The 65443-nt window shown below is 43.6% G+C and overlaps 3 protein-coding genes across 6 annotated transcripts; 1 reads left to right on the top strand and 2 right to left on the bottom strand.

Moving 5' to 3' along the window:
- The first annotated feature begins 293 nt into the window (after positions 1 to 293).
- LOC106612598 (hypoxia-inducible factor 1-alpha) lies at positions 294 to 17261 on the top strand. 2 transcript variants are annotated; one of them, XM_014213898.3, is made up of 15 exons: positions 294 to 464; positions 5143 to 5330; positions 5494 to 5651; positions 6705 to 6789; positions 6882 to 6997; positions 8531 to 8718; positions 10023 to 10129; positions 12415 to 12562; positions 12684 to 12898; positions 13193 to 13335; positions 13457 to 13549; positions 13691 to 13821; positions 14327 to 14438; positions 15000 to 15123; positions 15314 to 17261. In XM_014213898.3, exons 1-15 carry the CDS (start codon positions 433 to 435, stop codon positions 15373 to 15375), a joined length of 1902 nt encoding a protein of 633 aa, XP_014069373.3. In that variant the 5' UTR covers positions 294 to 432; the 3' UTR covers positions 15376 to 17261. The 2 variants fall into 2 exon arrangements, with proteins under 2 accessions (XP_014069373.3, XP_014069375.3); XM_014213900.3 differs by having other exon boundaries at positions 5497 to 5651.
- Positions 17262 to 19317: 2056 nt separating this feature from the next.
- LOC106612597 (sushi domain-containing protein 6) lies at positions 19318 to 25973 on the bottom strand. 2 transcript variants are annotated; one of them, XM_014213896.3, is made up of 5 exons: positions 25701 to 25973; positions 23327 to 23433; positions 22725 to 22928; positions 20681 to 20822; positions 19318 to 20223 (listed from the first exon to the last, which is right to left on the bottom strand). In XM_014213896.3, exons 2-5 carry the CDS (start codon positions 23418 to 23420, stop codon positions 19899 to 19901), a joined length of 765 nt encoding a protein of 254 aa, XP_014069371.2. In that variant the 5' UTR covers positions 23421 to 23433; positions 25701 to 25973; the 3' UTR covers positions 19318 to 19898. The 2 variants fall into 2 exon arrangements, with proteins under 2 accessions (XP_014069371.2, XP_014069372.2); XM_014213897.3 differs by having other exon boundaries at positions 19318 to 20220; positions 25701 to 25971.
- A 689-nt stretch (positions 25974 to 26662) lies between these two features.
- On the bottom strand, positions 26663 to 55180 carry LOC106612596 (serine/threonine-protein kinase PAK 4). 2 transcript variants are annotated; one of them, XM_014213894.3, is made up of 10 exons: positions 54885 to 55180; positions 37844 to 38065; positions 37118 to 37341; positions 36562 to 36994; positions 35973 to 36422; positions 35555 to 35688; positions 33205 to 33331; positions 30841 to 30966; positions 30617 to 30751; positions 26663 to 30530 (listed from the first exon to the last, which is right to left on the bottom strand). In XM_014213894.3, exons 2-10 carry the CDS (start codon positions 38042 to 38044, stop codon positions 30375 to 30377), a joined length of 1986 nt encoding a protein of 661 aa, XP_014069369.1. In that variant the 5' UTR covers positions 38045 to 38065; positions 54885 to 55180; the 3' UTR covers positions 26663 to 30374. The 2 variants fall into 2 exon arrangements, with proteins under 2 accessions (XP_014069369.1, XP_014069370.1); XM_014213895.3 differs by lacking the exon at positions 54885 to 55180 and adding an exon at positions 42157 to 42486.
- Between the last annotated feature and the right edge of the window lie 10263 nt (positions 55181 to 65443).

Consider the following 65443-nt stretch of genomic DNA (forward strand, 5'->3'; position numbering starts at 1 on the left):
AATAGACAAAGTTGTGCCAGTTCGATTGAATGTCTGCTACGTTACGTCACGGTTTGTACTGAACGGCACGTTTCCTCAGAACGTCCTTCAACGTTCTTGAACAGACTTTGAGGTACGTTTGGTGGGTATGGTTTTAAAGCAGTGAGTGACAAATTTCGTTCCCCAACCAACCATCTCTCCGTTTTTGAACTGGTCGTTCAGAACCGCACCTTGTCCCTTTAATTGAACGTTGCAGTACGTTTTTTCGTACTGAACGCATCCCTGTTGTTCATGCGAATCTGCCCTCTCATTGGCTAGAATGTCTGCAAAGGCGGAAGCCAGTCGGGAGGAGGTGTTGTAGTTAGAGCTTTCTCGAGTCAAACAGTCTCAGCATAGACATTAACAATAATAAAACAAATCAGAAGTCTGATCCTTGAAGTTTACGAGTTTAATATGGATACGAAGGAAGAGCCTGTTGGACAACGGTAAGACATTTATAAATGAGTTATACATGTGCGTTTTCGGTTTCAATTAAACATCGTCGACATATTCCAACTGTTCTCGTAGCCTATTGTCTGCCGACTCCAAAATAACTTGGACATGCACACGAATGTACAGATACGAGATATCAAAAAGTAAAATCCATTTTTTTTCCACAATTTTTTTCCCCCCCAAGTCTTCTTCCAGGGGCGTCATGCACCCAAATCCGAGGGGGCACAAAGTATGTGCATTTTCAAACACCAGAAACTGCTTTTTCCTGCAATCTAGGGCCCAAAATCTTGCTTGCCTTTCTGAAGTCTACCAACCTTGCCAGCAGGCATGTGTAGCACTTGGGGATGTGTGAAACGTACTCCTCAGCCACTTCAGACTTTAGCTCGTTTTTCATGTGGCGCTGACTGGTAAGATGTTTCAGGATGGCGGTCATGTGTGCTAGCAAAGCAGAGGTCCAGAGTTCGCACCAGGTATGGTCCAAATTGGGATGAAGTGGTACTGGCTAAGCAAGCAACGTGACGTTGTTTACACATGCCAGCTAAGATAGTTGGACTAGCTACTCTAACTTGATTGATAGCCTGAAATGGCTTCTTGGTAGCAAGTTATGAGGTTGGGATATTGGAAACCTATCTGGGCTAGCTTAACCCAACTTGATCAAATTGTGGCTAGTAGTATTACAGAGAAATATATACATATTTTTTACAGGACATATCTGAGGGGGCACTTACCCCCGTGCCCCCTATGGGCATAACGCCGCTGTGTCTCTGCATTTAGATCCTGGCAATGGAAATTGTGCAACAACTATTAGACAACCTTATTTAAGTATATATTTCACTACATAGTTTTGGTTGAGAGATTCTTTATAGTTTAGGATAGGATTGAGCCTACTCAATTCACACATCTCAATATCATCAACTCATTTTGAGGCAGGATTAAATGAAGAGCCTAGTAAACCTGTAAGGTGCGGAGTTGATGGTGTCATTGACCTTATTCCAGGGGGTAGAGAGGACAGGATGGCTATAATTTGTGGAATGTTCCAAAAGGAATTTGTTTCAAAAACTTTGTAAAGTACAAGGTTGCCAACAAACAACGCATACAAACTAGCATGATCAATTCACCTAGTTAACTAGCTGCCGAATAGGAATCAACTCACCACGTAGCTTATTCTTAATGTTTGTCCATAGGCTACCAGAGTGAAGACAGACATTTTTCAGAATAAACGTGATGAGTGAAAAACATAATGAAATAGCCCACTCTCTACCCAGTATCTTATTCTGCCGCTATACAACTTTGTATGCGTTGTTTGTTGGCAACCTTGTTATTTACAAAGGTTTTGGAACAGATTCCTGTTGGACCGTTCCACAAATTATACCCACCTGAGAGGACATGTTCCATTAGGTTTCATTCATGTTTCCCAGGTCAAATTGACACTGCCTACAGTCAGTCATGCCGTTATGACTCCAATTGCATGGCATTGGGTCATTTCACGTAGTCTACCAATATGCCGGGCGGGGTAAATGCTCTATCTAAATATTGATACGCCTCGCTTTCGATCTACGGTTTTGGAACCTACATTTTATATCGACGATAAATGATTTTCAAAAAACAAAAGGTTAACGAGAGGCCTAGTTCAGTCAATCTATATTTGGGTCGATTTACCTTAACCTTGAGATGTCTAAACTGAAGACCCATGGTGACAATATATTTTTAGGAAATTTCAGCTTGCAGTGCAGCATTGCTAACGGCTGTTTACGTTCATGACATTTGACGATGCGGGCTGTGGCAGAAGTAATAAATAGATTATTGCGGATTCTGTCACCATGGACCTTGAGACACAACTCAAGTTCAGGGTAATTAGACCCAAATATAGATTTTGACTAAACTATGCCTGAACGACACATTGTATAGGGCTCTATCCTGTTCATGTGGAGGGCTAAAACAGAGTCACAGTTTTTTTTCACACAGTGTTTAAGTCATCAGGCAAGCTCAGTGGGTCAATATTTCATTTCAGTGATTCCCCAACATCTTGTCAACATGTGCACAAAACAATGGAGCAGATATCTTATACCAATCTGTCTGTATACATGTTTATCCATAACAAGGCCCAGGTGTCCTTTCGGTGTCAAAAATCAAATTGTGTAAAATATTTCCATTCATTTCTGTAATTTATGACAGTATTTGTATGGCCAAAATAGCATTCCTTGAGATATACAATCATTTTTTCATGTTGTCTTGAGGGATTGAGTTTAGGTATATATATGGTCAAAAACCTCTCCAAATACAATTATGTTTTTAGACATATTCACAAAATATCTTGCACTCTCTTTTTTATAATTTCAAAAGCTAACAAACAGTCAGTCTGAGAGGCTCTGGCTCACTCAGATACCCCTCCCCCACTCTAGCATACCAGCCACCGAGCCATGAAGATCCCAGGAGCAGAAAAGAAGCTGACTCCAATGAACTGACCAATCAGCAGTCAGGGGGCCTGGCAGGCAGTGCACTCTTATAACCCCTTAAACACAACAACTGTTACTTTAAAAGCAACAAGTGTATTATGGGACAGTATGGGTAAACTGCAGTATTGCTGTGAGATAGGCTATGACGTCACACTCCTATTTAATCTCAGAGCCTATACAAGACAGGAGATAGAAACACAATCCTCTATTGACAAACAATATATTATTTTGCATAGTGTGGGCTGTAGCATTTACTTTTAAATTGTTTGAATAATTGAATACCAATCAATCATGGAGAATGCGCGGCCAGTGTTGGAGAAATGCAGAAAACCGCTCATCTGTATCCCAAACCGTTCAAAACTAAAGCCCGGGGCTGCAAATCAAGCTGCTTCACATACACCTAAAATAACTCTGTGGGACTGTGGTCGGGTTCAGGACCAGTTCTTGCGGGAGCAGGTGGGAGTCGGACAAGAAGTCAGCGGGAGTGGGTGGACGCGGTATGAAAAGCAGCCTGAGCGGGATGAAGAAATCAATCCTGTACTGTATTATATTATACTCTACAGTGGTGTACTTTAATGTCCAAACTTGTGCAACATAGACTTCTATGATTGGTTCAGATTCTGTCTGGACCAACCAAATTTGGTCTTGCTTGGTAGCAGAGCTCATTAAAATAATAGCCAGTATGTAGAATAATACCCAAATATGCAAAGGAGGATATTGCATATTTCTACCGTTTTGTGTACCTATTTAGGATACATCATGAAGAGAATGACATTCATATCCATAATTATGCATTTCTGTGTGGTACAGATCAGGGACCCATGATGTAATTCCATTACCGCATTTCTGTTACCAGGTGTAAATCCACTTTACTTACTGTAGTTCTGCACACACCTTTTAAATCTTTTTGAAAAACGGTCACATAAAAAAAAGAGGTAGATTTTATCGAAATTCTGTTACCGAACTTCGTATCTGCACAGTTCTTCCAGTAATGTTTTGTTGTTGTAACGAGTTCAGTGTAAATTGTTAAAGGTAGTCCTTGGCCATAGAGTTGTATGGTTTGTTAAACTTGAAATCAATGTTTTTTTTGCATACATTTTAAGTGAAAATCTAAATTCTGTTACCATGGAAGTGCCCTTATGTTGCCTGTTACTTAGGCTAGTTCTTTGAGAACACATCTGACCATATTAAAATCAAACCGAACACATTCTGTCACACCCTGGCCAATGACGAAACTCATTACTCTCACTTCATATTACCACAGCTGGTAAGGATCAATTACAGTTATTAAATAATCAATTACATTTTCTTTGGATAAACACAGATTGTGAGATGCTATGGGACTGGGAGAACTCCTGAACTGTTTCACCCAGCCTGCAGTCATACGTGGAGATACACATTGCTTCTGTTTAAACTTCCTGTGAAAAGCCAGGGGGAAAGAAGTGAGGGCACAATCTCAGAAGCTCTTTGAGACTATAGAGGACAGGGGGACAATGGAGGACACGAGGGCGAAGCGGAAGTGGGGGTCTGACTGTTGATTGGGGTCAGATGCCATAAACGGGTTAACAGAGCCTGCCTGTATCCCCGTGGTGCGAGGGAGGAAGCTAAGGGGAGGGAGGTAAGAGGAGATTGAGGGCTGTGGTTCAGGGAGGATCGTTTCCCTGCCCTCTCCCAGACACAGTGTGAGACGCGGTGAACACTTCAACTACATACTGAGGATCCTATATGCTGAATAAAAGAGAAAACAATTTTGGAAATACATTTTGTTCCATCTGTTTGTATGTGTGAGTTTGAATATTTAGCTATTTGCTTGTTCGGTTATGGAGGTGTGATAGAGTAAAGAGAGGATCAGAGAAGTTTGATGAAGAGTGATAAACAATGTTTGAATTTTGTTTGTCTGAGAAGGAAGTGAATATTACACTGTAGATAGTAAGTGGATGTTAAATATCTGGTTTGACTTTGTACACTGACTGACTTCACAGAAAAAGTATATTGAAATGTGTGTTGAAAGGGTTTTGGGCGTTTTGTGATTTGTTAGAATTTCACACATCGGAAAATTGGATTACATTTGAACGCAAGAAATCACAAAGGATTTATCTTCATGAATGAACACCTCAGTATGCCTTGCTCCTACACCGCATTGGTCTGTTCTACTTCTCTTCCTGCTTCATCACTTCCTCACCACTCTTTTTCTCTCTCACTTCCCTGTGTCCAGGTCGAGTACGGATCAGAGGAAGGTGCGTTCCCGGGATGCGGCGCGCTGCCGGCGGAGTCAGGAGACAGAGCTGTTCTACGAGCTGGCCCACACCCTGCCCCTCCCCCGCAGAGTCTCCGCCGACCTGGACAAGGCCGCCATCATGAGGGTGACGCTCAGCTTCCTTCGCATGCACCACCTCCGCTCAGGTGGGCTCCCATTGGCCAGTCATGTCCGTGTCCTGTGAATGGTTGAGAGCCTACTTTCTTTACTACTTTCCAAGTAATAACCAACCCCCAAGATGGTGGTGGTCTAGACATGACATGACGTAGGACACGTGTATTTTGTAATGAGGTGGGTTTTATGTCGTAGCAGGGGATACGAGTGAGGAGCGCGTCACAGATGGGGACGAGGACACGATGGATGGGTTCTACCCCCGGGCGTTGGCAGGCTTCATCATGGTGATGACCGAGGAGGGGGATATGATTTACCTGGGTGACAGCGTCGACAAACACCTGGGCATCCAACAGGTACATACAGCCACACATGGTCTTGGTAACATCAGGGTCATGGGTTTGATCCCCACTGGGGCTATCCATATGAAAATGTATGCACTCGCTGTTGTAAGTCTCTTTGGATAAAAAGCATCTGCTTAATGGCATATAGTAGTACTATAGTAATATACAGTTCCACTGCTGTTGTGTGGTTTTTGTTTACAGTCAGTCTGTATCCACAAAGCTCTAATTGAGTATAGTCAAGTAGAATTAATCCGTTATAGACTTACTAGAATGTCAACTGCAGACTCGATACAAAAGGTGTTCTCTCACTTAACGAATGGCAACGAGTAATGTCATTAATATTAAGTTATTAATGCATGTTTTACAAGGTTTTTATTCATGGCCTTTGATGAACAGTTTGGTTGTCCAATTGGTTAGTTCTATGTTGCATAATTGATTTAACGGTTTGAAATCATGAGGCGTTTTGGATATTTCCGTGTCTGACATGTGAGTTAAACCACACGTGATATGTGTTCTTTATACGTGCTTCCTTTTCTTCCTTCAAAATAGGCTGTGGTGTCTGAGAGCCCTCATTTTACAGATAAAAACTTTTTTTTAACGAGAAGTCATCTCTTCCCCCCTTTCTTAGCTTACCTATCTTTTTATTATTTGACATGCAGGCATGTAGTACAATCATAGCTGTTACAAATAATCATCCCACAATAGTGAAACGGGAACTAAAAGTTAATGGTCCCCTAGATGACCCTGCAGAACACATTTAAGAGTCTGGTTGGTTGGATTACCAAGAAAATGCAGACATCATCATGTTTGTAGAAGTTAGCAAATAGATACAAGCTACAAAGCACCAGGTGTGATATTCTCGCATTTGCAGTGCAGTTTTTCTTAATCTGCAGTTCATGGAAAAGGCGCCTGTGTGGCATTGTGTTGACATTGTGTTGACATTGTGTTGACATTGTGTTGACATTGTGTTGGCATTGTGTTGACATTGTGTTGACATTGTGTTGACATTGTGTTGGCATTGTGTTGACATTGTGTTGACATGGTTGTATTATTGTTGTTGTCCAGCTGGAGCTGCTGGGCCAGAGTGTTTATGACTTTGTCCACCCATGTGACCAAGAGGAGCTACGGGATCTCCTGGTGCCTAGGCCAGGTGAGACAAAGTACCCTGTGTGTGTGTGTTCATCATGCATGCTCACACAGAGCTATAGGCCTAAAGCCTGGAACCTATTCTCTCCATCCCAGGTGTATTCAAGAAGAAACCAGTGCAGCAACACACAGAGATTACCTTCTTTCTTAGGATGAAGAGCACTCTGACTGTTAGAGGACGCACTGTCAACATAAAGTCTGCCACCTGGAAGGTACACGCCCCCCCCCACACACACACACAGCTGAGCCCTAATGAGTCACCAACACCCCAAGCCCCGTACACCTGCGTATTCCACACCTGCGTATTCCACACCTGCGTATTCCACACCTGCGTATGCCACACCTGCGTATGCCACACCTGCGTATGCCACACCTGCGTATTCCACACCTGCGTATGCCACACCTGCGTATGCCACACCTGCGTATGCCACACCTGCGTATGCCACACCTGCGTATTCCACACCTGCGTATTCCACACCTGCGTATTCCACACCTGCGTATTCCACACCTGCGTATGCCACACCTGCGTATGCCACACCTGCGTATGCCACACCTGCGTATTCTACACCTGCGTATTCCACACCTGCATATGCCACACCTGCGTATGCCACAACTGCGTATTCCACACCTGCGTATTCCACACCTGCGTATGCCACACCTGCGTATGCCACACCTGCGTATTCCACACCTGCGTATTCCACACCTGCGTAGGGCGTTAGGCTTGGGCTGTATACCGTTCGTAATGTATACCGGGGTATTTTGAAATATTCAATATCATCAATACCATTAACAATTTGTAGTTTGTTTTTAAACCTAAACCCTAAACCTAACCTTAACTTAAAACTCTAAAACCTAACCCTTAAAATATAATTGAAAAAAATTCTGTGCAAGAAAAAAGTTGTTTTCCTACCTTGTCAGGACGTTTGGGTGAATTGTTAGAACATTGGGGTCCTGATAAGGTAGGAAAACAAGTGTGCACACACACACACACACACACAGGGCAGGGGTCAATCAGTGATCATGACTGTCAGAAAGCCTTGGCCCAGTTACGCTCTGGACTCCAGTAGAGGTGTGTGTAAAGTGTTGACTCAGCATTGTGTTATTGAGGTGAGTCTGTTCTCACTCTTGGCTGTGTTACAAGGGTGTCACATCCCATTTTTATATTGCTGTTCCAGTATGCTGCTGTTCCTCTCCATCTCTATGGTTATTTGGTCTGCGCCAGAGCTCTGGTCTGAAGTAGTGCACAATATAGGGAATAGAGCTCTGGTTAAAAGTAGTGCACCATATAGGGAATAGAGCTCTGGTCTGAAGTAGTGCACCATATAGGGAATAGGCTGCCATTTGGGACGGAACCTTCCTCTTGTATAGAATAATCCTTACATTCCTTCATTTTCTTCTAACACACCATGTCAAGTCCCACTGTGAATGTTGCTAAACATAGTCAGTCGGCCCTGAATTGTCTCTGTAACAGGAATAGGCAACTGGCGGGCAGCCCGCAGCACAGCCCCCCTTTTTAAAGGCCCTCATATCAATTTCCACACAACAACAAAAAAGCGAGCCACTGTGGCCCCTCATGATGAGTTGTGATTTTTTTGTGGCCCCCACCACCATCAAAGTTGCCCATCCCTGCTCTACAACATTCTCATTGGGACTTATGGGTTCTGTTGCTCTTGCATGTGCCCTGTTATGTAAATATGGATAGTCATGGTTATCAAACTAACCTTCCTGCACTCTGTGGCCCCCAGGTGCTGCACTGTACAGGCCACATGCGTGTGTGCTGCAGTGACGAGGACTCGTCACCCCCTGCAGGCAGCTTCATGACGGTGCTGTGTGAGCCCATCCCCCACCCGTCCAGTGTGGAGTTCCCTCTGGACCGCAGTACCTTCCTCACTCGACACAGCATGGACTTGCACTTCACACACTGCGAGGGCAGGTGAGGCTTAGCAGACACACACACACACACACACACACTGGGTGAATTCATTACGCCGATTCTGTTGCAAAACCTTTTAATCCAAACGCTCTTCAACGTGACGTAAAAGCTGTTGCATTCTTAAATGGAAGTAGTTCATTTAAATGTTCTGGTTTCCGCACGGTGCCATTCCAATATGACAAGTCTGAAGTATTGGGCACAAGCTGCACATCTATAAATGATCAATTCTTCCATGTTCTAAAGCAGGGGGCACCTTTTGGTTTTTGCCCTAGCACTACACAGCTGATACAAATAACCAAGTCATCATCAAGCTTTGATTATTTGAATCAGCTGTGTAGTGTTAGGGGCAAAACACTAAAACCTGCACCCGGGGGGGGCCAGGACCGAGTTTGGGAAACCCTGGGGTTCCATCCAAATCTTTCCAGAAAGAGACACGACTGAACAACAATTTTCATTTGAGTTCTGATGCTAGTAATAGCCTAAACACATTCCAAGTCATACCATGATGTTCAGGACATCAAGCCACCTAAACGTTCACCCCTCTCTCGATCTCTCCCTACCCGTTATGTTTTGGTTCCAACCCCTGGATAAAAGAGAAGAGTAGTCGCGGTTATAGTCAATCATAAAATCAATTCGGTTTCAACGGGAGACAACCTCCAGCATAGAAAAAGTCTGCCTGGCCTCGGAGAAGGCCCTTATATCCACTATCAGCAGACAACTGTTCAGTCTTCAAGGTCACTAAATCCTCCGACTCCAACTAAGACAGTAGCCTTAGCCACTGTCGACACAGATTACCAGAAAGTATACCATCAGCACTTAAACAGGTCAAAGGTCTAAGAAGTAAAAGGATATCAGTAGTCAGTTACAACATAATTATAGACTAACAGAAAACGACTTAACCAAACATGGCATTAACATGATGTTAACATGATGTTTACATGGCTAATTCCGGTTTCACCTCCCAGGGGAATGCCCTCGGTCCACGTCTCTCCGCTTATACAATTATATTTAGAACATATCATTAACAAATCAAGTTCAGAAAATCGTGAATGAAATAATTTCCCACTACACACAAACAAACAGATCGCTGGAGATGGCCATCCCCATACCGTGGGAGAGTTTATAACCATTGTTTGTTGCCCACTCTGTGGGGCTCATTACAATAACTCCTAACTTAATCTGCTAGGGTAAATTAATCATTTTATACCATTCCCTCTTGCAAAACTACCATACTGCATCATCGATGGGTTGTTGACTACAAGCTGACCTCTGACCCCCTCCTTCTGCTTCCACTGTGTTGCCAGGGTTGCAGAGCTAGTGGGATACGAGCCAGAAGATCTGATTGGCAAATCTGCCTACGAATTCCATCATGCCCTGGACTCGGATCATGTGACCAAGAGCCTGCACATCCGTGAGTCTCTGAGAGCAGGGTGTGTGTGGATTGTAGGTGGAAGGGCCCATGCTAAAACATTGGATTCACCGAGCTAGTCTCCTTTGTAACATTATCATGCGACATATACCAGTACCGTGAGAGTCAGTGTAACACTGTAAGGCGTTATGCCAGTGAGTGACGCATAAGTAAAATGACACTGTGTGAGTACTGGGGACGACGTGTTGTTGTGACAGCTGTTGTCAGGCGGACATGCTACTGCTCAGCCTTTCCTCCTGGGTGTCTGGGAAGCAGACTGAACAGTAAGGACAGAGAATGGAACAACTACTGCTAGACTGCGTGAAAACACAGGGTGTTTCTCAATTTGCGAACTACCGTGAGAAGCGCTTCCACTCCCCTCCTGTATTGCCTCACGCTGCACCTCCCATTCACTGAAACCTTCTTTCAGCCAGCAAAAATAGAGACGAGACCACACAGGCAAAGATGGACCTAAAAGTAATGTTGTGCAAGGTAGATGTCAATTCTTTGTGGGTAGCTAGCTAACAATTGTTTGTGACTGTCGGGCTAGCTAACAGTAGTGTCAAGTGCAGCGTCTGTTTGCTCCTCATTACACACCACGGACCAACAGATATTCTTTACATCAACAACATAGGAATCACTACCAAACTTCTTGTATGACCTCTTATAGACTACATTAGGCCCAGCCTTTGGAACTTTGGTTTTCCTAGATATGGCTACTATATTGTGATCACTACATCCGATGGATCTGGATACTGCTTTTAAACACATTTCTGCAGCATTAGTAAAGATGTGATCAATACATGTTGATGATTTCATTCCTGTGCTGTTTGTAACTACCCTGGTAGGTTGACTGACAACCTGAACCAGGTTACAGGCACTAGTTACAGTTTGAGGCTTTTTCTTGAGTGGGCAGCTTGATGAAAGCCAATCCATATTTAAATCACCCAGAAAATATACCTCTCTGTTGATAACACATACATTATCAAGCATTTCACACATATTATCCAGATACTGATCGTTAGCGCTTGGTGGTCTATAGCAGCTTCCTAGCAGAAGGGTCTTTAGGTGAGGCAGATGAACCTGCAGCCATATTACTTCCACATTATTTAACATGAGATCCTCTCTAATCTTTACAGGAATGTGGTTCTGAATATAAACAGCAACACCTCCACCACTGGCATTTCTACATTTTCTATAAATGTTATAACCTTGTATTGCTACCACTGTATCATAAAAAGTTTTATCTAACTGAGTTTCAGAGATAGTCAGAATATGAATGTCATCCGTTACTAGCAAATGATTGATTTCATAAACCTTGTTTCTTAAGCTATGTATGTTAACGTGGGCTATTTTGAGCACTTTTCTTCTTGGACGCTTACTTGTTTTCATTGCTTTACAGGGAAGCTTAGCAGAAGTAGATATGCTCATGTTATTCATGTTAGTAGGGTGAGCTGCACACAGTGGACTTCCTCCTAGGGCACACTGCCTCAGTGCTAACAGTATAATGCTGGTTCATAGGCACATGATTACTGCATACAATAGCTGTAGGATCAGCAGAGGCATTCAGGGCAGTAAGAGGGACAAATTAGTTTACTTACATTGTGTCGACCAACACCCCTGGTGTAATGTCCATTTGCTGAAGCATTATGACAATTCTGCATCACAACAGTAGGGATTAACTGAGCTGGGCTTGGGTCATTGATAAGCCATTGTCTCAACACAGCCTTATAATGCTGTGAAAGGATCCAGGAACCCAAATGATTTGGGTGGAGCCCATCCTCCTTATAAAACGTGTTTGGTTGACAATTTCGATACCTTTTGGAAACCAAAGTTACACTCATTGAGCTGCAATAATCACGTAGCCAGTTGTGAAGAGAGAAAATCCTGCTAAAAGCGTTCAATACCGCGTTTCAGAGAGGCTACGGGTCCAGATAGGATGGGTCTTCTATTAGTGTCTAGCAGAGTCAATCAGCTCTTTTAAAATCCAGTTTCAACTGTTCAGCGCTGCCCTTCATAATGTCATTAAAACCCACATGGACTCCTGATGTAGTACATTCAGGAGCAGCTTAGTAATGTCATTAAAACCCACATGGACTCCTGATGTAGTACATTCAGGAGCAGCTTAGTAATGTCATTTACTCCACCTCTGGGAACAGGACATTGTTTTATGAGCCCTGCTCAGCCTTTTAAGAGTGCTATAGTGAAGTGGTCAACTTGAAGTGTGCCTGTGGGTGTGTTTGTCTGTGTACATTGATATGTCCGCTGTCGTTGCCCCCCCATCCCAGTTCTGTCTAAAGGCCAGGTGTGCACCAGCCAATATCGTTTCCTGGCTAAGAGTGGGGGCTTCGTGTGGGCAGAGACCCAGGCTACAGTCATCTACAACAACAAGACCTCTCAACCAGAGGCTGTGGTCTGTCTTAACTTCATCCTCAGGTAATGCCTCATCTCCTTTTTCATGACCCATACCTTCACCCCTTTCCATTCTCCCTACCCTACATAATCTCTTTCTGTCTTTCTCTCTATCTATCGCTCTTTCTCTCTCTCTCCATCTCAGTGTGGTGGAGCAGGCAGATGTGGTGTTCTCAGTAGAGCAGACTGGCTGTGGGCTGAAGAGGGATCCTGTCTCTGAGGCCTCAGAGGAGACCTTGTGTGACAGTGACAACAGGAAGAAGAGTGACAACAGCAGCAGTGGAGAGCTCTTCCAACAGCTGAAGGAGAACCCAGAGGACCTCCTCCAACTGGCCCCTGTCTCAGGAGACCCCGTCACAGGTCATCCTCACACTTTAATTCACACCTTAGTACTGTACCATCTAGTGGTTAGTGTCTCCCCTGAGGTTGGGAGTTTGATCCCCGGGTCGAGTACCAAAAGATTCTAGGGCCTGAGGCCCTGCGACAGACTAGTGTACTAGTAGATCAAGCTGCCTCACGCGGCAGCCTCACGCAGCAGCCTCCTGCCCTATGGGCCATTCTGGCTCAGACAGGGCTGGCTTACTACATATTCATTCACTGTCACAAGTGCTCAAGACTGTTTGTGTGTTGACTTGTGTGTCTGTGTTTCTGCAGACTTTGTGGAGCTGTCGTTCAGCCTTCCATCAAGCCCTGACTCCGCCCCAGTTTTCCCACAGGACCTGTGCACCCCCGAGCTGTGGACGCTCCTCTCACCCATATTCGACAAGCCCACCTCATCATCACCAACACCAGCGCTGGTAATAACTTTAGTTGATTCTTAAATGTCAGTGAGGATACAGTATCTCCTTAGAGTCTATAACATATGAACCCAATGTGTTCTCACTGATGAGGAGTCCACTGTATATCTGTCCTCGTCAGATCCCCATTGAGGAGCTGCCAATAGAGGATGAGGTGGAGAGGTTGTTTGCCGTCTGTCCAGAAGAGGTCGTGCAGAAGGAAGACCAGCCTGAGGTACATGCAGAACACACCCGAACACTTAATGATGAGCATAGTTCTTTCCTATTTCTTCAAGAAGTTAAACTATTTTGAGAGGGAAATTAGGAAGAAGGAGCCTATACCTGTGATTGAGCAGTCTGTCTCCTGTGCTGGCAGGACGTGGAAGTGGTTGATCTGGACATGCTGGCACCGTATATCTCCATGGATGATGATTTCCTGCTCAGCGTCCAGCTCCCTGAGGCCCCTGACAGCCCCTCTCCAGAGAACCCCACTGCTACCAGGAAACGGTAAAAATCTATTCTATTCTACTGACCCACTGCTGTCTGGGTCACACCAGTGAGAGAGACGAGACGCCCGGTTGGCTTGAGTGTTTTTGGAGGGACAGACAGTGGTGTTGGGTGTTTTGGAGGAACAGACAGTGGTGTTGGGTGTTTTGGAGGAACAGACAGTGGTGTTGGGTGTTTTGGAGGGACAGACAGTGGTGTTGGGTGTTTTGGAGGGACAGACAGTGGTGTTGGGTGTTTTTGGAGGGACAGACAGTGGTGTTGGGTGTTTTGGAGGAACAGACAGTGGTGTTGGGTGTTTTGGAGGAACAGACAGTGGTGTTGGGTGTTTTGGAGGGACAGACAGTGGTGTTGGGTGTTTTGGAGGGACAGACAGTGGTGTTGGGTGTTTTGGAGGGACAGACAGTGGTGTTGGGTGTTTTTGGAGGGACAGACAGTGGTGTTGGGTGTTTTTGGAGGAACAGACAGTGGTGTTGGGTGTTAACGTTCCTAACTGTAACTTCCACAGGAGCCATGAGCAGGATGAAGACATGCCCTCCCAGCTGATGAGTCAGGACAAGAGACTGAGACACTCGGTGTCCCCCATCGAGCAGGAACTGCTTCTCAGCTACACCCTACTGGTGAGGAGGGGGGTTTAGGGTAGAGTGAGGAGGGGGGTTTAGGGTTGGGTGAGGAGGGGGGTTTAGGGTTGGGTGAGGAGGGGGGTTTAGGGTTGGGTGAGGAAGGGGGGTTTAGGGTTGGGTGAGGGAGGGAGGGGGGTTTAGGGTTGGGTGAGGGAGGGAGGGAGGGAGGGGGGTTTAGGGTTGGGTGAGGGAGGGAGGGGGGTTTAGGGTTGGGTGAGGAAGGGGGTTTAGGGTTGGGTGAGGAGGGGGGTTTAGGGTTGGGTGAGGAAGGGGGGTTTAGGGTTGGGTGAGGGAGGGAGGGGGGTTTAGGGTTGGGTGAGGGAGGGAGGGAGGGGGGTTTAGGGTTGGGTGAGGGAGGGAGGGAGGGAGGGAGGGGGGGTTTAGGGTTGGGTGAGGAAGGGGGTTTAGGGTTGGGTGAGGAGGGGGGTTTAGGGTTGGGTGAGGAAGGGGGTTTAGGGTTGGGTGAGGAAGGGGTTTAGGGTGGGAGTTGAGGACAGTGTATGAAATGACTTAATGAACAATGATGTGCTATTAAAGTTGAAACTGTGTGTGTTTCAGGACTGCCTGGAGGATACAGACAACCCAGAGTTGGAGCTGGGGCCACACCCCCGCAGGCGGAGTCAACTGCTGACGGACAGGGACCCCATCCTCGGGGAAGCCCAGGGACGATGTGATACCGCAGGTACAAACACACGGACACACGTCATGGTACTACTGTATCTTAGGCAAATATTTAGGCTTTGTGTGTGGCATTTGCATACTATGTCATACCGTACCTACCAAATGCACTCTTGCTAATATCTACTGAAATAGGTGATGACCAATCCAACTCAGTTCATCTCTTCCCCCCCTTCTGTCATGTTCTCCCCCAGCCTTGATGAGGGACCTCTTCTTGTCCCGCCCACCTGACCCCCTGACCTCCTCTCTGACTTGAGGAAGCAGCTGCTAATCATCCCCTGCCAGCTGCGGAGTTCTGAGATCATGGCACCTCAACAGGATTCACACACTCCCCAGCCAGACGCGCGCATTCTCTCTGCCAGCAGCTCCAACTCAGAGACTTCCTCACGCTACCCAGCTATGTCCACAACAGCCTGCTATGGTTTTCTGCGAGGATGCCTGTAGCTTAAGAAACCTTGTTCCTCCTCTTCTCTCCATTCTTTTATGTCTCATGTTCTAGGGGGTAGGTGGCAGTATTAGGTTTAGCCCCTCCTCCCCTCTCATTCAGGGTTGATAAAAGTGTTCTCCTCAGTTCTTGCGAACACTTGTAGACTTTAGTCTAAACACTACACTTGACCCAATGGTGCTTCCGAGGTCAGAACAGACTCAAAAAACACGCACAAATCAAGCCTAAGACACGTCCAGTAAATCTGACAGAGTGGTGTTTTAGGACACAGTGATGACCCTTCAGTTGGTCTACTGTTCTTCAGTACGGTATGTGGACCTGGCAGTCTGTACCTGACCTTTAGGTTTATTATTATGATATTATTTTGTAACAAACGCACAACGGTTATAAGATATTCCAATATTACCTCAGAACGATCGTCTATGGGTCATTTTTATAAGGAAGGATCAAATGAATGACTAACATCCCAAGCCATTGCTATTGAGCAGCAGGATGCAGTACTCAGGCAGTTGTTACCTCAACAGATAAGCTGTATGTCACGTACTCGACTGCCATCTCTTTCCAACCAAACAGACAAATGATTTCAGTGGCATCTTTTTACTTAGTATTTTTATATACTTTACATGCTAGACTTTAGAAAGGAAAAAAAACATGTATTAAATTAATGTTTTCTATGCTCGCTTATGGACTACTATGGTATAAACCGCAATGTTTCCGTTGCTTTTATCATGTATTTCTAGGTGGTGCAAGATCTTGTCATATTCAAGCAGTAGTTATTTCTTTTCAGAATGTGGTTGCTCTTTGCAAATTCAGTGGAAAAAATATCTGATATACGCCTTTTGCGCATTCATTTCACGTACTGTAAAAATGACTTAACATCTAATCAATTACTCCCCCGTTGTCTTTTTATTATGAATCTATCTTTTAAGAATACGAAAGAGATTGAAAGATAATTGGTTTGAAGCACACATAGGATTTATTTTACCTGCATGATTATAGAATTATTGCATTTGCAATAATTAAATGATCCTATGGTGGCGTTAGGTTCATCTCTATAGATTCATCAGAATGTGTTAGTATTGTTTGTCCGCCCAGTATGATGAAAGAAGCAACATAGCCTTCTCACCTGTACTAACCTGTGTAAACCTTGCCCTCCATATATTTCTGAGAGTATTACGTTTTTGGGGTGCCATTTGAGCTTTGTTTTTTTTAAGAATGTACTTTGCTTTTCATTACAAAATAATAATCTTCAATAGCAGGGTTGCATGGGGTTAAACCCCCCCCCCCCCCACTTTAAGTGACTCCAATAAAATGATTGAAGTACATTGATCTAATATTTTGTAATAAACAGTGATATAATCTAATGAAGTTAGATCTATACACTTTTAAAAAATATATATTCCAATAGGGGAGCAGAAAGAGAATTTCTCTCTAATCAAGTGGATTATTTAATCAAGTAGTACAATTTATAGTGAGTATGTTTGGCAAAAAAAATGTATGCCCACCTAGTTCCCTTCAAAATGTGTTTACCTACGCATGGCACGTCTTTCCCCAACCTACCCTATAATGATGTAGGTCTACCACCATAATACTTCTGTTTATAAATTTGGCTTATATCATAACTTTCATTTTGAAACACTAGTCTTTGTACTGTTTTGCGTTGTATTATTCACTGAATAAACTGAAATAGATATAAACGCACTTTTTATTCAAGAGGATGTAATGTAAACAAATACTGCCATCTTGTGGGGTTTATGGTAGATTGATATTTTCGTAATGTAGGTTGCTGACTGACTTCAGATTGGAGCTTGTTTCTTTACTTGATATTTAATAATGCTAATCTCGGAAACCCAGAACTAAAAAAATCTCAGTTATGTTACATGCGTCTGTCCACGAGAGATTAGGTTACTTCTGACCTAGTTTTATTCAGTTAATGTAAAGTTTATGCAGTACCTCCAGAATAGTTATAAATTGTGTAAAGTTGTAGTCTACACATTAGTCGTTCTAAACACATCACACCATGTGTAAATAGCATCACCTTTAAGTCTGGCGGTGCCAAATAATTTGAACATCTCATGAACATAACACCCATATGTATAATGGCCACAATATTTCACAATAGCTACAAATTAACTGGCACTTTAGAGCAGAGGTGTCAAACATACGGCCCACGAGGGGTCCAATCCAGCCCGCGGGTGGTTTGAGTAAAATTGTAAAAATAATAATATACAGCACATATTTTTTGGGCGGTGGGGGAAACAAACTCCATATACTTTCAAATGACTAAAACCAAATCTAAACTGTGTAAAATGATAATGGACCTACATTTAGTTTCTTGACTGTCCAGCTCACTAACAATCACAGAAATTAAAGCTAGAGTCAGGGAACTTAGAAAATTACAAAAACGATTGATAGAGGACAATTTTTTTGGCAAATTTTAACGTGGCGGGGAATTAGAAAAATGTTCAGTGCGACTTCCGGACCGTGTTGAAGACCGAATGCGCCCCCCCCCGGCGCAAAATGAGTTTGACACCCCTGCTTTAGAGGGAAGGTAAAGAATGCTGTGAAGCATGATCCATTTGTGGAGACCCACACAGATGCTGATTAAAACCTGTGGAACTATGTTCTATTACATATCACTTCCTGCTTGAAACTGTTTGATGGGGAAACAACCATAATGCACCAACTCTGTTTTGTCAATGGGTCTTTCCATTCACTAACTACAACCTCAAATCAGGGCTAAACACAGTAATTTCTCAACTGATTCCAGTAAATAGGTCAGTATAGTAGTTCTGCATTCCTCATAAGCGGATGTTGTACTTCTCCAATTGGACACAGTTAGCAGGCTTGACAAGTTAAAATGAGTCTACTCCACTTCCCTCACAGTGCCTTGCCCTGGCCATCCTGCTTGTACAAAGTCCTGTGTAATATAACAGAAGAATGAGTTGGTCAGCATGTCAGATCCCATGTTACAACTTTAGTTCAGGCAGGTCAAAGGGGCAATTAGCAGTTGCTACAACCATTGTTAAACTCATATGTACCTGTTGATTCTTGAAGAATATAACTTAAATGTGTCATGAGCTTAGTTCAACTGTCATACCCCATCAGAACCCAAAATATAAGGGTCTCTATTGAATCTGTAAACTGAAGCGTTTACAGATTCCGCCAATGTAAAGGTCATTTCCGATTGAGCAGACATATGCAGCGGTTACCGTGAATGCAGTCTCTATCACGAAATATGTAATGCTTCCGCTTTACAGATTGATTTGAGACCCAAGCTTGTTTTATGGCAGTGTTTGAAAACAAAATAAATGTTAACACTATATGGCCTCAAAACATGGATAAAACTATCATTTTTATGTCATGGATATGAATTTGAGAGGTTACATTTCTCAGGCCCATCCTTCAGCTTTTTACTAAAACGGGGGTGGAGTTTTGTTTCAACTGCTGATTGCCGCTTTAAGCTGAAATTCCCACATAGAACTTTAACTTAATTATTCGACATGGATCAACAAGAGCTGGTTATTAGCCTAGCTCTGTCTGTGTGGTGTCCCAAATGGTTCCCTATTCCCTATATAATGCCCTACTTTTGACTAGGGCCTATAGGGCTCTGGTCAAAAGTAGGGCACTTTATAGGTAATAGAGTGCCATTTGGGTGCAGACTGTGTCTCAGATCAACCATGCGATCTACTTTCCTTTGACTAATTCTTCCCAGAGAGCACCATAACTGAATAAGACCAAGAGGTTTTACAATTAGAAACAATGTTGACGTTTAATCTTATGCGCAATGCAATAATTGCAATATTATGTAAATGTTACATTACATACATACATACATTACATTTTTTTCTATTGAAAAGAAAAACAACTACATTCAATGTCTATAACGAATAATTACATCCTGGGGGTTTCTACCCCCAACCCTCCCCAAACTCTGGTCAATAATTCAAAGCAGATAGGGGAGAGGTGCAAGGCGGGAACAGGGTCGGTCTGCTGGTTTCTATATCGACGCTACAACTCTGCGATCATCGCAAATCATAAACCAACAAGAAGGACGCGCAGGTCCCTGTGATGTAACAGTAATGGCATTACCAAAGTCACCTCAACAAACGAGGCTCAGGTCCCATCACTGATGGGATATAAACCATGTCTCCATGGCAGGATACGTCTCATAACATTACAAACAGCCAATCAGAACTGGTGTGCTATGTATAAGGTTAAAACCTGAAAAGAAAGTTGATCCATGCTGGTAGGCTTGAATCCATATAAGTGCCTGAGCACATGATTTTACAAGTCAGTACATCATTGGTGGGTAACACAAATACGCCAGTCACTCAAATGTCCTTGTCATCGGGAAGTGCAACTTGTATGGCTTGAACGTCCACCTCACTCTGACTCTCTCTGGGACGGGATTGGATCTCCTCGTAAGGGGGCGGAAGGATCTCGGGGCTTTGATTGGATTGATGGATAAGGTGACTTGAATCTGATTGGTTGTGAGCTAATGATGGACCTGGAGCCTCCTGGGCCAATAGGAGCTGGGTGGGCCCTCTGCAGGGGGGCAGGTGTTGCCCCCAGCTCCCGTAGACAGCCTCCTCATATGTGGGCAGAGACACAGGCAGGCCATCCACCATCAGATCCATCTGGTCAGAGGAGCACCTGCTGAACAGTAGAGACATGATCACATCACAGACAGCACTCACACAGTGGGTGGATTTACCTACAATCTAACTGACACTACAGCTATGAAACACCCAGCATTGATGATAACATGACTATCAAACCACTGAATTCCCTTCTTCCTCCTCCACAGTCTTTCAACTTTCACTCATCAGATTATAAAGATGCTTTCATTACAGGATGTGATGCATTTCCAAGCCTCTACTGTACAAAGCCACTACAGCGCTGTAACCACCCTACGGAGCAACACACCTGATTCAACCAATCATCAAGACCTTGGTTAGCTGAATCAGGTGTGTTAGTCCTGGACTGGAACAAAACCTACATACACTGATGCTCCAGGACCAGGGTTAGTAGTGACAACACCGCTATAGAGGATCCAGTCATATGAATATAGCTGTGTGAGTGACAGGGATAAGAGCCAGTCATATGTGTTTACCTGTGTGAGTGACAGGGAAAAAGGCGGGACTTGATCACCAAGCAGGCCGTGGTGGTGAGAAGGAATATGGACACGCCCACCGCCGTCGTGGCAACGTTGGGGAGTGAGTGGGCCACCTGGTCCTCATAGTTAACATGTCTGTCTGAAAGAAAACAACACAAACAATCAACACACACACCCATCAACTACCTACAACACTTAGCTGTGGTCCAGTGCGTTAGTGTGTGCACTCACTAATGCCCCTGAACGCACACTGTCGCCCTGGACCAGAGCTACAACACAACAAATACATTCAGTAACTACACACGTCATTTAGGTGAAACACACTACTGATACATATGGACAGTATAAAACAGGGTCTCTCAAAGGGAGTCAGTCATGCATCTGCATGTGGTTTCCTATATCCATGACACACTACATTTCCGTGAGGTTTAATATGGCAGAGGAAAGAGACTGGTTAGTTTGGTGACTTTGCTCACTTCCCGTTTCTTGATGCTGGTTTCCTGCCTCGATGCAGCACAGGCCGAAAGAGGAAGCAAGAGGCTCTAAAGTAGCATGTTAAGAGTCTGCTATGTCGGCTTTTGCATCTCACCAAGTAGGTCATTGACCTCGTGTGAAACTACAGGGTTGCTACCAGAAAGTTACGACAATCAAATCTTAGCACTTAACAGGCCACACCATCCTGTTAACCACCCTAACACACTGCTCAGCTCTAGTGCCACTCAAAGCTCATGTAAGCTATACTCAAGGCCATTGAAACTATAGCACAACAGTCATAGAGTGGTATAGAGTGCATGCTTCCACTTGCCTCGTCCACATCCAATAAGACATGGGTGGGCAATTCCAGTCCTCGAGGGCCTGATTGGTGTCACAGTTTTGCCCCAGCTAACACACCTGACTCCAATAATCACCTAATCATGATCTTCAGTTTAGAATGCAATTTGATTATTCAGCTGTGTTTGCTAGGGATGGAGAAAAAGTGTGACGCCAATCAGGCCTTGGAGGACTGGAGTTATCCATCCCTGCAATAAGAGGACGAATGAATGAGGGTGGTCATAGCATTGCTATTAATCAGCTTATGAGATGACTATGTGGAAGAAAGCCATGAAACATTTAAATCATCAACCCATAACCTCCATGCATGCATATAGCCAAACCGGAATCAGCCAAAGTAATTGTTAGGTGTCTGAGTTAATGCATTTACAAAGGCGGTGAGTGATTGAGTACAGAACCTATCTTAAATCACACTGCAACCTTTGACCTGACTAGTTTACCTAACACTTATCTCATATCAGTCACTCATGGACATACTCCACACACACATGCGCTAGACCAGGGATGGGCAACTGGCGACCTCGTTTTGTAGGCCCGCGGATCCATTTCCAAAAATAAATAAGCTGCAATTTCGAAGTTTGGTTGTGTACATCAGCAGTTTTTCTCTTGTTATGTCAGTCACTCAATTAGCCCATTGAGTGACATTTTTTAGATTGGTAAATTAGTATAGCAGCCAGCTAGCTAAACATATAGTAATCATGGTCTAATACTGACCAGGGGACCCCCATTCATTTTGTTAGTCACTCTCACTCAGATATCATATTAAAAAACGGTTCATTTTTCTCTCTGTCCCATGGCAAAATGAGTAGGATTGCAGGAAATTAACTTGTGTAATTTTTTTTTCTAAAATTGAAAAATCTTCCCTCTGCCCCATGGCAAAACATGTAGAATTGCAGCAAATTGTCTTTAAAACGGCAACATTTTATCTATGCCCCATGGCAAAATTGCAAGAAATTAACAATAAAACGTCAATGTTCTCTCTCTGCTGCCACTAAAATGTTTTGCTCGCAAAGTGGGGCTCTGACTGCATATGTGGGTATGGATGTGGGTATGGATGTGGGTACGCAGGCCCGCGAGCCACTGCAGCCAATCATGATGAGTTCAGATTTATTGTGGCCCCCACCCCCATCAAAGTTGCCCATCCCTGCGCTAGTCCATTACACTAGGGGCAAAGGTTTACCCCTCTTCCCACACGGCCGTGGTGACTCACCTGGTGTGGACAGACAGGTGGGCACGCTGGGGATCCATTTGCCGTGGCGGCAGCGCGAGCTGTGCACCTCTTTTGGGATGGTGTAACCGGGCTCACAGAAGTAGTAGATCAAGCTCTTCTGGGGGAATCCTCGGCAGGGGGAGGGCTCGCAGCGGAAGCCCCCATGTTCTGGCACCAGAGGGTGGCTGCAGTTCCCTTGCCTGCCTGCGGATGAGGCATACAGTTCAGTTGTTAGACCTTGTTGAATCTAACCGGCAGTTATTGTGTCTCAAAGATCTGTGATTCAGGTTGAAGAGGAAAAAAGCTTTTGGTAGAGAGTTTATTAATAGATACAGTCGTGTGGATGGAGTAAGACAAGTGGAGTCTGGGAGGAGGAGTCTTGCAGGTCTGGGGAGAGGGCTAAGTATCATTGCAGCATGATGCAGGTTGTATGTCCAGATAGCTATATAATTAGCTCTTACAGATGGATTACAGCTTTTGGGTGCAGTGGTGACTGTTTCAACAAGTGCATGGTGTTGCAACTTGGATGCCTAGCAGAGGTGATGACCGGGGTGGACAGTTGTGGGTGGTTAAGGTGGGTGGTTGAGGAGGGAAACGGGTACCTGTGGTGAGGTCTGGAAGGACGACCAGGAGAAAGAGCCCGTAGCCCAGAGTGACGTGTCCACACAGCCATAAAGACTTCCGCCGCGCAGACATCAAAACAGTCTTCCTGCAGGTGCAATAAACAGAGGACTCAGTGCCCTGCAGATAGTCACGCACATACATATGCACACAAACAAGCATGCACGCATGTGCACACTCACAGTTGCAAAATATCGACAAATATCTAATCATGCACATGGAAAGCCTCCCCTTTTGCCCTAACAAAGGCAGGGGACAGCGGTTCACAGCTGCAGCTACCATAAACACCCACAGCCTGACCCTGAATGAGTGAATCATTCCCTGACCCTCTAACCTTTCATTTCCAGAAACTGGAACTAAACTTGGGTTATTGTTTAACACCGGACATTTATCAACATAACTTATATGACTGGTAGTGTTTTTTTTCACCTGGCCCATATTTCCTCTCTTAGCACTGAATTTGACACGAACACAAATCCTATGGCGGGTTTCGGAGCGCTTTCATATTGGGGGTGCAAGTCATCTCTGGAACAGCAGGGGAGGTCCCTGCCAACACCACGTGTGCCGTTCTCACATAGCCTACAGGTGTAAGATCTTAAATTGAGCCAGTTTTCTACAGCATGAAAATAATCCTGCAGCAACAGGAAATGTGAATTATTATGTGGATTCTAATTCATTTACATTTTTGTAGGGGTTGATACAATTTTCATAAGGGAAAATCCAGTGTGAAATTTTTAAACGTTAATTACAAATTTCCGAAGCCTTTTTAAACCTCAAACACACAACAAATTGTACATTTCCTGCATTGCTGGAAGGTTCTCCTGCAACAGAGTGATCATATTAATATCCTAGACCTGTATCTACCAGGCAGTGAGCTGTGACCACAATGTAGGTGGGTGGCATCTTACTCACCATCTCATTAAAATATGACTTCTGTTCATGAACAAGCTGTGAAGTATGCCATTATAAATTGCTCCAGTTCCATTATAAAGCATTACTTTAAAACGCAACACTATAAAATGAAATGTAATAAATATCGATCAATACATTTACTAATGTAGACACAATAAGTTGTCATCAACAAATCTAGTAAAAAATAAACATGTTTTTCTCCTCTGTATGGATTTGGTAACTGTTTGTCTTCTGTGTGCCTGTAATGATTCCCATGTTTGATAGGTTAGTGTAGGTGTAGTATATGGCCAATATACCACGGCTAAGGGCTGTTCTTAAGCACGACGCAAGGCAGAGTAAAAAATAAATGTTTTGTCATACCCATGGTATACTGTCCGATATACCCCGGATTTCAGCCAATCAGCATTCGGGGCTTGAGCCCTGAATGCTGATTAGCTGACACCCATGGTATACGGTCTCATATACCACAGCTATGACAAAACATGTATTTTTACTGCTCTAATTACGTTGGTAACCAGTTTATAATAGCAATAAGGCACCTCGGGGGTTTGTGATATATGGCCAATATACCATGGCTAAGGGCTGTGTCCAGGCACTCCACGTTGCGTCATGACTAAGAACAGCCCTTAGCCATGGTAAATTGGCCATTTACCACACCCCCTTGTGCCTTATTGTTTAAATAACCCATGGGTTTAATGACTTCTGCTATGTGGTACTTCGCACTTTCTGCTCTGATTGTCAAACTACTCAGCTGCATCCCTGTGAGATGTTTCTGTAAGTGTCATACATGGGTGACATTGACACACAGTAACACTTTTCATGCCATCCCACTCATCCAAGAGGAATAGACAAGTGATCAATTATAATATGACTCACACTACCTATGTCTTTGTGTTGTCATGGAAGTGAGGAAATATTATCAATGGTAATTTTATGCGTCCTATCAAAACACATCCAGGCACAAATTATAAGGAAGGACCTTGTAGAATACGGCAGAATATGGTAAGCAAAGGCTATTGTGTTAATCAAAACCAGGTAGGCTCATAGAAATAAGGCAAGTGTTTGTGGTACGTTCATGAAAAACCGACTAAATAGCCTACCAGCGCTCGCTGAACATAAATGCGCAACGGAGCTGAACGCACAGGTGCATACCCAGAAATCACCAGATATCCCCAAATAAATACACATGCCAAAACTGACGCATTTATACCATATCCAGCATGCTATTATTTCAAACCAGTCTAATTAAAAATCACAATTTTCTTTAGCCGAATAAACTCAACTCCCAATAATTCAAAAGAATATTCCTACAGCCAACATCAACACTCTGTCCTACAGGCTAGCCATATCCTACATATCACATGTTCTATTACTGGGGTTAAACTTATCTTTAGGCAAGTAAAAAAAAATACTTGGCTAAATATAACCAATAAGGCTACTCACCTGTAGAATCTAGATATAGGAATATTCCGTCCGAGGACTAGTCCAAGATGGTATAAATCAATACTTCCCCGTCTGTTTGATATACGATCCGCTCGAGATTAATATCTCATTTGTTTTACTCGACAAATCTCCTCCAGATGAAATGGGGCATATAGCAACAACTGGATCTATTTCACAGCCGCTGACAATTGAGTCATCGCTCAGCTGTGTTTTTGACAGGAACAGAGAGACTTATCACAGGCTCCGGTCCCGACTACGCGCGCTGGTGACATTGATCGAGTTAGTTTTGCAGAGTGGGTGGAGTTGCCTCATTTTAGGCCATTCCATTGGTCGTTAAGCGACCTCTCCACGGGTCCATGCAAAACCAACTCCACCACTGTCTTCACACAAACCCCGCCCTGAGCACGCCGCTGGACCTTGTCATATTCAGTCAATTCGAGCTATATTTCCCAGAACTGTGGAAACTGAACGTTCAGTTCACCGCAGTATAATGAGGGGAAATTGTTTTTAGACCACGCTTTTCACAAATCCTCTGTTTACAACACTGTCCCCCACCGTGGTCGCCTGCTAAGATGAGTGAAGTGAACAAACAAGTCTACAGTGCAAGGCTAGATGATACAGAATCACATCCGACAGAATGACTAGACGGAAGTGCTAAAAATATAGTGCACCAATGCAACAGAATTTAGTTCCTTCCAGAGAAACATGAATATTGTATTATGTAATATTTAACCTTAACATATTTCTCAAATGTATCATGTTGATAAATATGAAAATAGACAAACGTCTGGCCGTACCTAAGACACAATATAACTAACGAACTTATTAGCTATCATCCACCTATATATAGGTCATGGGCTCCAGTCATGGGCTCCAGCCCATACCTTAAAACCACAAATCATAGGCAAATGTTATCAATCATCAACACCATCATAATCATCCTCACATAACCACAGGCCAAGTCTTTTTATTTAACCTTTATTTTACTAGGCAAGTCATTTAAGAACAAATTCTTATTTAAAATAACGGCCTACCCTGGCCAAACCTGGACGACGCTGGGCCAAATGTGCGCCGCACTATGGGACTCCCAATCACAGCCGGATGTGATTCAGCCTGGATTTGAACCAGGGACTGTAGTGACGTCTCTTACACCGAGAAACAGTGCCTGACCGCTGCACCACTCGGGAGCCCAAGATGATGAGTACCATCTGCGACAAAGGCTATATCACAACTTTTGAAATGGTTGACATCCTCAAATGGTCACACAATACACAAATGATAGGGCATGACAAAAAAAACTGACATTTTAGAAAAAACTGTATTTGCCAAAAATATTTAAAATTGCATTTTTTTTTTTTACAATAACCAGCAGAAATTCAAAAATCCAGGGGGGGTTGGGACTCAAGAAAAACTGTCAACCATCACAAACTTGACAATACTGATGCCTAAATGATTTAGCATACAAGAACGTGTGAAAAATGATCATACAAACAAGTTGGAGAAATTCACACAAATATATTTCCAAGTAGGCCAGTCATTAGGTTTCACAGCTCCTAATTGGAATTGGAGCATCCTCTCAACAAACACAAACGAACGATATCAATGAGTTTACTCTGAGGCACTATAGATTCCTGGAGATTTGTAAAATCATCATGTACATTTGCAATTAACAGCAATTACAAAGAAAGGGAATCATATTGATCATGTTACTTTTCTGAACGTTAAGGCATTAACACACAAAATAACCGAAAAAAACGAAGTTAAGCCGTTCTAACCTTGACAGCCATTCAATTAAGTAGAAGCCACAGGAATGTCAAATACCAACTGCGGAATGTAGGTGATTGGTTTCATACCAGCCACTGAAAACTGTAGTTGACGTGAGTGAAACCAATGGCGAATGATATCGTATCTAACATGTGGGGGTTAATGAGATGATTCAATTAAAAAAAAAAAAAAAATATCAGTGTGCCATCACTTCACGGTAATGATTAGTTAAGCGATTTAGAAATATACAGTATGCAAAGATGGATTTAATGAGTATCAAAACAGGATTTGTTTAGAAAATTAGTTTATCAAAATGCTGCACAATTATAGTTACAAAACTTTGTGAGCAATGAAAAGTGATCAGTTTGATTGTCATTCTTTCAGTCCATCTTTTCACTCAGTTTTGCAAAACTAAACTGGAAGAACATGTTTTTTTTTTTTTTACACATGGAACACAGACGGATCACATCTTACTCATGTCACTTTTAACAGACGTCCACTTGTCTTTCGGAAATATGGAATATTGACAGAATGTTAAAACCGTACAGTAACCTCTGACATCTAATTAACAGTACTTCACAATGTAGTGTTAATGTCTACTTATGGAGTCTGTTCCGATTTCCTCACTGAAACTCAGAACAGACACATTGGCTACTCTTTGCTGTGCACTAAGGCCTCGTAGTCTTTGGATGCTCTCTATGGTGAATGTACATATGCGACTTCGTCTTGCTACTCTAGAATTGGAGGGGGAAGCTCAGAGAAAAATGAGGACTAACGATAAATAGGGCCCTATAAAATCTGTTAGCTTTTTTGACCAAATTCTGTTTTCCCTCAGTTTTTTCATGTGTTCGCTCTCAAAAAAAAAAAATGCACACGTTTTAAATAGAAAAACAGCAGCATTTGATGTTCGAAGTCCACCACAACGCTTAAACCACATCAGGGAGATCACTTTCAAGGGCTGTGAAAAATCAAAGACATTTATATTTTTGGCTGTAGTGTGCACCAGCCAAGAGACTTGTTTGGTTATCTGTGTTTCTGTAGCGTGTGATTGCAGTCTGCTGAACATTTTTTTAGAAAGCCTTCCCATTTACCAGAAGACGGTGATTATTAGCATCATTGCTAACGGCTACACAAAGTGGTAGACAAACGTGCACTCAGACAGGGGCATTAACATGCCTTTGCTTCTGAAAGTTGAAGGAAAATACAAATCACTGATGCAATTTGTTTATGTTTTATGATAATCTTGGCTAAATAATACATTTTCAAATACATTTAGTTGATTTCTTAACAAAGTTCAATAAATGTTTTAATATTATTGAATTCCGTTTTAATGTGTGGATTCGTGATTCCACCCGCATAGACTTTTGTAGGGCCCTGCATGAAGTGTGTGGGTGATTGTGGTGAGTGTTTACTATTTGAGTTTGCATCTGTGGGTCTGTTTTCTGCCATACAGTTCCTGTCATTGCTACATTGTGGACAAGAGTTCAGTTCTAGCAGCTGTTGCACACTTCATTTAGCTAAGCGCGGATTTTCACCTTGTGTGTCCGTTTCCTGTTCTAATAAGCCCTTAAAGCTGGGATCCTTATCCAAAATGGTGAAACAGTCACGTCCATTTGCGATATTACAACAAAGTGGTAACTGCAAACACCCCCCCCCCACCTCTTTGCACACACGATAGAAGAGGACAATATTTTCTGCTTTGTTTTTTTTTTACCATGCTGCGCGACGCTCCTCACCTCGGCAACAACAAAAATAACAGTAGCACTGTTTCCCCCTAATGCAGATCCCATCTTTAAACACAGAGCCAGTTTGTGGCTCAGCACTACATTCACATAGTCTAGAACCATTGTCCAGACTGGCCAGGTCAGGCGTTTAAGAAATGAATCATTAGGAAAAATGACTAAAAATATATTTTCTGTATATACAGGTGTGTGTGTGGGGGGGGGCTTTCATAAGGGTTGTCCTTACATTGACCTAGTGGTCACTACTATAAACTAACAGCTGAGGTCTACAGCAGCAGATCCAGGGGTTACAGGCAGCACAATCTACATGGCTAAATTCCTAAAGTACAAATAAGCCTTTAGAAAAAAACAGCTGAAACTCTGCCTCGATGTTCACTTTATGATATTCTATTAAGCACAGGTATATTAAAAGAAACTAATTATCTTATAATAAAAAATAATTTAAAAAAACGATGATATATTGGAATCAACCAGGAGTGCAGCTTCTATCTCAGAACAGTGCTTCAAATCTCACTGTAACCCCCCAAAAAATTATCACAAAATAGAGAAAACAAAGCGGATATATCTATGTTCATCATACTTACAAGAAAAATAAAGAAAATAATCTAAAACACAACTCCAGTGTCTACCTTTGCTTAGGGTTTGTAACAGGAACCAAGTGTTTACTTTCATGAAAAAAATACTTCGATGCAGCATGTGGTAAGAGAAAAGCATGGTCCTCCTTCAGTAGTCTTTTCTGATGTCCTGTCTATTGGAATAGAGTTGAGTCTGGGCCATGTAGTGAGGAAGTCCTGCAGTGTGGAAGCATGGTTCAGACCATTCAGCTAGGATGCTAACAGTGTGTTTTTATGAGTCTCCAAAGCAAGCAGCACTTTCCAAACATCATTCTGCAACAAACAGCTCAAGCTATACATCCTTGTAGTGTCAAAATCTTTTCTCCCACAGGAAAAGGGACAGAGTTCCTTTTCATTTCAAAAGGTTCTTAAAAAAATGCTTGACCAGTAAAAATGCTAATATGAGCTGGGCAGTGTTTCTCCGCTGCCCCCCCCCCCACACCCCACACCCCAACCTCCTCACTCCAGAACAGTGTGAGTCCGAGGTGTGAGCTTGGGGAGTTGAGGGTCCATGTGACACTACTCCTTAGTGGGGGAGAGGTCTCCGCTCGCTCTCATCTCATGCGGTTCTGCCTCATGAGAGGCACAATGCAGGAGGGCGGGCCAGCCTTGCTCAGGAAGGGGTGCTTGAGTAGCTCATTGGCTGAGGCCCTCTGGGTGGGGTCTCGCACCAACAATTTGTCCAGGAAGCCCTTGAGGAGAGGAGAAACCTGGGAAAAATAACATCAAAGGATGACTATCAATTTCAAAATGTTGAATAACAGGAGAGAGAGGCTCTTTCTAGTGTGCCTAGTACCTTGTGTAAGTTCTTGAGTTTGGGTGGTAGGTTGTCACGGATCATCTTCATAGCTTTGAGGGGGGGCTCATTGAAATAGGGGGGTTCTCCGTCCACCATCTCGATCACCATCACCCCCAAGGACCAGATGTCCACCTACGGGGTATAATATTGTATACACACAGTGATCATCAATAGTTTCGAATTATAGTGCATGCACACAGACACAACTAACTGGACATTACCTCAGGCCCATAGGGCAGTCGTGAGATGAGCTCCGGGGCCATCCAGTAGGGTGTGCCCACCAGGGACTTGCGCCGCTGGACCTCTTTCGACACCTGGGCGCAGAAGCCAAAGTCTGACAGCTTCACCTGGGGGGGCGGGGGGGCATAGAGGAAAGGGTCAGAGCTACACAACAATTAAGAAGACCTGAGTAACTGTTGATCAGATGCTTTGAAAATTAATTATTTACGGGGGAAAAGAAACAGGCATTCTAAAAACACTGCCATCTTTACAAATGACTAAATGATAGACTTTTCAGCTGACATGGACGTGGTGTTATAGATTGACAGGCTTAACTCTTAACGTACCACCAACAATCCTCTATCTGGCAATGTGCTGCTTTACAGTATTACACATCACAGTAGAACACCTCCCACAGCTTTCTGAGAAAACCTTTGCAATGCCTGGGTGGATAAATATCCTGTCTGCCAATGGTGACCTCTGAAGAACAGGGCTCACTGACTCAAGCATGCTTTGAATTGGTAAGGGGAAATGTGAATACACACACACTCTTCTGCCGAGAATCAGCTGAGGGTTACTGACTACACTTCCCCTTGGGTCAACCACAATAAGAGCTAAGCACAGTCCTTAGCATGCCAACCATGACAGCTACAAGTGTCTTCAGGGGGTTTCAGGTTGACACTTGGGCTCAATCATCTACAAACTGTTGTCGGGTAAAGTAAGAAGTACATTTACAGCGTGAGCTTCAAGCCCTCCATTACCTCTCATACTGTATATTACAATACTTTGGGAACAAACATGACTGCAACAAGTTCCTCTTTCCCCATATCTTCATTTTGACAGCTGGTTTCATATATCGTTTCGATATGTAAATGGGGTAGCCTGTTATGACTCAGTGGTATGGGGAGGGTTGTCACGATACCAGTAACCCCAATACTCGGAAATATATCATGGCAAAGAAACAAAACATGAAGAATCAGAAATTCTGTTGGATACACAGAGCCTTCTTGTGTCACTCAGAGTCACATGCTAGGCCTATATCACACAATATTTTATATCATACAGCAGGTTTTTCAAGGACCATAGAGGTCAGTCTATTTCGGGTTTTATTTTTTTGCCATGGAAAATGATAATATCATTGTGTATGAAGCAGGGTTGTGGTGAGTGAGTTAGGTGTACATACTCCAGTCTTATAATTGTCTATGAGGGAGCTGGTGATGTAGGGTTTGTGGTCAAAAAGCAACAACAAAAAACCCATGACTGAAACTTACATCGATCTCAGATCAATTGTCTGGGGCCAAATTAACCTCCCTTTCATGTAAGAAAGTCATGACCATCATGTTTGACCAATTCTAGTCCCGTTGCTTAGGTCCTACCTGGGATCATTTTTATGGAGAAGGACTGGGAAGCTCAGTTATGGTGACTTTTTGAAAGGAAATTCTACTCCAAAATCTCCATAAATGGGCCCAATAACATACTGGTAAAAATGTTAGTTATTTTAACATATTGGATAATATAACCCATGCATGGTCTATATTATCAGATGTGATATTAGCAATAAGCGTTATCACCTGTCGCCCAACTAATGAAGCATAGTGGCTATAAAATGTACATAAGATGAAGCATTGGGTTTGTCCTCCTGCATTCACCCTATTGGACAACATTCTGATTGTTATTAATTCTTATTATTTTATTATAAATATAAATTAAAATTCATCATTACAGTGTCATTGCCCTTGTAAGATGACTATGCCCATTTAAGTGGTCTGTTGCACAGCTGCCCCTAAAACTATGGCAGGCGGGATTAAAGGAGTAGAGGAATAAAAGTGTAAATGTAAAACCGGGATCCCACTCTAAAAAAAAAAGTAGAAAATAGAGAGGCCAGAACTGCTTTCAAAAGTGTTTTCGCAATTCCATTAAGAATTGCTGTACATTGACTGCTTGTCAGAACACGTTTCCCTCCTACGGCCCTCGCAACATGAATGTGCCTCGAGAGGAATATAGTATCTGGCATAGAACACGTTACAAGACGACTAGGTAACTATTCTACTATGGGGTTGTTGGATTTTGTTTTAATAACAATATTACATGGGAAAATAGTAGCAGTGGAAAGTTCCATCCTGAGTGATAAAGTAGAGGCTTTGCCAGCCGCTACAATAGGCTACACAGCACCGTCGGAGTTAAACGCTCCGCATTAAAGAATGTCAGTTCAGTGCACACAGCCTAACAGAGAAATGTTCATATTTGAGAAGAAATCTATTTGGGAATATATTTAACAGAACAGACATGGCCCGGCCCAACCCCCATATATGAAGGAAATCCAATGCAGTCACAGAACTTTAACCTCTGAAGTCAGGTGTACGTACTCTGCCATCGTGGGTGAGCAAGATGGAGTCACTCTTGATGTCTCTATGGATGACGCCCTGGGTGTGCAGCACTGACAGAGCCTTCAGCACAGACAGGCACACTGTGGCTATCTGCTCCTCATTCATCCTGGACACACACACAGGTCATTAGCACTCAGAGCTGACAGAGAAATAACATCTCACACTACAGGTTGCATTGCAGTGACATGAGAGTGTAGCCATGCGACACTACCACCTAGTGGTGAAACAAATAACAAAAGAAAAAGACTTGAGTGGTTATTTTTATTTAACTAGGCAAGTCAGTTAACCTGTTAGGGCTAGGGGGCAGCATTTGCACGTCTGGATAAAAAAAATGTACCCGATTTAATCTGGTTACTAATCCTACCCAGTAACTAGAATATGCATATACTTATTATATATGGATAGAAAACACTCTAAAGTTTCTAAAACTGTTTGAATGGTGTCTGTGAGTATAACAGAACTCATTTGGCAGGCAAAACCCTGAGACATTTTCTGACAGGAAGTGGATACCTGATGTGTTGTATTACCTTTAAACCTATCCCATTGAAAAACACAGGGGCTGAGGAATATTTTGGCACTTCCTATTGCTTCCACTAGATGTCACCAGCCTTTACAAAGTGTTTTGAGTCTTCTGGAGGGAGATCTGACCGAACAAGAGCCATGGAACGATGATGTCCCATTAGACACCTGGCGCGCGAGTTCATGTTGGGTACCCTCGTTCCAATACGTTATAAAAGAGTATGCATTCGTCCACCTTGAATATTATTCATGTTCTGGTTAAAAAAGGCCCTAATGATTTATGCTATACAACGTTTGACATGTTTGAACGAACGTAAATATATTTTTTCCCCTCGTTCATGACGAGAAGTCCGGCTGGCTTAGATCATATGCTAACAAGACGGAGATTTTTGGACATAAATGATGAGCTTTTTTGAACAAAACTACATTCGTTATGGACCTGTGATACCTGGAAGTGACATCTGATGAAGAGAATCAAAGGTAATGGATTATTTACATAGTATTTTCGATTTTAGATCTCCCCAACATGACGTCTAGTCTGTATCGCAACGCGTATTTTTCTGGGCGCAGTGCTCAGATTATTGCAAAGTGTGATTTCCCAGTAAGGTTATTTTTAAATCTGGCAAGTTGATTGCGTTCAAGAGATGTAAATCTATAATTCTTTAAATGACAATATAATATTTTACCAATGTTTTCTAATTTTAATTATTTAATTTGTGACGCTGACTTGACTGCCGGTTATTGGAGGGAAACGATTTCCTCAACATCAATGCCATAGTAAAACGCTGTTTTTGGATATAAATATGAACTTGATAGAACTAAAAATGCATGCATTGTCTAACATAATGTCCTAGGAGTGTCATCTGATGGAGATTGTAAAAGGTTAGTGCATCATTTTAGCTGGTTTTATGGTTTTGGTGACCCGGTCTTTGAATTGACAAAACATTACACACAACTCTTGTAAATGTACTGTCCTAACATACTCTAAATTTATGCTTTCGCCGTAAAACCTTTTTGAAATCGTAAAACGTGGTTAGATTAAGGAGATGTTTATCTTTCAAAGGGTGTAAAATAGTTGTATGTTTGAAAAATTTGAATTTTGACATTTATTTCGATTCAAATTTGCCGCTCTTGAAATGCACCTGCTGTTGATGGAGTGCACCACGGGTGGCACGCTAGCGTCCCACCTAGCCCATAGAGGTTAAGAACAAATTCTTATTTACAATGACGGCCTACACCGGCCAAACCCGGACGACGCTGGGCCAATTGTGCGCCGGCCTATGGGACTCCCAACCACGGCCGGTTGTGATGCAGTGCCTTAGACCGCTGCGCCACTCGGGAGCCCTTACCATTGCTTGAACTGTAAAAACAGCTACGATATGAGCAATTGAACACTATATCACTAGTGTGAAACACAGACATCTTAAATCTAATCACCACAGCCCAGGGCTGCCCATGGCCCTTCCTGGAGATCTACCATCCTGTAGGTTCAGTCCAAATCTATTTAACATACCTGATTCTGCTCACCAAGACCTTACCTAGCCGAATCAGGTATGTTAGGTTAGGGTTAGACTGAAAACCTACAGGACACTATAGTTCCAGGAAAAGGGTGGACAGCCCTACCAAAGTTTATAGTCCTGCTGGTCAGTTGTGAGAGCAGCAGATCAACGGTCATTGCTATCCGGGATCCTTGACACGTCCAACTGTGACACCACCCCATTGAAGTTGAAATGTTTAAATAGTTAGGGTTTAGGCTATGGAAATCCCAAGGATGCCAGATAGCACTAACCGCAGATCAACAGACACGCACCTGGTGTGTGTGACAATGTCAGTCAGAGCCCCTCCCTCCAGGAACTCCATGACGACCCAGAGTTCATCTCCCACCAGGTAGCTGTTGTACATCTCCACCACATTGTCATGGTGATAGTCCCGCATGATCACCACCTGGAGAGCACAGGAACCAGCGTTACTAAGGAGACCGTGGGCGATTACACGGCACATGACATCACTCATTACACCCCTGCAAAGATATGCATGAACCTCACCCTTCATGCAGGACAAATCTTTCAAACGTTAGCAAATCAGCTCTGTAATAGCCACTCTAAAAGATTATGGCTCACACAACTAATAGCTTATGAATTCATTATAATGTATTCCCTGAACATCAAAAATCTTAAAGACCTTTATCATCTCAATTGCATTCTGTTCAAGTCAATACTAAAACCCACCTCATTGAATAGCAGCTCCCGGCGCTGCTGCTTGCGCAGGTCCATCTTCTTGACAGCCACCAATTTGCCAGTGCTCTTGATGGTGGCAATGCACACAATACCGGTGGAGCCCTCTCCGATCTTGATGTAGTGGTCCAGGTAGGTGCGCGGGTCACCTGGGTCCACCACCATCTGCAGCGCGGCGCGGAACTGTTCATGGGACACCCGCTGGGGCTCCCTCTGGGGCGAGAGGGCCTGCTGTGGTGGTAGGGCAGGGGCCGGGGGACGGGGAACGGGAGCCTTCTGCTGCTGGTGGCCGTGGGGGGGCTCAGGGCCCAGGACAGGGTGGGAGGTGTGGTGGGGGTCTCCTCGTAGCTGGCCCTTCTGTGGTGCTTTTCCCCCATCTCGGCTGGAGGCACTAGAAGGACCGTTGTGTGGCGGTGCTTCATGTGGTCTGGCTGGCTTCAGCTCCTAGAAGGGAGAGAAAATGATGACACTGTATGATCAACACTTATGTCAGAAGTCTGTTAAAGACATGCAATAGAACATTAGCGGCACTGGTTTCCATATCTCCCAATGTCCTGGTGTTCTCCTAGCAGCCTGTCAGTACCTGGCTGGTGGGGCTCCTTCCTCCTTCACTGTCAGTGCGGGGGTAGGTGTTGAACGGCCTGCTGCTCTGCTGTGCTGTCTTTATCACCCCCTCTGTGACAGGCAGGTTAGGCATACGGATGTTGGGCCCCGAGAGAGGCCTCTTATCCCGGGGCGACTGGGGGCTGCCGTCCCTGCCCGTGTAGCTGGACTTAGGCCTCTTGTCGCTGGGCCCTTCCCTGCGGACTACCTGGTCGTGGTGGTCCCGTGGGTCCATGTCTCTGGGCTTTGGCGGGGGAGGGGGTGGGCCGGGACGCTCCCTCTCTCGGTGCCTGCTGCTTGGTTCCTGGCCCCGAGGCTGCTGCTGTGGTCTGCAGTCCTCTCGCTGAGAGCGGGGTACCCGCTGGGGCTGCCGGGGGTCTCCACCAGCTAACTGGTCCGGCCTGGGCCGCTCCCTAGTGCAACAGAGACACGGTAAACAGGTTACATCTCTCTGGAGTGGTGGAAACATTTCTTCAGAGAGCTATTTTACAGCTGAGATCTGAATACCCCTTGGCCCCCTTCTGCTGACACTGTACCTGTCTCTGATGTCTCCATAGTGATCTGGGTGGTGGTGTTGCTGGTAGGCCAGGTCCCCGTTCTCATGGCCTCCTCCCCCCGAGGATCCGGAGTCTCTGCGGGGCTGGATAGGGGGGCTGCCTCGCCTCAGGGAGTTGGAGCGGGTCACCGACATGGTGTCAAACTCATCCAGCAGCCATGTCAGCGAGCCGTCAACAGCGATCTTACTACCCCGCACTATGGTCTACAGGAGGGAGAAGCAGAGACACCAAGTAAGGAGGGGTTGAGATCAGACCAGTCAGGACAAGAGACTTCCTGGACTGTCACAACTTCATTCTAAAAAGAGATATGATGACCGACAGATTCTATTTTCAGTGATGTCTTTTGCCTTCGCTGCGTTTATTGTTCAGGTAATAAGACAATCATGTTTACTGTTTAGGTTCTGTGGATTCAGACTGTGATCCAAATCTGACGTACAGTAAGCTGAGACCATGGCCTACACACTGAAGACAACAAAGCCGGAACGTCTGTGTGCGCTATCCCTGATCAAGTGAAAATAACTTTAAAAAACATTGAAAATTAAGTAAGAGTCATGTGACATCTTCGCGTGCATGACCCATCACAGCTTTTTACCATGGCATTCTCTCAAATTACAACGCAACAGAGAATGCCACTACAGTGAAAATATCACTTCCTGTTTGTGACACGCCCCTTTCCTCCCACATCCCATTTTGATGACCCCTGACCTTGCGGGGCTCCACCGTGGTGATGACGGTGACGTCGATGAAGGGCTTGGGCCTCTTGGCCGTGTCCTCGATCAGAGACTGCCATTGCCGCGGCAGCCCCACAAACTTCTGTTCCTGCTCGTCAAAGTCTGTGTGCACGCGGTGCTCGAAGTTGGAGGGCGCCGAGATCTGGACACGGGGCTTCTTCTTCTTAGTGAACATGGCGGCAGCTGGGCATCAGACCTGGAACACAGAGAGGAGAACAGGGGTGTATTCATTAGTGCACAGCGTGGTAAACCGTAGCAAAACATTTTGCAAGGAAAAATGGTTTGCAACTAAAAAAAGGTTTCTTATTTAACAATTCCAGGTTGCTCCCTTCCCGTTATGGTCTGTTTGCTTCGGTTTGTTTCCAAAAGAAAACACCCCAGGAATGACTTTGGAAGAGTGTTAAACACATCAGCAGTTCATGATGATAACAAATGATAATACCAAGGATGTCCTGTTTCTTTTCAATAGAGCTGAGAGGCTAACGCATCAAAACTTGATCTGTCATGCGGCCACATTGACACACTTCAGACTATAGAGCTGAAAACCTTTTCATGTAGACTGACAAAAATCACACAGTGAATATCCTTTGGCAAATGCACAGAGAGAGAGATAGAATCAGAGTAGACAACCGTGTATGTAACTTCGACAAGTTGACATTAGAATATGACAGTATAATTTGTAGGGACATCTCCCATAAAGACAAATACCTTATACAGGTAGCAGCCACTTTCTTCAGAGCCAAAACATTTATTAGTCAGGTAAGTATTACTCCGAGGTGAGCCCAAGGCCCCCAGAAAAATGACTTCCCCTTTCCTTCACAAGCACATTTTCCCTCTAGCTTATTTCTCTACTCTCAAACATTCTGGATTCCTTCTCTTGCTTTAGATAGAGGCAGCTATCCCTGAATCCAAACACTGGGCTGCCTGCCTGCGATATGCTGCCCGTTCGTGTCCACGGTCCTAGACCCACCCAAGCTGCAGGGAAGGGGTGCTTGGCGAGGGGCTGAGGGATACCGCCTGACTGGCCCATAAAGCAGAACTGACTCAGTGAGTGTTTGAAGTGTAATGTGATCATCCACCCATCTGCACAAACCTGTACAAAGGGCCAGAGATGAGGTCAACATGGGCCTTCCATTAACTATTTAAAAGCCACCATTGCTGGGCAGAGTTGAACGACCAAGTCAGCATGATGACTAAATCAAATAAGGCGGCTGCTACTGACAGTACTGCTAGATGATTTATTTGCTTCGAAAAACTGCTAGAGGGGCCTCTCGAGTGACGCAGCGATCTAAGGTACTGTATCGCAGACCCAGGTTTGAGCCCAGGCTGTAGCACAACCGGCCGTGATCGGGAGTCCCATAGGGCGGCGCACAATTGGCCCAGCGCTGTACGGGTTAGGGGAGGCTTTACTTGGCTCTTCGCGCTCTAGCAAGTCCTTGTGGCGGGCCGGGCGCCGGCAGGCTGACTTCTGTCGTCAGTTGAACGGTGTTTCCTCCAACACATTGGTGCGGCTGGATTCCATGTTAAGCGGGCGGGTGTTAAGGAGAGCGGCTTAGCCGGTAATGTTTCGGAGGACGCATGACTCGACCTTCGCCTCCCGAGCCCGTTGGGGAGTTGCAGCGATTAAAAAATAAAAATACAAAGGTTAGATGAGTTTACAAAAACTGACTGAATGGGAAACATACTGAGCAGCAACCACAGAGCCCCACATAACTGAATCTTGCTGACAGACTTGTAAAGTGGTTTGCTGAAGTATTGGGTTGCTCCTCTGAAACCCTGCCTTAGTGGAGCCAAGCAACGAAGGGGGAAATAGTTTAACACAGCCAAGGAAAAATGATTATTCAATGTCAGAAGTTTTTTTGGGGCCATCAGCAACTGCTGAGATGACAAAAACATGTCCAAACTGATATTCAATAACTCTGAGTCAGCGAGACTGACAGAATTGAGTTGCATTATGATCTGCTTGACAACTTGGGTGTCATGAAAACAGCAAAAACATGGCATAAGCTTAGGATAAGTGACTGAATGAAAGCGGAAAGCACCACAAACCACATGGTGGAGCTCAGGTTGCAGCCTGCAGGCAGTGAGACAGGTTTGAACAGGTGAGGCCCAGCTGAGAGTGACGCAGCAGCAGGTGTAGTAGCACCTCCCCCAGAACACAGACCTCTCTCTTCCGTGTTGTACAGTTCCCCCTACGAAGCAGGTAGCAGGGGAAGAGAGAGACAAGTGTCCATGCACTCAGACTAGACAGACAGTTACAGGACAGAAAATAAGATGCCCCTGGGAGACCAACAGATGGACACATTTTCTTCCTCCTGTCTGTCAGTAAAGCGGTCATAAAGCCTAGCTTATATAACTACCATTCATTGATAATTTCCCTCTGTGTATGAAGAGAGTAGAGCTGCAACCACCCACGCAGTGAAGGAACAAAAGGTGACGTTCACGACACACTATCCCGTTTATGTCTCTCACATTAGCATACTATTATGCACCGGTGAGCAGTAAGAAAGCCACTTCAGTGGCAGCGTAGACCCAGATGGGTCATGGCCAAAGAGCTACTGTCTGTCCAAGCACAAGGGGTGGTCCACCAGACTCCAGGCACAGCCATGGGTGTCAATGCAAAACACCTCATTTCAGCTCTGTGATGGGTTAATGCGGGGCTCTCAGTCAAAGTAGTTAACATCAAAACAACTGTGCTCGGGGCAGGCCCACTCTGGAGGATAAACCTCAAGGCATGACGGACGAGGTGGCAATTCAAAAGGTAAGCCACTCATCATTCAGACTGCACTGTCACCACACAGATCCGGACAACGGCACGTCTAGTCGTCAATTGCCTTATTCTGTTAACTCAAATGGTTTTCCTCTGTCCCATTTAGGCATACCTCACACACCATTTTACAAGGACTACACTTGAAGGTTAAAGGACATGTAAACATCAACACCAAAAATAGATTTAGGTGATGACTTATTTCAAGGAAGGCTTTTTAAAGAGAACCTGTATGAGTCATAGCTAATCACTAGTCCAAATGCACATGTCAAATATAGTAAGAGTACACACCTATATTGTATAGTACAACACATGCATGCCTTGGACATGAAAAGTAATCATGTTAACTATTTTCATTGCATTTCTATCTGCAATGTTCAATGTGTTAGGTTGTGTAGGTTGTGTCATTGCGGACACTATGCAGGGTTCAGAGGTGACACAAAATGAGGTCACATCTTCAGGGATTTGTCTCACCTTGTCCCGCATTCCTCTGCCTGTAGCAATTATCACTGTCAATTTATCATGATGTAGCTTAGCCTAGATGTTTGTGGGCGTGCTCCACTGTCACACCCTTTCATTTGAAGTTTAGCCTACTGCCCAGTGATGAGTCAGAAATGCTAACTAACAGAATTCTACCCTCTAACTGAGATGCCCTGATTTAGGAAGTGCAGTGCGACCTTGGAGCCCACCCAGATCCCAGCCAGAGTGCTTCTTATCAGGTCTTGCCTATCTGTTGTTGTTTAACAAGCCTGGTGTTAGGGTGCAATTTGCAGCAAAACAAACGAGGATAGGTCTGTGAGCAATTACAGTAAATGTAGGAATTAAGATAAGAGTACCAGTTTCCCATCCACAAGCACGTGGGCTACAAGCAGTGACTATTACTGACAGTGTCAGATCCAACTAAATAACAACTACTAGACCATTGGTTTCAGTACCTTGTTATGCTTTCTTTATTGTCAAACATTACGTTAGGCTATAGCTTGCAAAAACACGACCAAAAGAGAAACTACGGTCTGAAAAGTATCGTTACTTCAGGGTGTAGCCTACCTCCCTCAATTTCACGAGTGTAATCCCGTTGTCTCTTATCACGTTGACAGTTGTTTACATGTGAAACAGCACTAGGGAAGTAGTTTCATGATCGTATAGCAAAATAAAACTAAAACAGATATGAGCAGGTTTACGAACCAAAGGTCAGATGGGAGAAAATAAAATACCAGAATTCCACATGCTGGTGGTAAAGATTGTGTAGTTTAATGTGTAGTGAGAAGTCACTGCGTTTATTACTCATGTAATGGCTGTACATAGAGCATTTGACCTCTATAATAACGTGTTTCAAGTTGATTTGAGGCTAATCTTATGAGTGAGTTTTTACCTCAGAAACACAAATATACATTTTGCAGTGGAGATAAACTTCTCACGGTCGAGAAGCATATTAGGTTAAATTATATTCGATATTTTGACGTAAGAATGACTATGAAAACAATGATTAACGACAGTAAAACTGCCTTTGATTTACTCACCAGAATGTCTATCCAACGCGATACAATCCACCTGATACCATTTCACGATCACGCATGAGAACAAACAAGGAAAAAAATATCCCAGGCAGCCTCGCTCTGTGAGAACACTCTTCAAAGTGAGATCAAGAAGTTATTTCCGCAGCGTTTCAAATAGGTAAAGAGCTGCTGCTAGTGCACACGCCGTATTTACCCAAAATGTACGTTGTACGATAAAAAACGACTTATGAATAACTTCCGAAATAGAACTGTAAACCTCTAAAAATCAATGTTGTCGCATTCCGATGGTTTCACTAACGCGGGCCAGTATCATGACGTCACCGGGAAACAGGGGTAAAATGAGAGTCACGTCTGACTCATTCAAATCCCGGAACGCCCACTGCCTGCGGTGTCTGTTCAATGATCACTCTTCTTACTAGTCATTATGATTGTTATGTCATCTATTATATGACACGGCCAAGCTGAAAGCTTGACCTAGGCACATCTGGGGGAAACAGGAATGTTCAACTACTGGTAAATACTAATGTACTCGCTTATTTATTATAGCACTGTCTCATCAATACTTTAACGGCATCTTGTGAAATACCCAGAGTGACTGCTAATTTGAACAGGATTGTCAGCGGATGAACACAAGCAACCTGTGAAGAGAGAGGCCTCGGAACAAAAAACATGCACTGTAGCTTCCTCCATCAAAACTGTTCATAGTGTAAGCAAATGTTGTCAAATAATAATGATGAAGCAAATGTCAAAAAGATTTGTAAAGATCCCATGTCTGCCATCATAATGAGTTGCTGCTAATGTGCTGGGGAATACTTGAACGATATATCAAATATTATTGGTCACATATACAAAAGTATGTGGACACCCCTTCAAATGAGTGGATTCTACTTCAGCCACACCCGTTGCTGACAGGTGTATAAAAATCAAGCACACCGCCATGCAATCTCCAGAGACAAACATTGAATGGCTTTTCTGAAGAGCTTAATGACTTTCAACGTGAAACAGTCATAGGATGCCACCTTCCAACAAGTCAGTTAATCAAATTTCTGCCCTGCTAGAGGTGCCAGAACAACTAAGTGCTGTTATTGTGAATGGAAACATCTAGGAGCAACAACGGCTTAACTGCAAAGTGTTAGGCCACACAAGCTCTTAACGGGACTGCCGAGTGCTGAAGCGCGTACAAATCGTCTGTCCTCAGTTGCAAGTCTTACCGAGTTCCCAACTGCATCTGGACAAAACGTCATCACGATTAACTGTTAGTCTGGAGCTTCATGAAATATACAAGCCTAAGATCACCATGCGCAATGCCAAGAGTCGGCTGGAGTGATGTAAAGCTCGCCACCATTGGACTCTGGAGCAGTGTAAACACGTTCTCTGGCATGATGAATCACGCTTCACCATCTGGCAGATGGATGCCAGGAGAATGCTGCCTGCCCGAGTGCATAGTGCCAACTGTGAAGTTTGGTGGAGGAAGAATAATGTTCTGGTGCTGTTTTTCATGGTTTGGGCTAGGTCCCTTAGTTCCAGTGAAGGGAGATCATAACGCAGTTTGGAACTCTGTACTGAAGCCACTAATTTGAAGGGGTGTCCACATACTTTTGTATATAGAGTGCATTCAGAAAGTATTCAGACCCCTTGACTTTTGACATTTTGTTACGTTACAGCCTTATGCTAAAAATGTATTAGTTTTTTTTCCCCCTCAATCTTCACACAATACCCCATAATGACAAAGCAAAAACACGTTTAGAGATTTTGGCGAATTTTCAAATAAAAAACATACCTTACATAAGTATTCAGACCCTTTGCTATGAGACTCCAAATTGAGCTCCGGTGCATCCTGTTTCCGTTGATCATCCTTGAAGTGTTTCTACAGCTTGATTGGAGTCCACCTGTGGTAAATTCAATTGACTGGACATGATTTGGAAAGGCACACCTGTCTATATAAAAAGGTCCCACAGTTGACAGTGCATTTCAGAGCAAAAAGCATGCCATCGAAGGAATTGTCCGTAGAGCTCCGAGATAGGATTGTGTCGAGGCACAGATCTGGGGAAGGGTACCAAAAACATTTCTACAACATTGAAGGTCCCCAAGAACAGTGGCCTCCACTCTTAAATGGAAGAAGTTTGAAACCACCAAGACTCTTCCTAGAGCTGGCCCCCCGGCCCAAAACTGAGCAATCGGGGGAGAAGGGCCTTGGTCAGGAAGGTGACCAAGAACCCAATGGTCACTCTGACAGAGCTCTAGAGTTCCTCTGTGGAAATGGGAGAACCCTCCAGAAGGACAACCATCTCTGCAGCACTCAACCAATCAGGCCTGTATGGGAGAGTGGCCAGACAGAAGCCACATGACAGCCCACTTGGACTTTGCCAAAAGGCACCAAGATTGAGCTCTTTGGCCTGAATGCCAAGCGTCACGTCTGGAGGAAACCTGGCACCATCCCTACGGTGAAGCATGGTGGCAGCATCATGCTGTGGGGATGTTTTTCAGCGGCAGGGATTGAGAGACTAGTCAGAATCGAGGGAAAGATGAACCGAGCAAAGTACAGAGATCCTTAATGAAAACCTGCTCCAGGACCTTGGACTGGGGCAAAGGTTCACCTTCCAACAGAAGAACGACCTTAAGCTCACAGCCAAGACAACGCAGGAGTGGCTTCGGGACAAGTCTCAATGTCCATGAGTGGCCCAGCATAAGCCCGGACTTGAACCTGATCGAACATCTCTGGAATGTCCTGAAAATACCTGCGCAGCAACGCTACCCACCTAACCTGACAGAGCTTGAGAGGATCTGCAGAGAAAAATGGGAGAAACTCCCCAAATACAGGTGTGCCATGCTTATAGCGTCATACCCAAGAAGACTCGAGGCTGTAATAGCTGCCAAAGGTGCTTCAACAAGGTACTGTGTAAAAGGTCTGAATACTTACGTAAATGTGATCAGTTATTTATTTTTAATACATTTGCAAAAAATTCTAAACCTGGATTTGCTTTGTCATTATGGGGTGTTGTGTGTAGAAATGAAGAAAACAATGATGAAGAAAACAATTTTATCAATTTTAGAATAAGGCTGTAACGTAACAAATTGTGGAAAAAGTCAAGGGGTCTGAATACTTTCAGAATGCACTGTATCTAATTTGCATAAAGTAACATTTTCTAATTTCATAAATTGTTTCAAATTGTTAAACTCTTCAGTTTTGCATAAAGCATGAAGATCTGTTAATAATATTACCACCCTACCTTAAATTGGGCTTAAATTACTGTAATTATGTATTCCGTACTGACTCATTTGCAAATGAAGTTCCTAATTTCCATAATTCCCCTCTGGGTGAGTGGTTTCCGGTTTGCTATTCATTGACTACAGCTCAGCGTTCAACACCATAGTACCCTCAAAGCTCATCACAAAGGTAAGGATCCTGGGACTAAACACCTCCCTCTGCAACTGGATCCTGGATTTCCTGACGGGCCGCCCCCAGGTGGTGAGGGTAGGTAGCAACACATCTGCCACGCTGATCCTCAACACTGGAGCTCCCCAGGGGTGCGTGCTCAGTCCCCACCTGTACTCCCTGTTCACCCATGACTGCATGGCCAGGCACGACTCCCAACACCATTAAGTTTGCAGACGACACAACAGCGGTAGGCCTGATCACCAACAGCGACGGCCTATAGGGAGGTCAGAGACCTGGCTGGGTGGTGCCAGAATAACAACCTATTCCTCAACGTAACCAAGACTAAGGAGATGATTGTGGACTACAGGAAAAGGACCGAGCACGCCCCCATTCTCATCGACGGGGCTGTAGTGGAGCAGGTTGAGAGCTTGAAGTTCCTTGGTGTCCACAACATCAAACTAGAATGGTCCAAACACACCAAGACAGTCGTGAAGAAGGCACGACAAAGCCTATTCCCCCTCAGGAAACTAAAAAGATTTGGCATGGGTCCTGAGATCCTCAAAAGGTTCTACAGCTGCAACATCGAGAGCATCCTGACTGGTTGCATCACTGCCTGGTGCGGCAATTGCTCGGCCTCTGACCGCAAGGCACTACAGAGGGTAGTGCTTACGGCCCAGTACATCACTGGGGCTAAGCTGCCGGCCATCCAGGACCTCTACACCAGGCGGTGTCAGAGGAAGGCCCTAAAAATTGTCAAAGACCACAGCCACCCCAGTCATAGACTGTTCTCTCTACTACTGCATGGCAAGCGGTACCGGAGTGCCAAGTCTAGGACAAAAAGGCTTCTCAACAGTTTTTACCCCCAAGCCATAAGACTCCTGAACAGGTAATCAAATGGCTACCCAGACTATTTGCATTGTGTGCCCCCCCCCAACCCCTCTTTTTACGCTGCTGCTACTCTCTGTTCATCATATGCATAGTCACTTTAACATGTACATACTACGTCAATCAGCCTGACTAACCGGTGTCTGCATGTAGCCTCGCTACTGTATATAGCCTGTCTTTTACTGTTTTATTTCTTTACTTACCCATTGTTCACCTAATACCTTTTTTGCACTATTGGTTAGAGCCTGTAAGTAAGCATTTCACTGTAAAGTCTATACCTGTTGTTTTCGGCGCACGTGACAAAAACTTTGATTTGAATATTTAACTTCTGTATTCTATAGCAACCCTGAAAATTTCATAACAATATGACCACTATCTTAAGATATTGGACTAAATGTGTTGAAATTAAGAATTCAGACAGGTGATTTGGTGCCTTTTTGACAAGGGATAACCATTTACCTGTCCGTGACCTTTTTGACCTTTTCTGATCATGTGAAAATAAGATCTCAGCAATGGTAAATCCTAACCTCAAACTAAAAGTCTTCTGTTCCTGATAAGCTGCTCTATAACATGGAATACAAAGTATAACACCAGAAAAACATTTATTTTGAAGGGGCAGTCGTGTACAATTTAATTATTTAATCTGCAGTTATTCTTCTGCTATCTATTCTGTTACCAATAATTTACATGTTAAAAGTATCTTCTGATTACAATTATTATGTCTCCTCTTTTAACTAAATGCAATTATTAGATTTCAAAATGTATGTAGGTATATCTAGCTGTCCAATAACACATTCTGCACTTTGTAAAAACCCAGAGTGCATTGAGGGAATGTTGGAAATAAATCTTGGTTTCTTTCTAAACATAGCAATGTGTGAAGTGAACTGTCAAAAGAGTTGAGTCCGCAATTAATACATTGTTGTCTCTACCATCTTGCCCTTTGTGCTGTTGTCTGTGCCCAATAATGTTTGTACCATGTTTTGTACTGCTACCATGCTGTGTTGTCATGTGTTGCTGCCTTGCTATGTTGTCTTAGGTCTCTTTATGTAGTGTTGTCGTGATGTGTTTTGTCCAATATTTTATTTTTAATCCCAGCCCCCGTCCCCACAGGAGGCCTTTAGGTAGACTCATTGTAAATAAGAATTTGTTCTTAACTGACTTGCCTAGTTAAATTTAAAAAAATGGCAAGGGTAGTGTGGATACAAAGAGAACAGTTCTCTATATTGGGGGAATACTAACCAATCCAAAAGCTGGGTTCAAACAAAGCCCTTGCTGCCTTAGCCAATCCATGCAGACTTCCAGGTCTGGCTGAGGAATGTGGAAAGGTCAATGATAAAGGAGGGAACGTGAGCTTCCACTGGGATACGGGTCAGTCAGTTCAAAGTGCTTTGATAACCAACACTACATTTGAAATAATCAGTCTGACAGTCTAAGAGAAGGGCCTCCCTAAAATTCTCATAAATACAAGCCGTCACATAGGCCAAGAAAAAGAGATAACTATGAGATTAATTTCTTAAGCTTCCAGCTTGCAACGTAATAATTGTTCTCTTTAGTTGAGCCTAAAGCACACTGCAGAGGTTGACAAGCCAGGCTTTCATTGCATAACGACTCGGGTGCTATTCAAACATCTTGTCAAACTACGCTAACAAGCATGTTTGACATATCAAGCTATGCTGATTCAGTTGAGAAACAAAACAATGACATTTCAAATTAGGAGAGTTCATGTTAACTGAATCGGTCAATCAAGTTAAAAGGTAGAGTCAGTGATTCATGACCTAAACAACAGTATCGGGATGACCTCCACAACAACTAAGAGCAACAAGAGTGAGGCTAAACTCCTCTGCTGTTTTTGTCCAGCTGCGGTCACGTTGTAGCTTAGTGAAGCAGACACATGCGCAGCTACTCCGAGTGTGCATAATCTCGCATTGCATTCATTTACAATATCTTGCAGCTTGTGGTAACGTCACACCGCTGGGTCTCAATTTTAACATGTGATCGTAACAAAACTGTCCCTTCCACCCAGTCTGTCTGCAGTTGAGGCCGTACCAACCTTAAACAAACCCAAACCGTTGACTCATACAATGTGATGACAAACTTGCCAGGTGACAAGGAAGAGGAAGCAATGAATTATGCAACTGCTATGAGACTTGTTTTGCGAGAGATATGTCACAGTATGTAATTGTGCTTCTGGGCCCAGGAACTAGTTGGCTTGACTCTAGAGCAGAGATGAGGAAACTCCAGTCCTCGGGGGCCTGATTTGTGTCACTTTTGTCCCAGCTAACACACCTAAAAATAAATCATGACCTTCAGTTTAGAATGCAATTAGTTTAAATCAGCCGAGTTTGCTACAGATGGGGGAAAAGTGTGACACCACGCCGGCCCCTCAAGGACTGAGTTATCCATCCCTACTCTAACCCTCCATCTCTTCAGTGCAAACAGCAAACCACACAAAGCCTAGCAGCCCATGGAGGGCTGCACCTCAACATATTAGGTCCACACATCAAAATGGACCTGGGAGAAATCACAGCAAACAGTAGAGATGAAAAAATAAACCAAACTCTTCAACCAACAGCCTCCAATTTCAAAGAAGAGCCGTTTGGGGAGTGAACATAGACGTATGAATCTTACACACTGTAATTGGCAAGGTAATGTTGCCGTGCTTAGCCCTGTAATTAGCCTATGATATGTTACCATCATCAAAACAATTATGACGTCATACTGTCAAGCACTTGTATGATCACATGTAAATATTGAGGTAAAAGTGGGCCCCCTAGGCTAATATCTATCTTGTGCAGAGCAGCTTGGAAAGTTTGGTATGAAATAGAAAAATAAATGGATGACATTAGTATCAAAATGGCGGTCAACGCTGTCTTTGCTCAGTCTGCACATTCAGTGTAGTTTCTTTCATGCCTACAGTGGCAGGGCCTATTCACCGGCAGGAACAAAAACACTGCCTCATTCACTTTGAATATTCCAGGGTTATGCGGCAGGTAGCCTAGTGGTTAGAGCGTTGGGCCAGTAACCGAAAAGTTGCTGGATCTAATCCCCGAGCTGACAAGGTAAAAATCTGTAATTCTGCCCCTGAACAAGGCAGTTAACCCACTGTACCCTGGTAGGCCATCATTGTAAATAGGAATTTGTTCTGACTTGCCTAGTTAAATAAAATAAATATGCCTGCATAATGCAACAGCACCTTTTCTTGTTTTGCAACCACAATTCATTATTATATTCTCTCATTGTGCAACAGTTAAAGCAGAGGGGAAATGTGGCCAGCCCATTACCCACAATCCCCTGCCAAACTGTGTACACAAGACCTTTCTATTGCCAGGGAAGCAGGTCCTAGCTTGATTGTGGACCTCTCTGATTGAAACGATTACACATTGCAAACATGGAAAACAATTCACTGTACTGTGTGTAGCCTATAGTCTACTACACTGAGCCTATATTACAGTCAGCATGACCTACACAGACAGGGCTTTGTTTAAGAGACATAGATGACAAGAGATTCCCGATGCCATCACTCTTACCCACATAGTGACATATCAGCCTTAACTGAAAACAATGCCAGCCAGTTGCAATCGCTGCTTAAAGGAAATATGAAACTGAAATGCAGAGTATGATTATGTGAAGCCAGGGCTAAAGAGATGACCAGTCCACACCACACATTCAGGACTACAGCATAATATCCTCTGATCACTCCCTCAGTGAGACTAAGTTGCTCTGAAAATAGTGAGGTAGACAGGAATGTGCGAGCGAGAGAGAGAGAAGCGCAACTGATGAGAAAGTGAGCTCATTAGATTCTGTGTCTTATAAAATTATAATCAGAGAGAGAAAGTGAGTTAAGGACTCAACGAGGGATTGACTTTGTCTAGTTGAAAGTTGGAAAGTGAGGCGCCTCCCTGGGTCAGATGAAAGCATTTTAATAGCCAAATATTGAGGCATGATGTGAAAACAGAGCAGTAGCTGTGCTAAAGCCCTTCAAATGAAAAGCTGACTCCACCTTTCGCCTGGGGCGGAGGGGAGAGAGAGGGCTCCTAAAAAATATATATAATATGTAGGCCTACAGGGTGTGGAATAGTAGTGGGAGGAAAAAAAGCAAAGCACATCATTATAGGCTAGCCTACATTACTTTGGTAGCTGAAATGAGAAGATTTCACACATAATGGCCCTGAACATCTGTACATACACTGGAAGTCTGGTTTTAGGACTCGTCTTGGCCCTACATGTTGTGTGAATGAGTTAAACCTGAACATGTTCATAAGTGGTCTACGAACATGACCAATGAATGCACGTAGGCCGCCCTCTATAAAATCAGCACTAGAGGCTACTTGATGCCTTCCATTTTTCTTTCCGAATCCTCTACTGGAAACGATTTATACAGCTGTGTTTTTGGAGGCAACCTATGGAGGCAACCTTAGGGCTCAGATCAAAAGAACGACAACATGCCGTCCGTGATCATGTGAACTCAGTGTGGCCTCTGATCTAGGGTCTCAACTACAACTTCACACTGCCGCCCCACTCCACTCTCTGTTCTCTACTAAAAAGGGGATTTATGCAGGCAGGAAAAAAAGGAAAATGAGAGATGGAGTTAATTGAAGCCTCCTGTTAGAAAGAGTTACAATTTGCAAGCCTAACTATTGGTGAACTGAATGGTCTAGACATAACCACCCCCCAAAAATACATTTGAGAGCACAGAGCAGTAATAAAATGGCTTTTCTACTAACTACCACCGAAAGCATAGGCCAGGCGTCCTTTGGCCTCAATTAGAGGTTGACCGATTAATCGGCATGGCCGATTTCAAGTTTTCATAACAATCGGTAATCGGCATTTTTGGACGCCAATTATAGACGATTACGGCCAATTACATTGCATTCCACGAGGAAACTGCGTGGCAGGCTAACCACCTTGTTACGCGAGTGCAGCAAGGAGCCAAGGTAAGTTGCTAGCTAGCATTAAAAACTTATCTTATAAAAAACAATCAATCTTAACTTAATCACTAGTTAACTACACATGGTTGATGATATTAATAGGTTAACTAGCTTGTCCTGCATTGCATATAATCAATGCGGTGCCTGTTAATTTATCATCGAATCACAACCTACTTCGCAAAACGGGTGATGATTTAACAAAAGCACAATCGTTGCACGAATGTACCTAACCATAAACATCAATGCCTTTCTTAAAATCAATACACAGAAGTATATATTTTTAAACCTGCATATTTAGTTAAAAGAAATTCATGTTAGCAGGCAATATTAACTAGGGAAATTGTGTCACTTTTCTTGTGTTCATTGCATGCAGAGTCAGGGCATATGCAACAGTTTGGGCCGCCTGGCTCTTGTTTTCAAAATGATAGTTTACGGATTTGACCATATTAATGACCAAAGGCTTGTATTTCTGTGTTCATTATATTATAATTAAGTCTATGATTTGATATTTGATAGAACACTGGTCGGCAGCAGCAGGCTCGTAGGCATTCATTCAAACTTTACTGCGGTTTCCAGCAGCTCTTAGCAATGCTTGAAGCACAGCACTGTTTATGACTTCAAGCCTATCAACTCCCGAGATTAGGCTGGCAATACTAGTGTGCCTATAAGAACATCCAATAGGCAAGGTATATGAAATACATATGGTATAGAGAGAAATAGTCGACGCGTCATAATTCCTATATTAACTACAACCCAAAACTTAACTGGAAATATTGAACCACCAGCTTTCATGTGTTCGGAGCAAGGAACTTAAAAGTTAGCTTTTTTACATGGCACATATTGCACTTTTACTTTCTTCTCCAACACTGTGTTTTTGCATTATTTAAACCAAATTGAGCATGTTTCATTATTTATTTGAGACTAAATAGATTTTATGTATTATATTAAGTTAAAATAAGTGTTCATTCAGTATTGTTGTAATTGTCATTATTACACACACACACACACACACACACACACACACACACACACACACACACATATATATATAAATATATATAAAACGAAATAAAATCGACCGATTAATCGGTATTGGCTTTTTTTTGGTCCTCCATTAATCGGTATCGGTGTAGAAAAATCATAATCGGTCGACCTCTAGTCTCAATGTGATGTAAAGAACTTGTTTCACGTTTTATTTGCTTCCATTCCAAAACTCTCAGAATTCATGGGGAAAAATTAGCCTATGCCACACAAATGCTTATCAGAAATGTGTTGGTTCTGATAAATAGCCACATATCACAGTGGTTTTGGGTAAACAAACTAAAAACACTTTCTGGGCAGCGTGTAGATACCCTGTCAATCTCCTAACACAAAACTGGGAAGAGCTTAATAACTTGACACAGACTAGGTGGGGGAACACTAGTCATGACAATTCCAAAACCCCTTACAGCTTATCACTGCGTCTGTTGATCTCTAACATCCATCCCTAACAAACAGATTGTGTGGTGGTACAGAGTTGTTGGGGTGACTGGGTGTAGTGTAGGTCTTTGTTTGGGTAGAGTGCAGGGGTTCTGTCTGTGTGACCCTCAGTGGCACTCAGACATGCCAGGAATGTGTGGAGTGCCCGGCGCTGATCGCACAAACCTGCTTACTTGCACCCTGTCACACCAGCACTAAACATTTATCAGCTGCCAAGTCTCCAAAAGTAAGGATGGAAAGAGAGGTTGTCTACACTTGACACTTACATGCAATTTCTGCTATCAGAATACGAAGATCGCATTGAAATGTCGCTTTGGGGTGTGATGGTTGTTCAGATCCGACTGACCATCTCAGGAGGTGGTCAGGGATGCATTGTGTGCAGATTTCTTCTCATTCTAGATGCAATCCGGCTACCGAAAGCGCATACAGTGGGAGACATAATCAATACTCTTCCCACAAGTATCCAAAAAAACCGAATGTTTTGGGACCAAGAGACACCTTCTCACTATAACGTTGGAGGAAATGCATTCCTAGTGTGTGAGGAACATGTTTGCTGGCCTCAAATGCTAGCTAATACTTTGAATAAATACTTTTTGTTTGGTTAGAGTTACACTAACAAGTTTGCAATCCCTTTAGTGTTATTTGCTAGTTTGCTGGCTAGCTACAGAGATTAGCTGGCTAGTTAGGTAATGCCATCAGTTGTTGTGTTATCATATGTTGCCTATTCCACCATTTGTGGAATTCATACAGACATCTACATATAGCACAGTTAAAGGGAATCGGGACACGGTAGACATATTTAAATGTAGCAGCATGACACGTTCAGAATTCCATGATCAGAACTCTATGATCAGAATACAAAAGCTTCATGAACTGTCAAGTCGAGAGAGAGAGAGAGAGAGAGAGAGAGTGTTCAGGATTAGAGTTGTACAGGGCTAGAGTTCAGGATTTCATAGATGAGATAAATAATAATTTGGTGGGTGCTTACATTTGTACTATTTTACACAAGTACAAATGTGTATTGTGTGAGAATTGGACATTTGTTTTTGCATATCCCACTGAGACACAGTCAGAGAGTGGGGTCACGGCCAGGGATCAGTCATTATTGATGGTGACCCTGGAGCAATTAGGGTTAAGTGCCTTACTCAAGGGCACAGAGATTTTTCACCTAGTCGGCTCGGGGATTCAAACCAGCGAACGGTTACCTGCTGCCTGGTTCTGCTTACAAGAAAGATTAAATAAGGCCATAATACAAGGCCTGAATTCTTCAGTATAGCAGATAGCTAGATTAGACTGCAGCTAACATCAGCGGTCTCTGGATAGAACCTCAATCTTGACTCTCCTAACAAAGTAATTGCTCCTCCTAGTCCAACTTTGTGTTATTGACTGTACTTTAGTTTATCCCACGTGTAACTTTGTGTTGTTTTTTGTCGTACTGCTTTGCTTTATCTTGGCCAGGTCGCAGTTGGAAACGAGAACTTGTTCTCAACTGGCCTACCTGGTTAAATAAAGGTGAAATAAATAAACTACACCACAGCACAGACTACACACATCACTTAGCTCCCCTAGGGCGTTTGAATAGTTAGAGCAAGCTAACAAAATCATTGTTTCTCAGCATAACAGCTACTTTGAGGTACACGGCTTCTACCTATAACAGTGGATTACTAGCATACTTTAACCAATGTAATGTTTGTTAGTTTACCAGTTGGATTTGTCAACTCACTAACTAAACTAGCTTAGAGGTTCTTATTGGCAGATAACGTTAGCTAGCTGCTATATTTCTACAATGAAAGAGTAGACTAACGTTAGCTCGTGACTCATTTCACAGAGTTTCAAGACCCATTATGAATTACTTTATATTGCATAAAGTTACTCTTATTCTAGAAAAGTTCGTTTTTGGTTCACTAGCCAAACAAACTCATTCTAGCTAGCAACTAGCTAGCTAGTATTAATGGTAGCAAGTTGCTAACGTAGCTAGCTAAACTTAGTTTGGATACCTAACGTTAAGTCAGTAGGCATAGCTGAATGAATGAAAGACAATTGATTCGTGTCATAATTACCTTAAATTTCCTTCGTGCACCGCTAAAGTGGATAAATAGTTTGATTCGCTTAATAAAAGAAGCTGCCCAAAACTCTGTAATATTAGCCGAAGTCTCACTTTCTCGTCGTCATATTGAGGCTGCTGGTGGTAACACTACATCCGGGGAGCTGCTCCGTAGCAACCAATACCACCATGCTTGAATGATTGTATTGTATTATTTCATTGATATGACATCAGGAACTATTAACCAAAATATTAGCAACTATTAGCCAAAATCACAGTTGGTTTAACACAAAAAGAAGGGTAATGACTAGGGAGTTCAGCATGGTTGCCCCAAAGCCATACATTTATACAGTACCAGTCAAAAGTTTGGACACACCTACTCATTCAAGGTTTTTAATTTATTTTACTATTTTCTACATTATAGAATAGTGAATACATCAAAACTATAAAATAACTCCTATGGAATTATCTAGTAACCAAAAAAGTGTTAAACAAATCAAAATATATTTTATATTTGAGATTCTTCAAATAGCCACCCTTTGCCTTGATGGCAGCTTTGCACGCTTGGCAAAGCTCAACCAGCTTCACCTGGAATGCTTTTCCAACTGTCTTGAAGGAGTTCCCACATATGCTGAGCACTTGTTGGCTGCTTTTCCTTCACTCTGAGGTCCAACTCATCCCAAATCATCTCAATTGGGTTGATGTCGGGTGATTGTGGAGGCCAGGTTATCTGATGCAGCACTCCATCACTTTCATTCTTGGTCAAATAGCCCTTTCAAAGCCTGGAGGTGTTGGGTCATTGTGCTGTTGAATAACAAATGATAGTCCCACTAAGCCCAAACCAGATGGGATGGCGTATCGCTGCAGAATGCTGTGGCAGCCATGCTGGTTAAGTGTGCCTTCAATTCTAAATAAATCACAGAGTGTCACCAGCAAAGCACTCCCACACCTCCTCCTCCGTGCTTCACGGTGGGAACCACACATGCGGAGATCATCCATTCACCTACTCTGCGTCTCACAAAGACATGGCGGCTGGATCCAAAAATCTCCAATTTGAACTTATCGGACCTAAGGACAGATTTCCTCCTGTCTAATGTCCATTGCTCGTGTTTCTTGGCCCAAGCAAATCTCTTCTTCTTCCTAGTTTCCTTTAGTAGTGGTTTCTTCGCAGCTATTCGACCATGAAGGTCTGGTTCACGCAGTATCCTCTGAACAGTTGCTGTTGAGCTGTGTCTTTTACTTGAACTCCGTGAAGAATTTATTTGGGCTGCAATTTCTGAGATTGGTAACTCTAATGAACTTATCCTCTGCAGCAGAGGTAACTCCGGGTTTTCCTTTCCTGTGGCAGTCCTCATGAGAGACAGTTTCAGAATAGCTCTTGATGGTTTTTGCGACTGCACTTGAAGAAACTTTTACAGTTCTTGAAATTTTCCAAATTGACTGACCTTCATGTCTTAAAGTAATGATGGACTGTCATTTCTCTTTGCTTATTTGAGCTGTTCTTGCCATAATATGGACTTGGTATTTTACGAAATAGGGCTATCTTCTGTATACCAACCCTACCTTCTCACAACACAACTGATAGGCCCAAACGCATTAACAAGGAAAGAAATTCCACAAATGAACTTTTAACAAGGTTAATTGAAATGTATTCCAGGTGACTACCTCATAAAGCTGGTTGAGAGAAAGCCAAGACTGTGCAAAGCTGTCATCAAGGCAAAGGGTGACCGTTTTGAAGAATGTCAAATATAAAATATATTTTGATTTGTTTAACACTTTTTTGGTTACTCCATGATTCCATATGTGTTATTTCATGTTTTGATGTCTTCACTATTATTCTACAAATGTAGAAAATAGTAAATTAAAGAAAACCCCTTGAATGAGTAGCTGTGTCCAAATTTTTGACTGGTACTGTTTATCTAAATATACAGCTCTGGGTAACCCCATAAATGTAACTTTATGGGCAAACCATGTTCAATCGAGAATTACCACTGAACATGCATTTAAGTTCAGGGTATGCTACACACCTCAACATAATGCCCTGGGTATGATATACCTCAATATAATGGAAGGTGAGCCCTGTAACTCCCCCTCATGGTCCCCTTACCAAAATACAAAGAGCCTACCTGTCATGTGCTTTTAGTGTCACCATAGCAACATATCTCCTCCAATAAGCTGAAAGAGCATGATGATGGTAGTAGAATATATCTACATGTTTTGAAAAAAAAGGTTAAAGGCTCATTGGCTCATCAGATATTTGAGAGAACAAAGGAAGGGAGGGAGGGACAGTAATGGAGAGTGCTGACAGCCTGGGGAGCCTTTCCATCTAATCAATATGTTATCGGGCACATTGCAATACAGACTGACCCTGCACACTCAATCCACATTCTGGGATGGTCGACGTTATAGTGAGTGTTGATAGAGAGGGAATATGTCGAGCTCTTCTTCACACCTTGGCACACCTGCTGACATGATGGATGGACCAGGTGGTCTGATCAAGCGATCTGGCGTGGGAATCTTCCTCCAGGCCATGGAGGAAGGGAAGGTCCAGCTAGCCCACTTCATCCTAGCTGCACTGGGTGAGGCTGCGGTAAATGCCACCATAGAGGAGCAGCAGGGGCTGGCGACAGGCCGCACCCCACTGATGTGTGCCGCAAAACTCCCACGGACCGCAGATCGCACCCATTTCCTGAGGCTGCTCCTGGCTAGGGGGGCGGAGGTGGAACGTAGAGACAGCGAAGGTCGCACCGCCCTCAGCCTGGCCAGCGAATGCGGCCATTTGGATGCCGTCCGCCTCCTAGTCCAGAATGGTGCACACCCAGGCAGCTCAGACAGCCAGGGGAGGACGCCTCTCGCCTATGCCGCCCGCTGTCGCCACAGTGCCGTGGTCAAGTTCCTAGTGATGGATCTGAAGAGCAGGGGGGAGGAGGGGATGGGGGAGGAGGCTGTGGGGGAAGAGACATGGCTTCTGGGAGAGGAAGAGGAACATGATGGTCACTCACTGGAGGATCTCCATGGAGGGGTAGAGAGGGTCAAGAAGAGCCAAGAGAACCTCTCAGAGGATGGACCCTCAGCAGTTGAAGCACAGGGTGGGCAGAGAAAGTCTTTGGAGACTGCAGATGTTGAAGGGTCAGGTAGTGGCTATTTCTATCTCAGAGTGAGTGCTCCCCCAAAAGACATGGGCTACTTTCTCTGTGAGAACACCGTGGGTGACCTGCTCCTGGTTGACCATGTGATTTGCAACCCTTATGCCCTGGACGAGGAGCCTGGGGGTGAGTGTGTTAGTGGAATGAGCCGTGGCCACTGCTCCACTTGTTCAGCAATGTCCCCACTCTTCCTCCAGTCACTGACTGACCAGGTCATCCAGAACCCTCTGCTCTGCCAGTCAGGAGCCAGAGAGGAGTATGTCTGCCACTCCCAACCCTACCAATCACCACAGGGCTCAGGGGAAACGCCCAGGAGTAGGTTCATCTCTAGCTGGCTGAAAAGAGGACACTCCTATAGTATTGACCAGTCTACCACAGAGGTCAACTCCACCAAATCCTCTGGTAGCTTCTGGAAATGGATGACACCCAGACGAGTGCTGCTGAGCACTGCTGGGCCTGGACCTCACATCCCTCTGACTGACACCTCTCCAGAGTCACACTCAGAAAACAACAATCCCCTACAAGATGAGTCTTCCTCCACCACCTCGGCATTGGAGTCCCACTACACATCTTAAGTCACCATGCTCCAAAACTGGTGCTTTCTGGAGGAAGGATATGTTGGGAGTAGGATGACAGATGGTTCTCTACAAATAGGGTATTGGAAACCTCACAGGGTCAAACGATGCCGCCTGCCTAATGAGACGTGTGGCGTTCGCAGAGATAGAGACATCAGACCCCCTCAGCAGGCCAAGCGTCGTCCCTATTGTCACGGAGGATCTAGGTTCTGGGCCTGGGTGTAACGTGTTCCAAGCACTCTGCCACCACTCATCCCCGGAGTTGAACTTCCTAAGGGAAGTTTCTGACACTGATCTGGAGGAGCTAGTTCCTGAGGACTACACTGAGACCGAGTGTCAGACTGATGACTGGTTGACAATTCAATCAAAGAAATTTTGGAATGCCAACATGATAATGTGAGTTGTCCACATGAATGGCTGAGTTGTTTTACTATAATATCTTGTTTTGTACTTAACATAATGTTAGAAAGGCAGCTTTTAATTATGAAAACTATCAAGCAAATATTGATTGCTGAGAATCAGCAAATACAACACTAATTGTGTGCTTCCGTTACATTACAAATACTGATATTGTATTGAACATATTTTGTAGTCAAAATACAATATTAATGTCCAATTGCAACTGGGTGTGCCAGTTTATAATTATTTTTGGAAAGTCACCAAGGACAGCAGATAAGGCTGTTACAGACTGGCATGATATAATAGTCCACATATTCATAATTTATATAACAATGACCCCTAGTGGTGAAACAGGTATCTTCTCCCTTAGTATTGTGTTGAAGGGGAAATGTTTATTTTACGCATTTTCTAAACTGGAATGAAATATTCGTATTATTACCTATATATTAATAACTTTTAGTGTTCTATTAGAGCACAACAATTGCAAATCTGTGTATTGCTATTTTTATGCTATTCTTTAATTACTTGACAATAATAACAGATAATAAAGACAATTCTACCTTTCTAATGACTTGAACTTATTGAATTTCCATTGGTCCAATGGTCTTGACCCCGGAGTGGATATTGTTATCAAGAGAATTCCACACAACCAAAACTAAGAACATTGAGGATATTACACGATTTCTTGTGGAAATTAAACTATAGCAATTAGTGAGACGGTTAGGATATTTTCTCTATCTTGTTTCTAGTGAATGTAATGAGAGAACATTAGGGCACAGTGCTCCCATTGCAGGATCCCATGGCATCGTAGTGTCATTTTCTAATCAGTGTTGTTCAGTGTACTGTTTAATATCAAGTACAGCAGTGTGGTTAATACTTCTTTCCCTACACAGAAGGCAGAACTCCAATAGAGCTGATCCTGACAGCAGGAACATGAAGGGAATGTCTGGTGGCAGCCTTGTAGGGGTCAGATCCAGTCTGATCCAGCAGACAGGTCCCTCAGTTCCCTTCTTAACGACACTCATCTTTGTCAACTTCTGTCAGGAGTGTCCACCCTAATCCACCTTCCCAGTTCCCACCTTGCTTAATCAAAAGTTGGGTGTACATATTTTTTTTTAAAGTGTCAACTAACAGGCTTCTTCAGGAGCCATCACATCAGAGCTGTTGAAAAAGTGTGACCTCCTTGGGGCCTTTGTTCCGTCATGCTGAGTCATACATGGGTGTCGCCTCAGAGCGAGGAGATGGAGGCAAAGGCAGCCAGGGAGAAGGAATGGGTCCTGACAACTTTCAGTGCAATTTAATTATTGATCGAAGGAAGTGTTGCAACTCTCTCCCGCTTTCCCCATATGCCTTCGAGACACAGGGAGAGAGGAGTGGGGTACACCGACTGACTGTTCAGTGGTAACAATAATTCATTGTCAATCAGAGCTACTGTCATAATGTTTGAAAGCAGTGGGCTAATGGTAGGCTGTGTTTACTTCTCTTAGCAATAGACCAACTGAAGTTTGATAAAACAAAGATAGAGGCAATGACGAAAATGGACAAAAAAGAAGTGCCAATCAAGAGGAGTTTACATAAACACCTGGGGGTCAGAGGACAAACTGCACTCTTTCATCACGATTGTGAACCATGAATCATGTAGGATCATAGGAGACGCTTGCCTCATTAAAATACAAAGGCAGATGTAGTGTGCCCAATTCCTGTGCCTATTCTCCATGGAACAGTAACAAAAGATACATCTGCTTGATTCTAATTGATTGCCTTTTGAGAATATCATATTACACACAGAGAATAATGACATTCAAAACATACATTGTGAATGTTCATGTACTTAGAAACTAAATGTTGTCTATAATGAAAAAGTTAAAACAACCGTCACATTTTTGTTATAGCACCTATTTAAATAGTACGGGGTACAGTGCAACACAATAGATAACAGATAGTCCATAGGGTTGTGTCACAGGCTACAACAGTTTCACTGAAGGGGAATTATTTGTCTATGTTCTGGAGTTACGTGCTAAACTGTCTCTACATTTCTATAGTAACAGAGATAATATGAGTGGATGGGTTAATTGAATAAATGTCCCTCCCTCTGCATCCGAAAAGCTACAGGAAATCACAAGTCTTTAGGCTGTCAACCTCTAATTTGATTCCTCGGTAGGCTAACCTGTATAGTTCAGCAGACTGCTGCAAAAATCCCAATTTCCTTCAAATAACGTCTTGCTGTCCCCTCTGTCGCGGTACACCATTGCTGCGTGTGCCTGGGTTGTCTCCAGGTGTCCTAAAGCGCATCTAAAAAGTGTCAAGCATTGCGCGGGATATCACCGCGGAGGATAGTCTACGGACCTAACGCAGTCATAACCTTGGCTGGCACATTGTGTTATTGGTTACTGCCGGGATGGTGACATTGTCCGATGCCGGGTTATTGACAGGATCCGGACTCCAAAAGAAAACATAGTAGATTGCCAGAATAAAGGCAGATATTGACACGCATAGCAAATAAGCAATCGCCATCGCCACTTTCACCCAAATCTTTGTGGTTATGTTGGCATGTTTCACCCGCTGGTCGCCGGTATAGCTCGGCCTCCTGTTCATGTCCCCGTTCTGCTTCCCCGTGGTAACTGGTGTGTTGGCTTTCATCTTGCAATTGTTATATCCTTGTTCTGGCAATGAATGTAGTCTGTTCATGTGGTAGTGTCCAAAGCCTCCAAATGATCTCTTCCCCCTTCAAGTCAGGTGGGCATTGTGGAAACCGCTGTCACTGCTCCTTGTGCGATGATGCTTTACTTAACCCTCTCTATGAACTGGACAGGGCGACTGGAGCGCACCAGAAAAACTCACAATTTAAAAGGATCAAATGGGGCGGGTCAAAAGCTATAAAAGCACATTGATTGGATTATAGTTTCACAGTTAGCAGTTAGCCTACGTCCCAGAAATATGATAGGTGCATTTGCCTATGTTTATCGCACAGACTATCAAAATGTTGTCCATGAGGGTTGTAGATCTAAAATCAAGTTTGATTTATTTGCCAAAGGATGAACATAACAATCTGCAAGGTATTCATTTTCTTTTCACATTTCTGGTCTCGTGGATGGTGAAATAGCTTTAAAAGCATCAAACAATATTCTCCCTGGAGCGTTCACATCATTATAATCCCTACACTCACAAGAGGCGCACATTACATCAGGCAGCCGTTTGGGGTTGCACTTATTTATTTTTATTTAACCTTTATTTATTTCACTAGGCAAGTCAGTTAAGAATACATTCTTATTTACAATGAAGGCCTACCAAAAGTGAGGGGGGGGCTGGGATTAAATCAAATAAATAAAATAGGACAAAACACACTTCACGACAAGAGAGACACCACAACATTACATAAAGAGAGACTTAAGACAACAACATAGCAAGGCAGCAACACAACATGGTAGCATCACAACATGGTACAAACATTATTGGGCACAGACAACAGCACAAAGGGCAAGAAAGTAGAGACAATAATACATCATGCAAAGCAGCCACAACTATCAGTAAAAGTGTCCATAATTGAGTCTTTGAATAAAGAAATTGAGATAAAACTGTTCAGTTTGAGTGTTTGTTGCAGCTCGTTCCATTCGCTAGCGGCAGCGAACTGAAAAGACAAGCGACCCTGGGATGTGTGCACTTTGGGGATCTTTAACAGAATGTGACTGGCAGAATGGGTGTTGTATGTAGAGGATGAGGGCTGCAGTAGGTATCACATAAGGGGGAGTGAGGCCTATCAGGGTTTTATAAATAAGCATCAACCAGTTGGTCTTGCGACAGGTATACAGAGATGACCAGTTTACAGAGGAGCATAGAGTGCAGTGACATGTCCTATAAGGAGCATTTGTGGCAAATTGGATGGCCAAATGGTAAAGAACATCTAGCCGCTCAAGAGCACCCTTACCTGCCAATCGATAAATTATGTCTCCGTAATACAGCATGGTCATCCATCTGAATCAGGGGTAGTTTGGCAGCTGGGGTGAAACAGGAGCGATTACGATAGAGGAAATCAAGTCTAGATTTAACTTTAGCCTGCAGGTTTGATATGTGCCGAGAGAAGGACAGTGTACCATCTAGCCATACTCCCAAGTACTTGTATGAGGTGACTACCTCTAAACCCTCAGAGGTAGTAATCAGACCTGTGGGGAGAGGGGCATTCTTCTTACCAAACCACATGACCTTTATTTTGGAGGTGTTCAGAACAAGGTTAAGAAAGGAGAAAGCTTTTTAGACACTAAGAAAGCTTTGTTGTAGAGCATTTAACACAACATCTGGAGCGAGACCAGCTGAGTACAAGACTGTCATCTGCATATAAATGGATGAGAGAGCTTCCTACTGCCTGAGCTATGTTGTTGATGTAAATTGAGAAGAGCATGGGGCCTAGGATTGAGCCTTGGGGTACTCCCTTGGTGACAGGCAGTGGCTGAGACAGCAGATTTTCTGACTTTATACACTGCACTCTTTGAGAGAGGTAGTTAGCAAACCAGGCCAAAGACACCAATACTCTTTAGGTGGCCCACAAGAATGGAATGGTCTACCGTATCAAAAGCTTTGGCCAAATCAATAAAAATTGCAGCACAACATTGCTTAGAATCAAGGGCAATGGTGACATCATTGGGGACCTTTAAGTTTGCAGTGACACATCCATAACCTGAGCGGAAACTAGATTGCATACCAGAGAGAATACTATAGACGTCAATAATCAAGTGATTGGCTTTCTTGATAAGTTTTTCCAACACTTTTGATAAACAGGGCAAAATAGAAATAGGCCTATAACAGCTAGGATCAGCTTGATCTCCCCCTTTAAATAAAGGATGAACCGTGGCTGCCCTCCAAGCAATGGGAACCTCCCCAGAAAGTAGAGACATGTTAAAAAGGTCAGAGATAGGCTTGGCAATGATAGGGGCAGCAACCTTAAAGAAGAAAGGGTCTAAACCATCTGACCCAGATGTTTTTTAGGGTCAAGTTTCAGGAGCTCCTTTAGCACCTCGGACTCAGTGACTGCCTGCAGGGAGAAACTTTGTGGCGGGGCAGGGGAAAAAGAGAGAAAAGCATCTGGGATAGTCGCATTAGAAGGGTGGGATATGATGACATGTTGGACGGGCAAGGAGGTATGACTGAGTCAAATAGGAATCCTGACTTAATGAAGTGGTGATTAAAGAGCTCAGCCATGTGCTTCTTGTCAGTAACAACCACATCATGAACATTAAGGGACATGGGCAGCGGTGAGGAGGCTTTATTCTACAGGTCTAACTGTTTTCCAGTACTTCTTGGGGTTAGACCCACAGAGAGAGAACTGCTCCTTAAAGTAACTTACTTTGGCCTTCCGGACGAGAGCCAGTCAGCCTGAGTATGCGTGTGCCGAGCCTTTCGTCAAATGCAATTCTTGAGGTGGAGTAACTCTGCAAGATCACTGTAGAACCACGAGCTGAACCTGTTTTTAAATTCTCATTTTCTTTATGGGGACGTGTCTGTTAACAATACCACTGAAAGAATGAAAAAAATATTTTTAAAAACAAGGTCCAAGCGTCTTCGACAGAGGGGATCAAGCTGATTCTGTACCCTTTTACAGAGGCCAGTTCATGAAGGAAGGCTTGCTAATTAAAGTTTTTTAGCTAGCGTCTATGACAAATCAGGACAGGTCGTTTCACTGAGCAGCCATTACGAACACAGGCTGCAAAACAGTGATCACTAAGGTCATTACAGAAAACACCAGACTGATACCTATCAGGATTATTTGTGAGGATAACATCAAGGAGAGTAGCCTTTTCTGGGTGTTTAGAGTCATACCTTGTGGGATTGGTAATAATCTGAGAAAGATTTAGGGAGTCCCATTGTTTTAGGACTTGGTCAAGTGGTTTAATAAGCATGTCCCTGTTTAGGTCACCTAGCAGGACAAATTCAGACTTAGTGTAAGGGGCCAGGATAGAACATAGGGCAGATAGGGTACAGGCCGGTGATGATGGAGGAAAATAGCACCCAGCAACAGTCAACAAAGTACTATTTGAAAGTTTAAAACCAACAAATCGAATTGTTTGGGGACAGACTTGGTGGAGACAACTGAGCACTGAAGGTAATCCTTGCTAAAGATCGCCACTCCCCCACCTTTGGAAGATCTGTCTTGCCGAAAAAGGTTATAACCAGAAAGGTTAACATCAGTATTCAAAACACTCTTCCTTAACCACGTCTCAGTAATGACCAACATCTGGATTGGAGCTGTGAACCCACACTTTCAATTGATCCATTTTAGGTAATAAACTTCTAGTGTTAACGTGCAGAAAACACAGGCTTTCACGAGAGCAGAAATCAGTGAAGAAGATATCGGAGCACAAGTCAGAATTGGGGCTAGCAACAGTAGATTGGCCAGGGTGTACATGCACATTTCCAGATATCATCAACAGTAATACAATCAAGGCACGGCAGAGGACAGGGAG

The sequence above is a fragment of the Salmo salar genome, chromosome 09 (genome assembly GCF_965601325.2).
Source record: "Salmo salar chromosome 09, fSalSal1, whole genome shotgun sequence".
Classification (NCBI taxonomy): Eukaryota; Metazoa; Chordata; class Actinopteri; order Salmoniformes; family Salmonidae; genus Salmo; species Salmo salar.

Coding starts and splice junctions, on each gene's coding strand:
- LOC106612598 (XM_014213898.3), top strand. CDS start 433: ATGGATACGAAGGAAGAGCCTGTTGGACAACG. Junction 5,331..5,493: donor CATGCACCACCTCCGCTCAG/GTGGGCTCCCAT, acceptor TTTATGTCGTAG/CAGGGGATACGAGTGAGGAG. Junction 13,550..13,690: donor AGAAGGAAGACCAGCCTGAG/GTACATGCAGAA, acceptor CTGTGCTGGCAG/GACGTGGAAGTGGTTGATCT.
- LOC106612597 (XM_014213896.3), bottom strand. CDS start 23,420: ATGTCTGCGCGGCGGAAGTCTTTATGGCTGTGTGGACACGTCACTCTG. Junction 22,929..23,326: donor CCTTCCAGACCTCACCACAG/GTACCCGTTTCC, acceptor CCTCATCCGCAG/GCAGGCAAGGGAACTGCAGC. Junction 20,823..22,724: donor CACCTGTCTGTCCACACCAG/GTGAGTCACCAC, acceptor GTTTTCTTTCAG/ACAGACATGTTAACTATGAG.
- LOC106612596 (XM_014213894.3), bottom strand. CDS start 38,044: ATGTTCACTAAGAAGAAGAAGCCCCGTGTCCAGATCTCGGCGCCCTCC. Junction 37,342..37,843: donor CCACGGTGGAGCCCCGCAAG/GTCAGGGGTCAT, acceptor TCCCTCCTGTAG/ACCATAGTGCGGGGTAGTAA. Junction 36,423..36,561: donor GAAGGAGCCCCACCAGCCAG/GTACTGACAGGC, acceptor TCTCCCTTCTAG/GAGCTGAAGCCAGCCAGACC.